Source organism: Pteropus medius, unplaced genomic scaffold (assembly GCF_902729225.1).
Source record: "Pteropus medius unplaced genomic scaffold, Ma_sr-lr_union100, whole genome shotgun sequence".
NCBI classification, from domain to species: Eukaryota; Metazoa; Chordata; class Mammalia; order Chiroptera; family Pteropodidae; genus Pteropus; species Pteropus medius.
Genome location: NW_024354500.1, coordinates 9,850,750 through 9,922,838, shown reverse-complemented (window position 1 = coordinate 9,922,838; position 72,089 = coordinate 9,850,750). Strand labels below are relative to the sequence as shown.

The 72,089-nt window shown below is 36.1% G+C and overlaps 1 pseudogene; it reads right to left on the bottom strand.

Moving 5' to 3' along the window:
- Window positions 1–26,080: 26,080 nt before the first annotated feature.
- LOC120595032 (Y-box-binding protein 1-like) lies at window positions 26,081–38,707 on the bottom strand (annotated as a pseudogene).
- Window positions 38,708–72,089: the final 33,382 nt, after the last annotated feature.

Here is a 72,089-nt window from a genome sequence, read left to right as displayed (position 1 = left end):
TCCTTTTTGCTAGATTATCTTCTCCCTCTCTTTTGGATATTTATAGTCGAATATATGTTTCCTTGTTTCTGTTATTTGTTTTGCCAAGGCCTCATTCTTAAATAAGATATCTCAGTATCAGTTAATTGCTCTTTATTTAGCCTTGATAGTTTTAGACATGTTTATAAAAGTTGACTACATTTTGCCATTTGAAACTACCTTTCTAAAAGTATGTTTTGTATTTCTAATCTATGATGATCATGTTGCCCTTGTAATTGCATAAGTAAAGAAAGCATTGAGAAATTTTTTTTTAGCAAGCAATAATTATAGAAACAGTAACAATTAATCTAGAAAATTACCTATGTTCATATGTGCTCTTGGAGGTGCACATAAACTATAATAGATTTTAACAGTGGTTAAAGACGTAAGTAGAAGATTTATTACTGATCATTTGAAGATAACGTTCTCATTGATTTTTTTTTTCAGTTTGCAAATGATCTTTTTCTTAATTTTAAAATTGGTTTTAAAAACATTATGTAAGTTTCAGGTGTACAACATTATAATTCAACATCTGTATGCACTACAAAGTGATCATCATCAAAAGTTTAGTTACTATATTTCACTATATAATTGAGACCTTTCGGGCATTTTGTCTACTCCCTAACCTCCTTCTCCTCTGGTAATCACCATTCTGTTCTCTATATCTATGAGTTTTTCACATGAGTATAATAATATGGTATTTATCTTTCTCTTACTTATTTCACTAGCATAATACCCCCCCTCCCATTTTTTTTTGCCCATGTTGTTACAAATGGCAGAATTTCATTCTTTTTTTTATGGTTCAGTAGTATTCCACTGTACATATATACCACATCTTTATCCATTCATTATTGATAAATACTTAGGTTATTTCCATATCTTGGCTATTGTGCATAATGCTGCAATGAACAAATGGGTGCAAATATCTTTTTAAATTAGTGTTTTCATATTTTCTGGATAAGTCCACAGAAGTGGAATAGCTGGACAATATGATAGTTCTGTTCTTAATTTGAGGAATTAGGAACAGTTTTCTATAGTGGCTGCACAAATTTACATCTCCACAAACAATGTACAGGGTTCCTTTTTCTTCACATTCTCTCCAACACTTGTTGTTTCTTTTCTTTTTCCTTTTTTTGATAACCATTCTAACAGGTGTGAGATGATATCTCATTGTGCTTTGGGTTTGCATTTCCCTAATAATAAATAATTTGAATATCTTTTCATGTGCCTGTTGGCCATTTGTATGTCTTCTTTGGAAAAATATCTATTCAGATTCTTTGTCCATTTTGTATTCAGGTTGTTTGTAATTTTGGTATGAGTTCTTTATATATTTTGAATATTAATCCCTTGTTGGATATATAATCTACAAATATCTTCTCCATTTAGTAGATTGTCTTTTCGTTTTGATAATGGTTTCTTTTTCTGTGCAGAAGCATTTTAGTTTAATATAGTCCCGTTTATTTTATTTTTGCTTTTATTTCCCTTGCCTTTGGAGTTCGATCTACAAAAATATCTCTAAGACTGATATCAAGAGCTTACTGCCTATGTTTTCTTCTAGGAGTTTTATGGTTTCAGGTCTTACATTCATATCTTTAATCCATTTTGAGTTAATTTTTGTGTATGGTATAAGATAGTGATCTAATTTCATTTTTCCCCCATGGGGCTATCCAGTTTTCCCAACACCATTTATTGAAGAGATTATCCTTTATCCAGTATGTTTTTGGCTCCTTTGTTGTATATTAATTGTCCATACATGTATGAGTTTATTTCTGGGCTTTCAATTCTGTTACTCTGTTCCGTGTGTCTGTTTTTAATGCCACTACCATACTGTTTTGATTACTATAGGTTTGTAGTATAATTGGAATTCAGAGAGCATGATACCTCTACCTTTGTTCTTTTTTTTCTCAAGCTTTTAGAATTATTTGTTCTAGGTCTGTGGAAAATGCCATTGGAATTTCGATAGGGATTTTCTTTAGTGAATTTACTATAAGTTTTTGCTTTGTGGTTACTGTGAAATTCACATACACTATCCCATGTATATAACAGTATGTTTTAAGTTGTTAGCGACTTAAGTTTAAACATATTCCGAAACTTTATATTTTTACTCCCTCCACCATGCTTTATATTTTCGATGTCACATGTTGCATCTTTTTATTTTATGCATTTTAACTAATTACTGTTGTTTTAATTAATTTTGCTACTTTTGTCTTTTAACATCCATTGCTTAATAAGTGAGTGATCTACTACCTTTGCTATAAATTACCTTTTCCAGTGAGATTTTTACTTTCATATGTTTTCTTGTTACTAATTAGGGCCATTTTTTTTTTTTTCAGCTTAATCAAGTCCCTTTAACATTTCTTACAGGCTGGCTTAGTGGTGATGAATTCCTTTAACTTTTGCTTATCTGGAAAATTCTTAATCTCTCTTTCAATTCTGAATGATAACCTTGTTAGGTAAAGCATTTCTGGTCGGAATTTTTTTCTTTCAGCTTTTTGCATGTCATGACACTGTTTTAGCCTGCCTGCAAAGTTTCTGCTGAAAAATCTGCTGATAGCCTTATTGAGTTTCCCTTGTATGTAACAAGTTATTCTCTTGATACTTTTAAAATTCTCTCTTTAACTTTTGCCATTTTAATTATAATATGTTGTGCTATAGATCTTATTGGGTTTATCTTATTTGCAATTCTCTAGGCTTCCTGGACCTAAATGTCTATTTTCTTCACCAGATTAGGGATGTTTTCAATCATTATTTCTTCAAATAAGTTTTCTGGCTCTTTCTTATTATAGAGTTTCTTCCAGGACCCTTATAATAGAAATATTATTTTGCTTGATGTTGTCTCAAAGGTCTCTTAAGGTATCTTTACTTTTTAAGATTATTATTATATTTTTGCTGCTCTGTCTGGACGAGTTCCATTTTCTTCCCTTCAGCTCACTGATTTTTTTCTGCTCTATCCAATCTTTTGTTGAACCCCTCTAGTATATTTTAGTTATTGTTTTCTAAAAAATAACTAAACCCCTCTAGATTAGTTATTGTTTCCTTCAACTCTGTAACTTCTGTTTGGAAATTAGGTATATTTTCTATCTTTCCGTTGACAATTTCGCTGTGTTCATCCATTCTTCTCTTGAGTTTGGTGTGCATATTTATGACTATTACTTTAAACTCTTATCAGGTAGATTGCTTATCTTCATTTTGTTAATGTTTTTTTTTTTTCTGAGGTTCTGTCATATTCTTTCATTTGGAACATATTTCTTTGTCTTATCATCTTGTCTGATCTCTGTTTGTTTCTATGTATTAGGGAAATCAACTACCTCTCCTAGTCTTGAAGGAGTGGCCTTGTGTAGGAGATGTCATGTGGAGCTCTGAAGCATTATTCCCCCTTCCCACCAGAGCTAGGCACTCAAGGAGTATCCCCTGTGTGGACTGCACATGCCCACCGGGGCTGTGGCACTCTTGCCCAGCCTGACTGCAATGCAGGATGTGGGTGGGGCTCTCACTGGGACACTCCCACCAGCTCTAGCAGGTTAGAAGGAGAGTTCCAAAATGATGACCATCAGTACTGGCATTAGCATGGTAGCATGAGATCATGAAACTTGCACCTTCCTGTGTCTCTGTCCCCGGGGAGAGTCCCAACAGTTTCCTGCCTCTCTGGCAGACTCTTCAAGATATAAGTGGGTCGCCTTCAGATATGGTCTAGGTTGTTTTCAAATTGGTGTTTGTGCTGGGTCCCATAGCAAGAGAGTCTGAGCACAAGCCTTTGAAAACAGGTTCTCCATTTCTATAGTTCTATAGTTCTATGATTCTCCTGGATGTCATCCTTACAAAGCCAAGTGTTTGGGGTTCTTCTCTGTTGTACAGGATCTAAAGGTTGGGGTGTCTAATGTGGAATACAAATGCCTTACTTCTTAGGGAAAAGTTTCATGTTTTGAGATCCCTCTGAAGTATGGATCTCTGTACCTTGGTGGGTTTTGTTTTAGGGGCGAGGGCAAGATTGTCTTCTTCCTCTTCTACCCTCTTTTTGATGCTGCCCTTTTATCCTTTGTTGTAGAGGTTCTGGTTATCCAGTTTTCAGAGGAAATTACTCCATATGTAGTTGTAGATTTGTTGTGTCTGTGGGAGGAGGCGAGTTCAAGATCTTTCTGCTGCTGCCATATTGAACATTTGTGAAAATTCATTTTTGTATATATAATCTCATTTTGTCTTAACCACAACCCGAGAAATGAGGCAGAGAAGAAACTGTTATTTGCAGATTTGGAAAGGGTAATTACCTATTCCAAAGACAAGAACTCAGACTGGAAGAAGAGTAAAACTGGTACTTGTTTCTTTCAACAATTAGTCTATGTTCCACTCATTACCTCTTGCTGCTTCCTGAAATGTTCTCAAACAATCCTCTATTTCACTTTAGCTTTACAAAAGCAATAGTTTTTCTCTACTTTGATCCAAATGATCCTCTAGGTGCAAACAGTTTGAAAAAGTCTGAGAAAGAACATTCAGACCAAATATATCTCTTCTTTGGAGTAAAAAAACCATTTCCTTTAGGACCACATAAGCAGACCTAATTCCCACCAAAATTCTGACCAAAGAATTTTGTCTTCTAATTGGATATCATCTCTTCATATCTACTAAAACTTACATTTAAAGAAAGTTTTAAAAATCTAGGTTTTGATCATGAACCTACAGCAAGTTTACAAATACTAAAGATTAAAGCAGGGAGGCATATTGCAGACAGCCCTTGTCTGAGTAGGAGAAGACCAGAGTTCTAGTCTTAAGTCTATCAGTGATTCATTATGCCTGCCTGAGCCTCAGTTTATTAATCTGTGTTATGAGATAGTTGGACTAGCTGATCTCTGCAGTTTCTTCTGCTAACTCTAAGATTCCAAGGTCTTAAACTTAAAATCATTGATTTCTTATAATACCAGATCTTCCAGCCTGTCTTTCAGCAAGCTCATTGAGCTTTTATCTAGTAGAATAATGAGATCTGTATTCTTCTAAGTACACAGTGGGAGATACAGAGAGAACTTTCCAAAACTCATTTCCTCTAGCTTCCGGTACACAGTAGGCATCTGAGTTCCAACCTCTAGAATGTGGGTAGAATGTGAGCAATTTCAAGTCTGAATGCAGAATACTTCAGCATAGTTTTTGTTTTCTCTTGCTTTTGGCCAGAAGCTCAGAACTTTCTGGTCCCGGGTGATAGGGAGCACAAGATAGAAGGAGTCTGAGTTCTTGAATCTCTGAATAAAAGGTCACTTGTTCAACACGTGATTAGACTACTGTGAGTAAGAAATAAACTGTGAGTTCACTGAGGCTATCTTTTACTGTGGCTAGTACCAGAGTGGGAGGCTGACATAATATGAAAAACTAAATATGTCTCACTGGTTTGATGGTCAGATAGTGGGAAGCAAAGAATATATATAGTTATCTGGAAGGTTGAAGAGCTCTTTTGTGCTGTGGCAAAATGTTTGATGAAAATATCTCCTGTGACAACTTGAAAGGCATGTATGTACCTAGGACCCTGCATCTCTCACAGAAATGAGGTCACTGTGATTATATTGACTCTTATTGATTGTTTTGAGAAAAAATATTACAATAAAGAAACAAAGCAAGATTTGGCTATTTCTCAAGCAGAGCATCGAGAGAATGAAAAAATTTTAGATATTAAGGGCCTTGCAGGTTGAAAAAGCCAACTACTTCTGAACCCTGAATAGTAAAATTTAAGACTGAAAGGGTTTTATTGTAAAAGAACATAAGATTCCTCATTTAAACACATTAACTCAAATTAACAGTTATCCAAACTCTATTGTTTTAGATAGGTTAACATAACCATTAAATTGTGATAGACAAGAGAGAGACAGAGAAAAAGAGAGAGGGAGAGAAAAGGGTATGGGATGAAGAAGCTAAGGAAAATAATATAGATTTGAAAACTATGTCTGAGAAGGAATTTTGGATATGATTACTAGCACTTAGAACTTACTGGAAGTGTCTTTTGGCCTACAAAATTTTTCAGGTAATCTTCTGCCAAAGAAAATATAAACCTGTTCTAAGTTCAGGACTTTTAGAGTACTTAAAACAACCTTGGGCAATAAGTGGACTGCAAAAGGTATGCAAACTACAAATGTCCATTTCAGATATAACGTTGGAAGTTAATGGACAAATAATAACATTTCAGAAGGTAGTGTCTATGGTCATGGAAACTAACAAAAGAGGATCTTTTGGAGAACAGAATCAGAGTGTAAGTAAGGAATTTCGCTAACTCCCAGAGTTGAAGGACTTCACTATGGTTGCCCATCAGGATTTATTTTTCCTTTTTTTCATTGACCAGAAACTGCTATGTGCCTTACATTCTTTCATATTTTGATGGCAGATTTTATTATAATAATCCTAGTTCCTATTTATCACTGTACATTGAATGTTTGTGCCAAAATGGAGAGATAACTTGATATTTAGTTCTTAACTCATTTTTTTTAATGTCCTGGCTGCTAGGCTACAAGGAGCCACCTTTGGATCTTACAGAAAGACTCTACATCAAGGGGAGAGCTTGCCTTTTGAACTAGATGCAATGACTACATGGGCCTTTGAATGTACCTTTTGTGGGAGGTTAGGTGGGTCTGGTATATGTGTTCTATAGATAGGAAAATGTATAAAGTTGATGTTTGGGAATAAGAAGGGTACATCATGGCAGAATTTGTGTATGTTAACAATGTGATTTTTTCTATCTCTTGATAAACAGTGAGACCACTTATTCCACTCTTGCTTTGTGTGGTCATGAATGAGATTTGACCAATGCAATGCAGCCAAAGTTATGTCTGCCTCTTCCAGGCGTGGCCCACATAAACCTCTAGTACAATCATTTATGTGTGCTCTTTCTTTGTCAGTTGGCTAGAAGCAAAAGATTCTGAAGTTCTAGGGCAGGAATTGGCAAACTACAGTCTGCAAGTCCAATCCAATCAACCATCCATTTTTGTAAATCAAGTTTTACTGGAACACAGTCATGCTCATTTGTTTAGTATTGTTTATGGCTGTTTTCACCCTACAACAGCATATTTGAGTAGCTGCAACAATGATTGAATGATTGACTGTTTAGAGCCCCGAAGGCTAAAATATATATTAGTTCTTCACGGAAACTTTGCTGACTTTTAGGGGATGGTGGATGGAAGGATTATGGACTGCTATATCACTTCATGGAAGACAACTCACTGCATGCCCAATTAGATCTTAACTAGAATAAGTTCTATTGTGTTAGGAATTGAGATTTTTGGAATTTACCTGTGCAGAAGCTAGAATTACCTTAATTTATATGCTGTGACTGAAATTTAAATGTGGAAGGACCTGTTCTGCCTTATGACCAAGGTCTCAGTGTGAGATTCATGTCTATAAACAGTAAAAATGGACAAAACTTTTCAAAATGAAACTTTGAAAGGAAGTTAAATCCAACAAAAAAGAAAAATCAATGCATTCTTCCCATAAAATTCTGCTTACATCTGTATTTTTAAGGATTAACTTTTTTAGGATGCAGAGTTGTCTATAGTTTACGTTAAGTTCATTTATCATAAGAAATTAGTGCATAAAATGCATACTCCAGCTGTCTTTTAAATGTTTGTTTGTATAGAGTGCTTAGTCCTAGACATTCAGGCTAAGAGTTCAACCTCTCTTTTGCTATTAAATGGCCCCAATAGAGCATCTGTGTGTCTGATAGCTTTTAATTGGGCTACCATTGCTTTCCTCTCAAAGTGAACATTTATAGAAAACGTTTAAAAATATAACCGTGATCCTTAACAAAGTACATCTACATTAATTGTTAGCTTTAGAAAAAAAAAACAGTAGAAGTCAAATATCTAAAGCATATTTTTAGAAAGGTTTACACAAGGTTCATGGCTGACCTGGTTGCCTGCTGGCTCCGTCAGCTTCAGGTGGTTCCTGTGGCACCAGACTACTGGCAGCCTCCTGAAAACCTAGGCTTCCAGCTCACCCCAGTACTGGCTGGTTTCCATAGCCCCAGGCAGCTCCTGTGACTAAGGCTCCAAGCAGGCACCTGTGAACCCAGGTTCCAAGATGCAAAAATTCCAAACAAAATACTAGCAAAGAAGCTGAACAGTACAGGAAAAGGATCATACACCATGATCAAGTGAGTGTCATCCTTGGGATGCAAGAATGATTCAACGCACACAAATCAGTAAATGTGATATACCGCATAAATAGAATGAAAGATAAAAATAATATAATCATCTCAATATATGCAGGAAACACATTTGCTAAAATTCAATAACCTTTCATAATTAAACTCTCAATAAATTGGGTATAGAAGGAACATGCTTCAACTTAGTAAAGGCCATATATGACAGATCCACAGTTAACATCACACTCATGGTGAAAAGTTGAAAGTTTTTCTGCTAAGGATCAAAAACAAAACGAGGGTGTCCACTCTGACCATTCCTATTCAATGTATTAGTGGAAGTCCTAGCCAGAGAAATTAGACAAGGAAAGAAATATATTTGAATCAGAAAGGAAGAAGAAAAATTGTCTCTATTTGCATATGATATGTTTTTATATATAGAAAAATCTTAAAGACTCTACAAAAAAACTTAGAACAAATAAAGGAATTCAGTAAAGTTGCAGGATGTAGAATCAACAGACAAAAATCAGTTGCTCTTCTATATACTAAAAATGAATTACCTGAAAAAGAAGTTAAGAAAACAATTCTATTTTCAATAGCATCAAAAATAATAAAATACTTAAGAATGAACTTATCAAAGGAGGTGAAAATTGTAAGACACTGATAAAAAAAAATTGAAGAAAACCCAAATCAATAGATTCAATGCAATCTCTGTCAAAATTCTAATGGCATTTTTTACAGAAATAGAAAAAACAATCCTAAAATTCATATGAAACCACAAAAGACCCTGAAGAAACAAAGCAATCTTAGGAGAGAAGAACAAATCTGGAGGCATCACACTTCCTCATTTAAAGCTTCATAATGTGGCTATAGTAGTCAAAACAATATGATACTGGCATAAAAACAGACACATAGACCCATGGAATAGAATAGCGAGCCCAGTAATAATTCTATGCATATATGATCAACTAATATTTGATAAAGGAGCCAAGAATACCCAATGGCAAAAGTGTATTTAATAATAGTGTTGGGAAAACTGGATATTCACATGCAAAAGAATAAAATTGGGCCCTTATCTTACACTGCTCATAAAAATTAACTCAAAATGCATTAAAGACTTAGTGTAAGAAGCAAAATTATAAAACTACTAGAATAAAATACAGGGAAAAAGCTCCTTGACATTAGTCTTGACAATGGTTTTTGGATGTGACACCAGAAGCATAAACAACAAAAGTAATAATCAACAAATGGGACTACATCAAACTATAAAGCTTTTGCACAGCAAAAGAAGCAATCAGCAAAATGAAAAAACAACTTATGGAATGAAAGAAAATATTTGCAAGTTATACAAGTCATTTATCTGATTAGGGGGTTTATATACACACAATGGAGTATTATTTAGCCATGATAAAGAAAGAAATGTTGCCATTTGTGACGCCATGAATGAACTTTGAAGGCATTATGCTAAGTGAAATAAATCAGACAGATAGAGTCAAATATTGTATGTTCTCACTTACATGTGGAATTTAAAAAAAGCCAAACCCAAAGAAATAGAGAGTAGAATGGTGGTTGTCAGGAACTGAGGGGTGGAATAAATAGAGATATATTGGTCAAAGGGTACTTCTAGCTATAAAATGAATAAGTTCAGGGGATCAAATATATAGTATGGTAACTATAATTAATAATATTTTACTATATACTTAAAAGTTGTTAAGAGAGTAAATCTTAAATGTTATCACTGCGTACAAAAAATAGTGCTTATGCAAGATGATTGATGTATTAACTAACCTTACTGTGGTAATAATTTTGCAAAATATATGTGTATCAACTCGTCACATCATACATCTTAAACTTAGATTTGTTATGTGTCAATAGTATCTCAGTAAAGGTGGAAAAAAAGAGAAAGGTTTACAACTCAACAAAGGAAATTTGTGCATTCCAACCTCTCTAAATCCTAAGATTACAGTAGTACCCCCTTGTCTGTAGGGAATATGTTCCAAGCTCCCCAGTGAATGCCTGAAACCATGGATAGTACCAAACGCACTATATATATATTTATGCATACATACCTATGATAAAGTTTAATTTATAAATTAGCACAGTAAGAGCTTCACAATAATAACTAATAACAAAATAGAACAATATACTTTAATGAAAGTTATGTGAATGTGATCTCTCTTTCTCTCTCAAAATATCTTATTATACCATAGGTACAGGGTAGATATGCTGGACAAAGGCATGTCACATCCTGGTGGGATGGAGTGGGATGGCTTGAGCTTTTATTAAACTACTCAAAATGACATGCAATTTAAAACTTATGAATTGTTTACTTCTGGAAATTTTCATTTAATATTTTTGGACTGTGGTTGAGTGCAGGTAACTGAAACTTCAGATGAAACAACATATAAAGGAGAACTACTATATTAGATTATATAGTCAACTGAGGTTTGCTGGGGAACATCCTAATGTGAAGGGAAAGAGTCCTAGGCTGAAAATCAAAGAGTAGAGTTTCAGGCTATCCCTAATGAGCAATGCAGACTTCAATAGATCATAAACTTTTCTGAGCCTCAGTTTCCTCATTGAGACATATTCTCCAAGATTCCTTTTACCTTTTCTGAGTGGAACCACTTGGATAAGGTGTCTTCTTTGTTGCTTGTTGTTTCTAAGCTTCCCAGTCTAAATTAAAAGTGAAATTTGCTAAGAACCTTGCTAAAACTATATTTTGTGAATTTTGCAGTTGTTTCTTTAAACATGCTGTTCCTGTTGCATCTGGAGCTAAAAGGCAGCTGACTTCTACCCATTCTCTTACTGTATCTTAGCAGCTAAATAGAAACTTGAGGATCTAGTCTATTTTACTTGCTTTTTCTTTACCTTGTTTTCTTGTCCAGTTAGGGAAGTTTAGGACTCTATCCATTCCTACTGATGAACACTATTTCTGAAGACATGCTTGGGCTTATTCAGAACTACTGTATGGCAAGTGCCAATTATCATTTGCCAGTCCTGCCTTAAAAATGATAGATTGATGTTATGTAAATGAGCCAAAGATGGCCTCTGTGTATTGGCCCCTAGGTTGTTTGTTTCTGTATTGCAGGCAGAGAACCCATTAGCTTGAAAGCCCACCAGAGCCAAACTCAAATTTTTATACTTCTAATTATTAAAAAAAAAAAATAGTTCAAAGAAGCAAAATTTTAGTTATTTAGAGAGGCTGCTTTCTATGCCCTGCAAAATGTCACTCAAGAGCTGTTACCTATTTAGATGATGGGACTGTGGCCCTTCAATGCTCTGATCCAGAGACTCTTCTCTGTGCTGAGCACTGCTGAGTGACTTATATGTCAATCCCCCTTGGCAGTTCCCTAACCCTTCGCCTCTACCTACCTCCCAGACTATAGTCTCTGTATAGACTCTTGCTCTGAGGGACATCCTTTCTCTCATGCAACTCTGTCCAGGCACCACCCAATCAAGCTTGTTGTAGTTACTGCCTCTTGTGATCCTAACCTTTACCTTGATCAGCCCCAAATCTCTCGAAATCTTGATGGTTGGGTTACTTGATTATGGCTCTGCTGGGAAATGGGAGCCCCTTGAACTGACTGACACCACACTAGATTTTTATGCTTTTGCATAAGTCTGATCCCCCTGACAACATTGTTTAAAGATCACACTACAGTTGCTCTTTACATAATTATTTTGGTTTTTTTCCTTGGTATTAATAATCCTATTTATAAATTTGTGAATTTTCTTTCTGCTTCACTAGAATTAAGTTCCTTGAAAAAGGAAAGTTCTCTGTCTTATCTCTCCAGGGCCTAGCATGGCTCTTCCACTTAGAACACAACAGTTAAATATTTGTTGAATGAATGAATGTATAAATGACTACCTCTATTAAAATGTGTGAGTTTTTTCCCATATTTTGTGGTACATACTTTTTTTATAATCCAGAGTTTATAATCCAAACCAATAAATGATTATCTCAAAACTTTGTTAACCATGGATTAAATAATTGTTCTTTTGGGGCGGTCTGTATTAGACTTCAAATATATACCTTCAAATAAGGAGAAGGATATTGTATTAGTAATATACTTTCAGCTACAATAAATGGAATACTCGACTAAAAGTGCCTTAGATAATTGAGGTTTGTTTTTCTCTTATCACAAGGAGCTAAGAGGTAGCCACTCTGGTTAGTCCTCAATGATGTCAGAACATTTGGATAAACTTTTGGCTTATGGTCACAAAATTGTGGCAGCAACTACAAATGGCATCCTCCTAAGCAGAAAGGAAATGGGAGAGCAGAGGACTTTCCAGTTTTAGTCAACAGAGGGAAATCCCTTCCTGAAGCCCCAGAAGACTTTACCTCAGTTCTTGTTGGCCAGCATGAAGTCACATGTCCATCCTTAGAACACTCATTGACAGGAGGGGATGCATTTCTGTGTCTGGCCTAATCTGATTGTCCTCTGCAATGGAACAACCTGCCTGACAAGCAAAGGATCTCTACCAAATTCTAAATTAAATTGGTATTTGCTAATTAAGAAAAAAAGAGGATACTTTTGGGTTGGCAATTAATAAGATCTGCTGCATATAATGCATCGAATGTCTAGTCTCCCAATTTTTATTTTTCTCCATTTTTGTTCATTTTATTTTATTAGTTAAAACTTTTTGGGAGACCTAATAATAAAAAAGTCTTAAATTTGAAAAGTATCTGGATATTTACTTAAGCAATTTTCAAATATTTATGAGCACTTATGATGGGTTATGCATTGTAATAAATTCTGTTTCCTAGTCTGATAAAGGAATGATGTAGAAACACTAAATAGGGAACAAAGAATGTAATTATGAAGATTCTATCTGTCACTCTCAATTGAGAACTGCTTTCTGTTTTTCCTGAGACTATGATTAGTGCTCACTTAATTATTCAAATAATGATTAACTTTGTGTTCAAGATGTTTCAGCCACAGAAGCATACCTGGAAGAGATCTGTTTTCACTGTGCCATGTTTATGATTTAGGATTTATAAAAGGAAGGGGGGATACAGATGTGATAGATAGTTTATCTTGCTTCTGTAATTTCTCCAGAATAGTTGCTGGAGAATAGTTCATTTAGAGTAGCAACAAACATCTGTGGGGCTCATGGACCTGGGACAAATCACATGTCTGTGACCCGAAAGAATGACAGGTATTTCTTACCTTATGAACAAACATAAAACCCTGTGACCTGAAATCTTTGGGGAAAATTTACTCAATGGCCTGTTTTAGTTTTAGTTTTTGTTTTTGTGGCATATAAGCCATCAACAACACCATTTTGCCCTGCCCATAGCTTGCATGAATCATTGCCCAGGGATATTGACTGCCTCTATAGGTTTCAGTGCTGTTTTCAGGAGCTAGCACTCTGCTTATTTGCCTTTTGAGAGGCTGAATCTTTAAGAAGTTTGAATAGACCCAGTTCTCCTTAGTTAGCCAATTTAAAAAATCTAGTGCCTTGCTACTCAAAGTGTCATCCATTGGCCAGCAACCTTGGCATCTCCTGGGAACTTGCTAGAAATGCAGAACCTCAGGCTCCTTCCCAGACATAATGATTCAGAATCTGCATTTTAATAGCCTCCTCAGGTGATTCTTATACACATTCAGATTTGAGAAGCACTGGTCTGGTAGATTTTGTCCATAGTTATCATTATTGTCATTGTCATCGTCGTTGTCGTCGTCGTCATCATCATCATCATCATCATCATCATCATCGCCACCACCATCGTTAAATATATAAAATGATCAGTCATAGGGATTATAGTTAGCTAAAATCTGACAAGCAGGCCAGAACTCAAACATGAATACTCCTTCTGGATACCGCACATATTTCATAGTTCGTCCAATGTGAGAAAATTCTATTGAGAGCGTGAAGGAAATATCCTTTAATAGAAGAGCAGTGTGAAAAGTGACCTGAAAGGTTCTGAACATAACTCCGCATGAGACGGATATACCTAGGAGCTTTGTTTTACAACACGCAGATTTCTGAGTTCCACCTTAAATTTCCTATATCAGAGTCTCCTCTGTGGGGCTTTGGGATATGGACTTTTCAGTAATTCTAGGAATTCTTATGCAGCCATCCTGGCACCAGCTCACATAACAGTATTAGGAACACTAATTTTGGCCCCACTTCTGCCATTTGATGCTAGAAGTTTTACATTTGTGACTCATTGTCATAGACTATAGATTAAATATTTCAACTGTTAAGGAGAATTACTGGAAATATAAATATATCTTAAATATTCATGTGGCGTCCTGAATTCTTACTACCCTGAATAGATCTAACATTATTCTGTTTTCATTTTCTTCTTTGCATCTTATGTGGAATGGTGGGAAGAGCTACAGACCAGGTCCAGGATCCTACTGTACTAATTTTGGTCTTGAAGTATTATATCACAGACAAGGTCTAAGACAAAAATGGTGCTGGTGATTGTAGACAAGCTGTTAACCTTTCTGGTTTCCTCAACTGTAGAATAGCAGTGTTGAACTGAAGTTGCTTTTCCTAAAAATTTCTTGTGGGATTCTGAGAAGACCCAGGTCTATTTTCTCATCTTTCAACAATTTAATTGACTTCTAAGTCTAGCACTGACATTATTGCAGTATAAATAACCACATCAGCAAGCTGAAATAGGCTTTTACTATCTTTGAGACAACTCATGTACATTAATATTTACTTGGTAAGGATGACATTTTGAATGCATTTTGATTAATTTTCCTAAAAATAAGCAAATTTTTCATACCAGCTACAGCCTTAGAGGCTGCATTCATTTTGAGATATAGAAAGACAAGACATAACTTTTCAATCTTGTCATTGAGAAATAGTTTTCTTTCAAGGGTTTTCAATATAATCTCTATTTAGAAGTTCCAAGTAATTCCCTTAGCATTTGGGAAACATCATTGATCATTATATGGGGCACATTTTAGTAGTCAAAATGGTATCAATTCAGTTTTGCATATTTTTAAAACTAAGAGGACCCCTGTGAAGTGAGAGCATATCTTATAAAGAAGGAACTTAAATTATCAAGAAAGTTCATAGTCAGAGTCATATGGACTCCACAGCTTGGCTTTAGAAATGCCAAGTGCAACCTAGAGTCAAGTTTTTGGCTAATATCAGTTCTAAAATGAAAACTAAGCGGGAAACCACAGAAGAATGAGAAGGAAGGCCAAGTTGGGGCAATCAGCTGCTAATGTGCCTCAGCTAAAGGAGACTGGGCTTGAAAAACTACGAGGCAGTACTTAGTCTCACAGATCTCAGTCTTACTTCTCATGGTGTTCTCTTTCCTGTTCCCTGAATCTCACACAGCTTTCTATTTGGGCCCAAGAGTTTGCCATTTCACAAATAAGATCTGAGGAGCCAAAAAATGCTGATGCCCCACAGCGAGGTCAGGAAATACAGATACACACTTGCCTGACTCTCACAGTAGAATTTGCAGAGCAAATGTGTACAGCTTACCACAGTGCTATATTTAAAAAGACCAAAGATGAATTTTCCAATACTATGTTTTTCAAGTCTTTTAAAAAATCATTAAAATATTTTTTACATTTTTTTTAATAGATTTTTTTAAATGGTGAAACCTCAGTATGTACAACCAAGCTGCTCTGGTGAACTAGGGAAGGGACTCTGCCTTTATTGTCATCCTTCACTTCTCCCACAAATCTCTATCATTCATGTAGTTCTAGCAACATGAACACAGTTTATAAACTCATGATATTTGGAAAATTTGCCTTTTTAAATTCGAAGTCTGAATTCTCACTAATATCCTTCGGCAGTCTTAGAAATTTTTTAATTATAATTTTTTTGGTCTCATATCATCCTAGTGAAAGTACATTCCCATTTTTCAAAACTGTTCATAATTATTTTTCCTGGGGGCATTCTTTGCTAATTCTACAGACTAATTTAAATGCTACCTCCTCTGTCCTCCAATAGTTGTATTTTCTGTACTTCAAGCTTTCTAGGTGCTTGCCTGTATCGCTGTGTAAATCACCTTGATATGGGGAATCGCATGGTTAGCCAGTTCAGTCTCAACTTCCTGTTTCCAGAGAGATGATTAAAGCTGTGCAATGAGAGCTTGTTTTCAGATCAGATTCCCGGCAGAAAATGCCCTTTCCCAATCAAAAAGAGATTTAGGCGTTTCCTCTCATCTCTACAGAATAATCAAGCTTATCTTGGCTGAGACTCATCAGCCACTAAATAGGAAGTCCCGTGGAAAAGGCAGAGAGCTGCAGCGTCTTACAGCTGCTCCTGGGCTGCCAAGCAGAAAAGGCAGCTGTAAGGGGAGGGAACTAAGTTTTCAAAGGAGTCATTTGACAAAAATTCAGTACTTAAAGATTATACTCTGGGAAAATTCATTATCAAAGGCGGAGCTTTTTTTGAATGAATAAGAAGGAACCTGAGTCAGGAAGCAGGCATCCCTGTATAGAGAATGGGGTGGAGGTGGGGGAGATGTGGGAAAGAGGCATGGGACATAAAGATGAAGACCAGAACTATTGCCTTAGCCACATCAGTTAACCTTAGCTCCCATGCCCCAGAGAGCTGGGACTGGAAAAAGGTTCTTGAACTCACTGTACCTCCTTGGGAAATCATCATTTAAAAGTATGTGTGGTGAACCGTATAGACACAGAAACTTGACCTGTGAGAGGGTGGTGAGTCAAATTGGGAAGAGCTGACCAGGGTGCTGACATTCTCCTGTGTTTCCTGTGTATATCCTCCCACCAAAAATCTTAACTGACTTTTGAACTCCTACTAGATTTCTTCTTCACTTTAGGAGCACATTTTTCACTGGATAAATATGTGTTGAAAGAGTTTCATGAACAATTTTTTTCTAGTCTCCATTTAGAGTATGAGGAGGACTTGCTCACGTCACAGACCTGAGACCCTGTGAAATGTGATATTCCACATTTTAATGCTGGAAATCTAGCACTTCTCTATTTTGGTTAGAAGTGTCTCTTCTTGTCTCTTCACTTTTTCTTCACTTGAATGACCAGCATTAGCATTTGCTTGGAGTGGGGAAAACTAGGCCGTCAGTGCATCTTTATTGTAGGCTGTCTTTATGAGACTAACTTCTGTCAGTCATGTCCTGTGCTGTATACTATCACTGTTCACATTGCTGTAATTTACTGTTACCAATCTTCCTTTCCCACTAGATCATGCAGTCCCGGACAGCAGGGATTAGGCTCCATTCATAGCTTTCTCTTCACACTTAGCACATATCTTGGCTCATGGAAAGTGTTTAAGGAATGTTTGTTCAACAAATGAATTGTCTGAAACAAATAAGATGAGAGACTATTTTTAAAATATTAATTGGTGTGTTTTTGTTATTGATATATCTTTTTACCCTGTGGCTCTTCTTTTCCCATATTTAGCCAAGTGTTCTGTGTTTGTTGCCTTCACTTAATTGTAAATGGTGTGACATGCGGAAATAGGAAGAAAAAGCCTGAGTCACTATTTGCCTTCCGAGTTTCAAAAAGCCTGTATCAGGAGAAGGAGAAGGGAGAGAGACCTCAATGCGTAAAAATTGATAGGGAGTTCTCATGAGAAAGAGCGCAGTTTTTCCCTACCTCTGAGGTTAGAAAGGATTCTCTGGGCTAGGGAGAAGGAAAGAGAACACAGGAAGGTCAAAAGTCTATGGGAACAGGGATTGGATGTCTTAACCTGGATGGATACTCCGGGCAGGGACAGTTCTAGGATCCGGATACCACCTAGCTGGCCTTGAGTAACCTCTGGTCATGGTCTACACAAAAAGTTGTATTTTCTGTACTTCTTGTCTGTGTTGGGTGAGGCCCTCCTTCAGGAGCAACCAGTAGATCATCACTGATTGTCCAGAGGAAATTGCATTCGTCTGTGCCACGAAGATCTGTGGGGATGCCATCTGAATTACAAGCTCAGATTGAAAGCCAAATCCTTCCAGTGACCTGTAAGGTCCTGAATGCCATACCCATATTACTTCTCAGACCCTGTCTCCTATAGCTTTCCCCTCGCTCCCTGCATTGCAGCCACACTGGCCTCCTTGCTTTCCTTGAGCACCCGAGGCATGCTGCCATCTTAGGGCCTTTGCACTGGCTGTTCCTTCTGCCTAGAAAAGTTCCCCTCCTCCAATTTATCTGTCTTTGCTCAAGTGTGACCATCCTGTTTAAAATTGCAACCCAACCCAAACCAACCCCTGGCACTCCCTATTCTTCCTACCCTGATTTACGTTTTCTTTTTTCTATAGCACTTGCCACATTTTAAATACTATATGTTTTAATCATTTATTAAGTCTTTTGTTTATTGTCTGTCTCCCTCTGCTAGAATATAAGCTCCATACGGGCAGAGATCTTTGCTTTATTCATAGATGTACCCCAAACAGCTAGAACCATGTCTCACATACAGTAAATATTCAATAAATATTTTTTGGGCATGAATATATACTGTAAGAGACAACTACTATTTAAAATCCCAGGCCTTGGTAAACCACCAAAGATACAGGGTGAGGCCTAGGTACTCAAAATGTGTGTGTGGTGTGCATAAGAGAATCTCCTCACCCTGTACTTGTGTGGGACTGAAGAAAGCCAGATTGAGACCTGCCTCCCACTTGCCTCCCCTTTGAGCTGGCACAGTGGTAAAATCAATCTCTGTTATATTAAGAATCTTGATTTCATTAACAAAACCAGTAATAATAGAGTGAATACTGTTTTTGTCAGTGCATTGGTTAGTCTGGTGTTTATAAATGAAAATGAATTTACTTTCAACTCATTATGATGAAAGAAGGTTCTATTCTTAGCCCAGCCCTCCTAAACTTATGTAATTCATAAATATACGTAAACCATGGTACTAGAAGCATCTTTTTCTCCCCTCTCCTCTTCCTCTACTTTTCCACTGCGTTTTAATGAATGGTCAGATGGAAATCTATTGGTTCAGGGCACTATTCTCATTTCTCATTTTCTCTTTGGGGTGGCCATTTTCTGACTTCAATGCAGAATAGGTAGAGAGGCCATTTATTTGGTGAGTACTAATTCATTACTGACAGTCCGACAGGGAAGGTATTAGAAGACTTATGAAGAATAGAAAATGGAAATTTTAAGTAAGCCAGGTTTACACATTCAGTAAGAAGTTGAGCTGAAATTTGAACCTTGTTCTATACAATGCAAACCTTCTGTTCTTTCTACTCTGATTGATGGAATGATAATTAATATTTCTTTAGTATCTTCATCTTTTCATGCCACATCAATGATATCTTTAAGTGTTTAAAAAAACCTTTCAGATAACCCATGAGTTGCATGACGAAGGGCAACTGGGAAATATTTTCTATTTGCGTGAAGAGATGGGTCAATGGACTTGCTCTGACCCATCTCAGAGCTGTGGCTGCATTCTTGTCAAAGGCAATTTGTTGGAGAATTCCTCTGGACATCAGGCTACTGCTATGATGTCTCTTTAGTATGAAGAAAAGGAATATCTGGTCATAGGTTTGCCTCTGAGGTAACCACAAAACTTCTATTACTCACATCTTCAGAAACCGAAATATATAAGTGATGTACAGGTGGGCACATCCTTCTGGGACTAGGCATCTGTCTCACATTGGAGAGAAGCTTATGCTTGTGATTGCTTTTAAATAGTCTTTCTCATTAAACAAAATCATACCTTAAAATCTTGACTTCATAAGTTAGGCTATACATTACACTAGTTATTAACATTTTTGAGTTATCATCTTTTTTTAGTATAATTAACCTTATACTTTATCCCTAGGAAATATGTACATATAAGCGTACCAAATTTCCTACATTTAGATAGTGTTTCTGGACTTTAGTTAAGAACCTCGTTCTAAGAGAATCAAAGGTCTGGGACACTTGAACTTGGAAGAAGTGTTTTATCTTTTCTTTTCTAACTATCCCATCTCCACTGCAGAATATCTTGAAATAAAGGTAAAAGGAGTCTCCTTTGTAGAATCTGGCTCACAATCTTCCCAAAAACAGCAAAGAAAATTTTAATTTATTTATCTTTCTCTCTTACATATCTCTGACAAATCCCTGGACCCCTCTCCCTGGCCAATGCATGACCAGACAGGTTCTGAATTAGTTATAGTTGGGATAGTTCACAGGCAGCCACGGCCAATGCTTTGGGTGACAGTTGTACTTTGACCAGCAGCTTCCTTAGCCATGTTGGGGAGGTCAGAGATCACTCCTCTCCATACTCATTTACCCAAGTTTTAATTAGTATGAGACCCCTTACACCTTGAGCTTGACCCAAAATGAATTTTTCTGGGATTCCTATGCAAGATTTAGCTTGTCCTAATATATGTATAGCCATTGGAAAGATACAGAGAAGATGTGAGAGTATGCACTGTCAGGGAGTAAAGTTAGTTGAATTATAGACCAATGTAACTGAAGGTACAATCTTATAGTTATAGAGGCCTAGAACATCAAGGAATTGGTTAACTTTAGTTTTTGAGGAGAAGCTAAGAAAAAACACTCACAGTAGATTTGCAACCATCCAGAGCAAGTATAATTGGCATTGCTCAGATTATGCTTAGAGAAGTGTTCAGTTTTGATTTCAACACTTGAAAAATGATGTGGAATAGGTCCAGAGAAGAAAAACCTGACATTTTCTGGCATTTTAAATTGTTACTTGTACTATTTCAGTTAAAAAAAAAATTCTCTCAAAAACAACTAACCAAAAAAGAAAGTGAATTTTTGGTCTGACAGATTGCAGTTTGAATATAGGCAATATCTCCTTTAGCTATGTGATCTTAGGCATTCAAAAATTCTGATATTAAATATATTAAAGTATTTATAGTTAACATATATGATGTCATAAAATATAACAATAAAAATGAATATTTTTAATTGCTTTGCCACAGGAGTGTTGTGTTTCAGAATATCTGATATACTATCAGAAATGAAAGTTGGGTTATTAAATTTTTTTTCTCTGAGTTTCTGTTTTTCTTTTTTTAATCTATAAAACAGGGATGATGATCCCTGATTAACAAGATTGCTGTGAAGATCAGATGAGATAGGCAATGTGAAAACAGCAAGTAGAGCACCTACTTAAGGGCGGTCTTACCCACTGCCCTCCTTCTTGTGGCCCATTCACTCCTCAAGCTAGTGCACCCTGGCTTCTGTCCAGCCCACCTCTGAAACCAAAGCTCATGGAGAGCAGCTGTAGAGGCTCTTCATTCCCAACACTGATTTCGGGACAGCCTTTGTCTCTTTTCCCAATCCCTCCTTGAAGACCCATTGCCGTTGTTTGAGCAATACTATTTGCTCTTAGTTTCCCTCCTACTTTTCTGACTAGTTCTGCTAATTCTCCTCTTCAAACTCTTCTTTCTTTGTTCATCCCTTAAATGCCAGTGTCTCCCAGGCATTTGTCCTTAGCTTCTTTTTTTCTTTTCTCTACACAGTCTCCTGGGGTGATTTATTCACTTGATATTTAAACTAGACTTTAGGCTAATAATGCAAATCTCTGTTGCCAGTCAGATATTTCTTATGGGCTGCAAATTCATCAATCAACTTCCTTCTGGTCTCTTCCATTTAAATATCTACAACATCTCCAAAATAAAAGTCATTATCGTATATCTATTCCATATATATTGATTTGATTCGGTGATGTTCTGAGTCTTGTCATTTCTCCATCCCCATGTCCAGTCTACTCCACACTTAGTGCCCTGAAGTACAGTTAAATTGCACTACGAGTCTCCCAAATCCAACATGCTCCCAAATGTCTCTGTGCATAGGAAGAAGAGATAGGATACCATGTGGTCTTGGAAAAATAGAGAAAATTTCTTGGGGGTTTGATTTTCCAGATCTCGATGCCAATCCTCATGATAATGTAGGGAGGAGGCAAGAGAATTAAAAATGTTAATCAAGCCACAATCAGAGACTGCAATATACTGATCAGCCCTGCAGCCAGTCCAGGACACCTTCAGAACAAAGGAAGATTTCTACTGGGATTACTAACAACCCATTCCCCACATCTGTGAAGGAGAAACAGGAACCAAGTCATTCCTTATGGCTAAAACCATGGCGAATCTACAGATTAAAAGCTAGGAACTGCCAGCAGGCCTTTCACTCTACATATTCTTACCTTTCATGCTACATACTCTTCCCTTTCCTCACTGTATGTCCATATCAAAGGGAATGGGCTAACAAAGTATTTTAAACTATAACTCACAGGAACTAAAAAATGATATATAAACTGAATTCCCTGAACACTTGCTCAGTTAACCAAGTTTTACTTCTCTCTGGATATTTCCTGATCCTTCACATCTTCCTGCGTGCTCACCTATCTTTCTAGGTCTCTCAACGTCATTCTTTTTTCTTAGGCAGAGTATCTGTACCCGTTCCAGGTGTGGAAAGATGTGTTGATACTAACTGATGTGACTTTTTTTCCAGATTTTCCTTCCCTACTCCCACCATTTATGGATTGACTTGGGCTTTTGCCATCTTCTCTCAGGGTAGAGCTGGTATTGCAGTGGGCATACAAGAGGAAAAGAAAAACAGCTTTTCAAGTTTCTAAGTAGACTTTCGAACAACTCATCCCATAAGTAGAAGGAAAATGTTTTTAAGTTGCAAAAGTCAAAGTTCATGTATAAACATATATTTGGGAAAATATTTGGTAATTTCAGAGTCAGATTCCTGCTTTAAATTTGTTCAAGATTTATGGGCTGACGAGAGGGGAAAGATGAAGAGGAAATGAAGAAGAATGCTGGTGAGTTCCCTGTGCCCTCTCTCCGTCTCTAGCACTTGGCCAATTCTATGTAAATTCGGTGATCTGAGGTCAGAGGGGGAAAGTACTTGATTTCTGGGTGTGGCTCTGAAAAACAAATAAGGCTCTAGAGTTTCTCTTTAAGATCTCAGCAGAATGAGGTGCTGCCTAGAGTGTCTAGACAGAGAGAGTTGGAGGCAGACCTCCTAGACTGCCATAGCTCCCAAGTGACTGGAAAGAATCCAAAAGGAGATGGAAGTACATGAGCAAGGGGGCCCGGCAGAACTAAAGGGACTTTGCAGTCCAGGTGAGAGAGCATGGATGGGGAGGAGTGATGATCCAAACTATGACATGTAATGTGGACAGAGGCGATGGCTGAGAACAAGCCGATTTACCTGTGCCCTGAGAGACATAGTGCACTTGGGGAGTTCGAAGAGAGAGAAAGATGGGACTGAGTAAGGAGATGCTGGGCCCCTGAGGGTGATCTCTTAATTAGCAGTTACAGGATGCTTTTTTGTTGTAGTTTTTTTTTTTGTTATTGTTTTTATGTCCAAATCATCACCAAAATTATGTTGAAAGTTTCAGGTGGAGAAAATAAAGACAGAGATTTTATTCAAAAGGGGGGCCCTTTCTAAAACAGTAGGGGTTATTGGAGGGGACTGAGCAGTGAGTGACCTGTAGGAAGAGCAGGACAAAAGCAGCATGGAGATAAATGCCTGGCTGAGGTGGAAAGGGACTTGGAGAAAGTATGAACGGTATTAAGGAAGGTGTGTGCATTATCTAAGGGTTCCCACAAATTCCTGAGAATATAAAATTCTTTTTTATATCACATTTGGTAAGTTAAACTTCAAACAGCATGGGTGGTTCAAACATCATTAGAATTTGCATATTAATAAAAAGATGACCTGATAACACTTAAAATGGGGCAACGAAATTAGGTTTCCTCTAAGTCCTCTGTTTAGTCTTAAAACTCTAAGGTTTTAGAAATACACATTTTTAGTCAATTTCTATCACTTTTTTCCCCCCAATCTGGACATAAACAACTGTGACCAATCAGTTTTATGAGGTCATTACTGTATGCCACAGGAATGCAGTTATTCTGAGTTGTCTACACAGTTCACTGCTGAGGGAATTAAAATAATATTGATGCCTGGCCCCACTCCAAGAAATTCTGATTCCAGTGACATGGGACATTGTCTTCAAAAGCTCCCCATGTGACTCTAATGCATGAATTAAAGGCGCTGAACTACTGCAGTGATGACTTTAGCTCATTTTACATGTAGTTTTTAGGAAAGTATTTTTCATAGTGGCTACATTCCTTTAAATGAGACAAAACCTATTGAACAAGATTCCAAAATCATCAAAAGTCAAAGGAGTGGAAGGAGGATGTAAGAGAAAGCTAAGGTTGGTCTTGCCATTGGCATTTTAAGTCTGATCATTCAGCTTGTGAATGACCCAAACTCTTTCTTTCTTGTCTCTTTCACTTCGATGGTCTAACCTTCAGGACATTTCATTGTCTTCAGCTCCTTTAAAAGAAGGTGGATGAAGAGTCTGTTTTGCCGCTTGACTGAATGAAAAGTTTGGGTGGACAAAATCGGAAACTATTGACTTACTTGAAACTGGGGACAAGGTATGAATTGTATTAACCTGTACTATAAACTAACATGAGGAATATGAAAACTGTTTTGCTTTCTGATCTTCCACATTTTCCAACTTAACTTAGAATTGGAAACACAAAGTGGCAATTCTTAACCTTTTTAGACTTAAAAATACCCAATAGATATTTGTATAATATCATTACCTGTCCTACCAACCCTGGCCTCAAAGATATCACATGGCATAAATTTGATTTAAGTTAAATGATTTAAGAGGAATTCTCCTTGAGAGGTTGCTGAAAATTGTTGGCACAAGCAGCTGAGATTTTAGCTATTGTTCATGTCTGGTACCATATTTCTTGCTATTTGGGCAGAAAGCTTGGATTTGCTCTTGTACATTTTTCTTTTAATGCAATTTTTTTTTTTTTTTTTTTACCTAACTACTTAGGGTAGAAAAAGTTAGGATTTGTTTGAATATTCTAATTATGGAGAGGAGGATTCTAGAATGAAAGTCACTTTTACTACTCTTTTATGGCAATTAAGTGCCAAATAGGCTGAAGTCTTTGTTCTCCTGGAAAAAATTAGAAAGATCTACATTCCATTTAGAAATAAAGAATAATGTAGCAATGTTCCTTAACATTTACTTTTCAGCTGTTGTTTCAGGTAGCTTATATGTTACTGTGCGAATCAGCAGAACTCCTTCATGGCTTTATGGATGTAACCTTGAAAGTATAACCTTTGGATCAAAATAAATGTTATTGCACATAAATCTAATGAGTGTCCAATTGTATAAACCAATTTTTTATCAGGCTCGAATGCAGAAAAATGATAAGAGACTACAAATCAATGGTTTGCAATGAAGGTAATGTAGTCATTTTCCTTGAACCATTTATGTTACTTTAAGCCATACATGTATCTTTATTAATTTTTTTTTTCTGGAGAAGCTAGAATTAAATTCCCAACAATGTTATCACATTCAGATGTACTCTTATATATTTAATTTTAGCTTATAAAGGTTGGTATTATTACAAATGAAAATAAAATCTGAAGTAGTTTGTATTTTTCTATTCTTTTATTTTCTAGTTATAACAAAATGTAATTTATGAGCTATCAAAGCTAGGGCAAGAAGCAGGCACAGGCACACCATGAGGGTGACAGTGTAAATTTATATGTCTTTTAGAAAGCAATGTATATTGTTATCTTTAAAATGTTCATATTATTTGATACAGCGATTTCACTTTTTTTTTATTATCATTTAAGACCGTTATTAACAGGTGCTTGCAGTTTGTTGACTTTTTTGAAAAAATCAAGTTGTAACTTTTATTACAAATTAAAAATGAGGTTATTAAAAAATCTTGACCAAATATGAAACAATTTAAAAATCTTTAAAGGCATATTGAGAAAAACCAGCCTTCTTTTTAAAACGAAAACAAAAACAAAAACAAAAAACCACATTTATCATTACCAAAAAGAGATATCTTTTGGTAAAAATAATAAAAACCCAATGCTACATAGATAATGCAGATAGTTTTCATTATTTGGTCAATGGGCAAAAGGCAAGTATTTAAGGTCTTTAGCTTCAATCATTTGTTCATTTCTTATTGCTGGGATTTCATATTCATTTCTGCTTGTTGGATGACTAAGGCGGATAATGGTAGAGATGGTAAGATGGCATTTAATCAGCCCAGCCCAGCTCAGCCTTGGGAGTAGAGAAATTCTCAGCTGGCAGATAGGCTGCTTTTGTCTTTTGCCATCTTGTGATTTAGTGTTTCCTAGGGGTCTGTGTCCATAACTGAAGTTATGGCAGTATGGCCATTGAGGAAGCTGCTGACCTTGGGTCTCTTTTTGAGTTTTCTTATCTTCTTCATTGCCGTCCTTTCTAAGTTGTCTTTGATGAGGAGAAACCCTGAGGAATTGTGGTCATAGCCCTCATACATATTCTGTCTCACTGCTCTGCCTTGTTCTCCTGCACCTGGTTGTCAGTACCCTCCATCACTTCTCCTTGCACAGGAGGGTTGGAATACTGTGGTCGATGCCCATAGGATCTCCACATGTAGTAAAGTGGGAACTGTCACCTGAGGTAGGGTGAGTGCTATTGGTCCTGGCCTTTGGGAGCACTCTGTGACCCCTCATTCTTTTCCCTGCTCTCACTATTCTGTAATTCTATGCTGATAATTGCGAGGAGGACCCCTGCTATGTGGATAGTGTCTATAATGGTTATGGTCTGCTGCATCTTTTACTGTCTTGCATTGGGATCTCATCAGGGCCTATAAAATTTGCCACCTCCGCACCCTCTTCTCCTTCAACAACGTCAAACTCCGTAGTCTTACCCTGTGAAGGTACTCCTAGGGTTGCTCTTCTTTACAGCAGGCTGGTGTACAAATATATCTTCCTTGGTGTCATTCCTGTTGCCTTACACTTTCATTTTATATCTTAATTGGTGAAAAGCTTAGGGAATAGAGGTACTATTATTGGGCCCCCTCAAATGTTAACACTTAGGTTAGATCAGGGCAGGTCACCGAGCATCACTCTCTTTATGACTATGGGTGTTTTCAAGAATAGTTTGCAATTATTTTATGAAGTGTTATATTTTAGTGTTGAGGAACATGGACTCTGGATCCAGAGTACATATTTCCACTTACCTGTGAAGTGCAAATAATAACAGTACTTGCCTCGTTGGGTTAGAATATATAACTTAATGCATGTCAAGCACTTAGAAACAACACCTAGAACATTTGATAAATCCATACCAGTGCCAGGCCATGTTCTGGGTGGAAGTAATGGGTTGTGATGAAGGCATTTTTCCTTCTTGAAGAAACATCCCAAATGAATAATACTAGCACATTAGGCAGCTTGCTATTTAATGCTGTGGTTAATGTAAATCATGTTTCAGGTCAATCTTTGTTATTCACATATTTCATGTTCTCTTCAAAAATTAGTTTTGCTTCTAAACTAAGTATTTCTTATTTTCAAATACTAACTTTACACATATACAAATGCTTATAGCTTATTTTTAAAAAATACTTCTAATTATACCTCATACGTACCAGAAGGGAAATCTACATTTATCTGTAGATAAAGCTTTTTGTGGAGCTGCAAATGTAAAGCAACAAATTAAGGAGCTATTCATATTCTGTTCATGGAGATATAGGAAACTTTATTGTTGGAAATTTAAGATTTTGTGAAAAAAGTTCATATTGTTATTCAGTTACAAAATCGTAATGGAATGAAAAACTGCATAATTTAGCAGAATTCAGGAGGACATGTTTCCCTTCATAAAAATATATGACAGAGAGGACACATGCCCTCTAAAATTATCTATTGAAATTATCTAAAATGAGAGAAACTAAGCAGTTAAATATGCACCTAAGGGTTCACAGAACCTCAGTGGTGGAATATGAGATGATAAATTTAGTTGAGACTAGGCCAGGCAGGCTCTCTGACTCCAGAGAAAGGAAGAAGTTGTGTTCTTTTAGAAGTCAGGCCTCAGGTCATTCTCCACAGTGGTTAATGAGTACAGTTGGTATAGAAACTAAAAAGTCACCATAGGAACCCTGAACTATTCAACTTTTCCTCACATACAAAAACTAATTGAGGGATGGACAAACAATTTAATTAGCCAAACAGTGACATTGCCTAACTATTCGAGATTTATTGCTTAGAGCAGAATCCATTATATAGTCTAGAAAAACCTACAGGCAGTTCAGGTAATCAACTTACCCATTACTTATTCTTTTTTTTTAAGTTAAATTTATTGGGGTGACTTGGTTAATAAAATTGTATAGGTTTCAAGTGTACAATTCAATAATATGTCATCTGTATATTACATTGTGTATTCACCACTGAAAGTCAAATCACCTTCTATTACCATATATTTGACCCTGTTTACCCTTATCTACCTCTTTCTTTCCCCTCTTTCCTTCTGGTAACCACTAAACTGCTGTCTGTGTCTACGAGTTTTTGTTTGTTTGTCTTGTCATTTGTTGCTTTCAGTTTTATATCCCACATATGAGTGAAATCATATGGTTCTCAACTATTTCTGTCTTACTTATTTTGCTTAGCATGATAATGTCAGGATCCACCTGTGTTGTCACAAATGGCAGTATTTCATCTTTTCTTATGGCTGAATAATATTCCATTGTATATCTGTACCACAGATATACAATGGAATATTATTTATTCAACCATCTATTGAAAGGCACTTTGGTTGTTTCCATGCCTTGGCCACTATGAACAATGCATCAATGAACATTGGGATGCATATATCTATAGATAAATGTTTTCAAGTTTTGGGGGTAGATACCCAGAGGAAGGATTGCTGGGCCGTATGATAATTCTATTCTTAATTTTTTGAAGAATCTCCATACTGTTTTCCATAACGGTTGTACCAATTTACATTCCCGCCAGCAGTATATAAAGATTCTTTTCCCCCCGCAACCTCTACAATGCTTGTTATTACCTGTCTTGTTTATGATAGCCATTCTAACAGGTATCTCATAACCGCCCATCACTTATTCTTAATCTCGAAGTTGAAAACAGCAGCAAGAAGATAGTATCTAAGAATTCATTTACTTTTCCTTTACCTGTTCTTCTTGATCTGGTTTTTAATTTTTTTTTTTTTTTTTTTTTTTTTTTGCTGCATATTCCATATATAATAGAATCCATGTGAGTAGCATAAAAGAAGACTAAGGAAAAGTCACTACTGATATTGAGCATCTTTTCATGTACTTATTGGTCATGCATATACTTTCATTTGTAAAGTATTTGTTTCAATCTTTTGTCCATTTTTATTGAGTTGTCTTCTTTTTATTGAGTTGTTAGAGTTCTTTATGTGTTCCGAATATAAGGCCTTTGTCAGAATGCACATTGCAAATATTTCTGTGACTTACCATACCTATATATGTATCTGTGTGTATATTTCTAAATATCACCATATGTGTGTATCTGTGAGTACATACATGTGTGCGTGTGTGTTTATATAGTTCTTCAATGATCGTTTTAGTGGCATTTTGGGAGATAGCAGTGAGTAAATGCACATATTTAATTTGACATATTTTCTTCAAAGTCTATAATTCATTCTTCATCTATATTCTCTAAGTGTTCTTTATATCCTGTTTAGAGGATATGTCACATTATATTATACTGATTTATTTACATGTTTACTGGACTTGGGCTTGTTGAGAGTAAGATCAGTTTTTCATCTTTGTATTTTCATGACTAGCGTAGACTAGCATAGCAATTATTATGTACTTCAATAAATTGAAAAAGGGACACTACTTATCTTGGGAGAAATTGGGATTACGAAGGTTCTCTCTAGGACTCTACTCTCTCTTTGTTATTAGTGTATACTTTTTGAAGCTTTAGTTGAAAATATAAAGTTTTGATAGTCTGAGTGTATTTTATACAGTCTCCTCTAATTACATTCCAGTGGGCTTTAAACTAGAGCAGAAGTCTACACACTTTCTGTAAAGGATAGAGAATAAATATTTTTAGCTTTGTGGACCATGCAGTCTTTGCCACAACTCTGTGACTCTGCTCTGTGAAAGCAGACATAGACAATACATAAATAAATGGATGTAGCTGTATTCAAATAAAACCTTATTTAATATAATATTTTAGGTCAGTTATACCTCAACTAAAAACCTTATTTACAAAACAGACAGTATCCTGAATTTAGCCCGTAAGCAATAGTTTACTGACCCCTAAACCAGAGGAACTTTGGGTGTATTTAGGTATGAATGCTACTTTAGATGTTTTACCTCCAGCAGAGATTGGTTTAACAAATTCTCTAGTTCTATGTGCAATAGTTGGAATATATTTTTCCTCACATATTCTGCAATGTTTTGACTGTGTGGCAGTCGTGAGAATCTGTCTCTCAGAACTGTCTCCAACTGTTGAGAGCATTACCGACGACCAATGTCCTAGATGCTGCACTCAGAAATCTACCCCCACATGATTTCCAATGAACTGATCCCAGACAGTGACTGAGCACAGCAGAGATAGCAAGGCAGGCACATGCCTTAGAGTGTGGGACTCTACCGGCCCAGGAACTTACCTTAAGAACCCCCTGACAGCCTGCTGAACTTCCCTTACAACTGTGCTACACTCTAAGATGCTCCCACCCAACCTTCTTTCCACCTCCTCTTCCCTCTCACTGCAGTCGATGACATCCTCACCCTTTCCAGTTCCCTCTCCGTATTCTCTCACAGGTTTGTGCCTGAATCTGGCATTTGCTTTTTGAAGCACCTGAACTAATATGAACTGATTATTTATTTTGTGCTTTGTAGACTTGATTATCAAGGAACATGTTGACATCTGCTATAACTTCATAAAGAGAATATGAGTAAAAGCAAAAGTGGAAAGAAATATCAAAAGAAAGTCTTTGAAGATTAAAAATGGACAGTAGGATGAGTAAAGCAGAGGAAGTTTACAACTAAGTGTCAGCAGATGTGATTTATGAAGATAATCTAGTTGCCACTCAACACAGAACCCTAGAAAGCTATGAGACTTGGAGGTGAGTGAAAGGTTGAAATTCAGATCTGAGAAAATAATATCTAAAAGTTTCTGGCCAAGTGAAAGTTGGGAGTGAAGTGACGTCCAGTCCCTGTTTTTGCTTTGCTTCCAGATCACTAGCTGCAAAGCATTAATCTGAAGACTAGATAAGACTACAGAACTTTCTTGGCCCTAGAAAGATACCGATATTTGAACACTATTCAATTGAAGGCTGGTTTGGTGCCCTTTACTCCACAGATGATCAAAAACCCTACCCATGTACCTAGAGTTTTCAATCTGCTTTTCCATGCCTTACTTGAAAATGAGATCTGACAGATGAGAATCATCCAGCATTTTGGGTAAGCTTCTCACATGAAAGGCAGAGACAAAATCAATTAACTATTTAACTAAATAAAAAAATCATACAAAATAGAAGAATTAGAGCGCAGAAGAAACTTTATAAAAAAAGCTATGGCTGCTGTGAAACAAGGACAGGATGATATAATAACGGAATAATCAGAATATAAGAAAAAACTCTTGGGATTTAATAATATGATGCTTTCCTCCAAAACAAACAAATAAATAAAAAAAAATTCAAAAGGAGTGGAAGGTAATGCCTGGAAATTACCCAAAATACACAATGAAAATAAAGATGACCAGGTTTTTGAGTATCTGACAAATTGAAATTTTGGAAAGAGAGAGCAGGTAAAATTATGAGTAGAGAATTATCTAAGAAGTGACATAAGACATTTCCAATAACAGAAGGACAGAGTCTACCATAGGAAATAAAAAGACTCTAAGATAGGAGTCCCCAACACCAGGTTGCAGACCAGTACTGGTCCGTGGCCTACTAGGAAATGGGCTGCATAGCAGGAAGTGAGTGGCAAGTAAGCGAGCCAAGCTTCATCTGTATTTGTAGCTGATCCCCAGCACTAGCCTCACTGCCTTGGCTCCACTTCAGATCATCAGGCATTAGATTCTCATAGGAGCACCAGTCCCTGGTGCCAAAAAGTTTGAGGACTGTTGCGTCTAAGACATATATCATGAAAGTTCAGAACACCAAGGATAAAGAAAAGATCCTTTAAGTACCTAAAAAGTGAAACTCTGCCACCATCAAAGGGTTGGAAAACAGTATGGCATTGAATTTAGAAGCAGCGACTTTGGTTACTAGAAAAAAATAGATCAATGCTCTACCAAGGCATTACGCCAAAATAATCTTCCTACCACTTAAAATTGATCATGGCACCAATGTTTAACATTTTTCAAACATTTCCCATTACAAGAGGTTAGAGTCTATTATACTTGGAATGATATATAAGATTATTCACAATCTGGATACGGGTGTCTTTCTCATGTTTCTCATTACTTGTTAAATATACACACACATATACATGGACCACACACTGAGATTATAATAGAAGGCAAGTTATTTGTCCAATATTTTTCTGAACATCTTGTTCATGTCCATACTTTTCACTTTAAGTCTGAGAGAGAGGCAGAGAGTGTTACAGACCTTTTCTCATTATTCAATGCACAGTTCGAATATCACCTCTTCTTTGAAATCTACAAGTTCAGTAACGTCACTTCTTCAGTAAGAGAACAAGGGTATAAGAATAAGATCAGTTAAATAAAAACAGGTTAGCTTGTGGCATTTGTGCCTCTCTTCCTATCCAAATTAGGCAAAATTAATCACTCTGCCATGCTTTAGTAATGTGAAAATAAAATAAGATGACATCTATTATCTAATATTACCACATTACAATATAATAATTTGAACATAATTTTTATCTCTCTCTACCCCCAATTTTGAGCTCCTTGAGAGCATGGTCAGTGTTTAATTAGTCTTTGCATACCAGAGTAGCTTCATGACTGATAAATAGATACTCAATAAACATTCCTTAGATTGAAATGAATTAGCAAACTTTCTAAAGTAAAAAACAAAATAAAAAAAACCACAGGAGGGCTTATAAGGCATGTCTGAAATCTTTCTCAACATGACTACTAGTGGTTGCTTGGTAGATGGATGTGAAAATTTTCTGGTCTGTGAACACTACATTTCCCTTTTCCATTACTGAAATGTGGTACATTAACTAATTGAGGTATGGTGAAGAGATGTGCATCCCTTCTAATAGATGTAAGTTTATTCCCTTCAATAGAGGGTGCTAGAGATGGGATCACATTCTCCCCTTGTGTTTCTCATTTTCCCAGGAAAGTTTCCATTAGAAGGAAAAGATAGGACATGATATAAGGATGAGATCAGTTACATGAAAACAGGGTCAGCTTGTGGAATTTTATAAAAACTATACACTTTATAAAAACAATGTAATTTTCTCCTGCTTAGTATAGTTATAATTCTAACATCACAGGTATTATGGAATTTATAAAACAACAGGTACATTTATATTTGGGCAGTGCTTTGAAATTTCAAATGATAGGAAACATGCCAATTTCTAACAAAAATAAACTTTTATAAAAATGCAAATGAAAAATAAATCCAGTTTTTTAAATCCAGAGTAAAAAAACCAGGAGCTATTTTCTTCAAATGTTGAACAGCGTCATGTTTGAGAAAAGACAGTTAATTTAAAACATTAAGGGAAAATCGATGGAGTTGTTAATAGAAAATGGAAGATTACAGCTTTTAGTGACATGTTAGACAAGCACATTTAAACAGTTTAAAAGTACTTTTTCCCCACTGGATTGCTTATTTCTCATTCCTGAGTTGTCAGGGTCTTTAATTCATTTCAACTATTTCTGATCAGTAGTTCATCTTTTTTGAAGCAATGTAGTTTTATTATGATGATTGAAATAGATCTAACACACATGAAAAACACCCCTCAGCAGCACCCACAAAGGGTTTATAATGGTGTCTACCACATTTTATTAATCTAAGCTACATTTCAGATAATGAGAATTTGACCAAGTAGCAGGACACTAGAGATGAAGTTTTCAAGTGACCAAGTGTGTGTGTGTGTGTGTGTTAAAGCAAGGAATATGTGACCCACATTCTGTTTTGTGCAAGTACTGTGTCACTTCAAATGATAAAAAAATGGTGCCAAGCCACTGGAGTAGACCCAGACAAGGAGTGATGGTGACAGAAATACCTTCTCAGCTGGAACAAAACATGCACGAGAAAGTGAGAATTTCAGCATCAAGTGCCCAAGAATTGTAATGTGTGAGCTCTAGGACTAAGTTTTACTGGGTGAGTTTGTCAGTATAGTGACTGCCAACCTCATAGAAGAGACTAAATAATGATCATTACATTGTATGTGTGAGACATTTCACAGGATAATACATGCATCCTATGACCGCCTGACCACTTCCAAAGAATCCCAACTGCACTTAGTGATTCCATGAAAAGAGCAGCCCCTGGACTCTCTCCTCAAGTTAGTCTAACTTAACAGTATTCTCCCTCTTCCTCACTCTATTTCCCTCTCTTCCCCTCCCTCCCTGTCCCTGTCCCTCTCTCTCCCTTCCTCTCTCACCCTTGCCTCGCCCGCCCTCTCTCTCTCTCTCTCTCTCTCTCTCTCTCTCTCTCCTCTCTCTCTCCCTCTCTCTCTCTCTCCTCTCTCTCTATATATTCTCTCTCTCTCTCTCTCTCTCTCTGTTGTCTGGACCGCAGTTATTACACCACTGTGTGAATGGGAAGTCTTGCCCTTCCCCTGGTCAGATGAGGCTGACCCAAAGATCTTGGTGACCCATAAGGTGCTAGACCAAGTCCATCTGCCCATCTCCTTTCATGGTCAGGGTGACGACAAGTATTCATCTGGAGTGGTGAGAGCTGTTGTCCTTTCTGTCCCTTGGGCTAAGCCAACCCCCTTCCTCCCTGCTGGATCTTGGAGGGCAGGGAGGCGAGTCTATGTTCTCTGTGTGGAAATCATTTGGTTAGATAAAGGAAGCCGCTCTTGTTCACTTTCAGAACTAGAGTATGAGATTTAACCAGACTCTAGCATTGAGCACAGGTTTGATATCAAATGTTTTGATTATATTTCTCAGATCTTTCTATCAATGCTTCTTAAGGGTGGGACCCCAGGAGGAACTAGACACTTGGTGGTTCTGGCTGAGGTAGAGGCTTTAGTAGAGGGTCATAAACATTTCCTGTTGAGTGACTGATGATGTGTTCAGAGGATCAGGTAGTATCATTTAACACTGAGATTTATCTGACAGCTCAGAGTGGATGTTTACCGCTCAGTTACTTAGGAAATCAAATACTAAACCCCACGGCAGGAAATACAACCCAGTATAAAAGGGATCGATAAATGTACATACATATGGAAGGTCAAGAACTCAGTGTCTCTCTGCAGTTGTGGGACCATGTCAATTCTTTTCCTTCTTCCTCTTCTAACACCTATAATGAGAGTAGCAGAGAAGCAATTACTATAAAAATACTTAGATGTTGATCTTACTGAATCATTTTTGGAGGTACAGATGAGGTTTAATTTTCCAATATAACTTTTTTTGTGTGTGATAACACTTGGAAATTATGTGTATGCCTATGCATGCTGTAAAAATGGTAACTTTTACATTTTTTAATGTCTATTTACCTGCTGTTTTTACAACAATAGTAAGGTGTTTCTTTTTTGTTGTTATTAATATAGTAATCATTCACCATGGGCTTTCTTCTGGAAAACTACCCTTTACATTTCCTGGTGATGTTTTTACTAAGGCATTTTATGTGATGAGAGAGCATGTGCATACAAAGACACCTGTTTCTGACATCTTTCTGTTCCAAGTACTTTCTTTATTTTAAGTACTTTCTTTATTTTATCATATACCATTCTTTAGTGTTGTATTAATACCATTCTCATTGGGAATCACATTTAGGCTACTATTAGGATTTAAATAATTAAAATGTACCAAGTTGCTAGTAAAATTAATTTTTCCAAAGCTAAGGACTATGGTAATTTTTCACCATCCAAAGATTTAACTTCTAATTATTAATCTCTATATTAAAAAATGAAAACAAAGCTAGTTAAGCATCAGGATCAGCTTGAAGGTTGACATTGAAGAAAGAAGAAGACAGAAAAGTTTTGTTTAGTTCTTGGATGACATTGGAGTTGAGGCTTGCCTTGACCTCCTGGAAGAAACATAATAATGACAGAACTTGGTCATATTGTTCCAGGATACCTGACAAAATTCTGATGTGTATAGAATTTTACCCTTCTATACTCCTTGGATGTGTATAGAATTTTACCCTTGATTCCCGTTTTTAATGACTTATCTAGACTTGGTAGCATTAAATATCTCTTTATAGAGGAGGCTTGGTTCCCAACCTGGAAATGAAACATTTATTATTGTAAAAGAATTATTAATGCAAAAATAAATATGTCCCATAGCTACATAGGTACTGAGAGCCAGAGCTAAAATTTGGACCTGGGAGTGTTTGACTCTGAGGCCCATATTTTGTCCCCTATGCCATGTTGCTTCTCTAATGATGTGTCTGAAATGCTATGTGGGATGTGCTTGCTATGACTCAAGAAATAAATAATGGCCATGGAGAGGGACCAGACAGCAACTGAAGGGATTGTGAGCTGCTGCTATTATAGTTTCTCAGGTGTTGATTTCTCTGCAGCGCTTAGATTTCTGAGATAGAGAGCAGCTGGCAGGTTCTGGCAAAATGCATAGTCTTTATCTTTAGCTCTGGCTCACCGCATATAATTTCCATCTACTCACCTGCCATAGTGAGGTGACCTGAGGAATGAATACCCTTCGAAAACCTTTTCGCCTTCTTTCTGTAAAGTCTAGGAAAGAGCTGGGATAAGTCATCCATTATGCTTTCTTTTACATGGACTCCAATCTGACTCCACTCAATCATTAGAACTGAGGGGAGTCTTCCAAATGAAAAGCATGGCCCAGATTTTTTGTTCTACACTGGTAGAATAAAACAAAAAGGGTAGTTATAGGAGGTGGGGAAGTGTTTTTGTGTCTTTGCCCTTTGTAACTAAGTTTCCTCCCTCTGTCAGGTAGCCTCATGGTATTCCTAAGGATTCCATCTTGTCCTTGGTGCACACTGGGGTCCCTTTCCTGAGGAAGGGAGGAGAGCAGTAAAGGCATCTGTGCACATAAAGGGAGATGAGATGAAACTCACAGAGAGGCCAGCTCTTCTTAAGTGGGTGCTTGGATATACTCACCACAGCTCTCAATGGGCAGGGCCTGGGGTCCAACCTATTTATAGATTGTTTCTTTATTCCTTTGGTGAGAAACCAGAGAAGAATTAGCAGATATTTTAGCCTTGGTTGCTCTGAAAGCCCAGCCTGAGGCAAAGGACTTATGCGTTAATATTTTATGAGGGGGCGCAATTCCAGGGAGCAGGAGTGAGAGACCAGAGGAGTGAAGCAGGGAAGAGGAGAGAGTGAACACAAGAATGCATTATTATCTAATTAGCCACAGCTAGGTGAACCTGATTGTTTGATTGCATGGGTCTGTTATCCAAGAAGCCACAAAAATGTATCTGAACATAGTTCATCCAGGACAAGAAAGAGGGAAGAATTTTTTTGGTTAAGGATTCACTCCATAGGGAGCTAACTAGTTCCCCTGCCCTCTGCCCTAGGTTGTACCTGCTCCACCAGATGGGCTGCTTGATTTTAACAGAAAAGTCCCAGACAGGGCAAAATGTTCAAGCCATGGGCCTGCGGTGAGGCACAGTCAGGAATTGCCTATGTGAAGGTGGCTCTGCAGTGGTGACTGGAGTAAGAAGTAGGTGAGGCAGAGGGGATATGAAGTGATACGTAAGAAGTATATAAGACACTGTCCACTCCTTGTACTACTTTTTAGCTCTGATAATGACCTCCATTAGTACAGACTTAATACAAGGTTAACAAACCAAGTTATAGTTCCCACTGTGTAGCTGATTGCAAAGTTGCTATCAATATTCATCATCTTCCCTTTCCACAACCCATTCTAGATTTTTCTCAACATCTGCCAGCACTCTGACTGGTCTAGTTTGCCTTCACTGCTGTTTGCACATTCTCGTAATTTCATCCTGAGGGGCCTGAACTCTTAGTTGTCTTGCCTGCGTTAAGCTATGGTCGCTATACTTGTTCATTCATAGAGATCACTGAGCATAGATGCACCAAGAGATGCCCCGGTGAATCCCATGGCCTCCAGAAATATTCTTCCCTGTCTCTATTGTGTAGTAGCAACCCTTGCTTCTCTTGCTTCTCTAAATAGGGGCTAATTACCCTTGCCAGTATAGTTAACTCCTTTCTTTGCCTCTTGGTCCATGGCATTAGGATTCCAAGGTCATCAGGTTATAGTTAGAGCTTCAAGTTACAGTTTTCAAGTTCAGTGGAATTTTTACTGGATCCTATGGTAAAAGCATCCTTCCTGGGAACCAGACCTATAACTAGTAGAGCTTAAGTTCTTGAAATAAGAAAGCACGTATTTAGCAAGCGGATTACTGGGTGCTGTAATGAAAGGGGCTAATCTTATTTCCATCCCTTGATTCTTGAATTCACCTAGTGTAGCTACTGGAGACTAGCACCACCTATTGGTCATTAGTTCAATTTATAAACCTCATTCTGGAGGACAGCAACCCAATCCCATAGGGTGTTATTTCCAAGGTGATACCTATTCTATTTCAACCCTTGCTGATCAATGAAATGAGGATAAATCGTGTTGCAAATCAGGCAGTACAACCTTTGGATTAACAAATGCTGCTTTAAAGTGCTCTATCTTAAAGGTCACCTTACCGTGAGGCAGTGGTAGAGATTTCAGTCTTGGACAGTATCTCACAGAACCCGTTGTGTACTTTAGGAACGAGTTTGGCCTTGTCCCTGGAGAAGGCATCATCATTTGATGATGCAATTCCCATTCGGTCATTGCAGCTTGCAGACCCCTACATCAATCAGATAGATTGATATCCAGCTCATGTCTAGAAAGAGTTTCCCCTTAAGTCACTGGTTCCTTTTCTTTCTTTCTTTCTCTTCTTTCTTTCTTTCTTTCTTTCTTTCTTTCTTTCTTTCTTTCTTTCTTTCTGCTTTCTTTCTTTCTTTCTTTCTTTCTTTCTTTCTTTCTTTCTTTTTTATAGGGAAACCAGTTAAAAATCGTGTTGTTTATATACATCACCCAGTCTAAAAGTAAAAGAGATGAGAAAAGGCAAAAAGCTTAGTGGTTAAGAAACTAGAATCTGAAGTCAGAGACCTTGGCAGGGGTTTAAATTCGGGCTCTGCCAATTATTGGCTGAATAACTCTGACCAAGTTCTTAAGTTCTCCAAACTTTAATTTCCTCATCAGCAAGCTAGGGATAATAACAGTATCCATCTTACAGTTGTAGAATCCAGGAAATCTGTGTTTGCAGAATGTCCCCAGTGATTTTTATGCACACTAGAGCTAGAAAATCACTGCGTTAAAGGTGTCTTACTTTGGAAACAGGGCCACTAAATACCTGTTCCTTACCTGACTGGTTGAGCTCTGACATATGACTGTGAGCAAAGTCTGTGATAAGTGTATTGTCATTTTAAGAAAATCTCATAAATATTCCTAGAGGAGTGTTGATCACCCACATCATTATGTAGGTTCAGAGTGGAAACAAAATAACACTTGCAGGGATGGAGTGCTAGAGTGGAGGTAGCTGAGAGAGAAGAGGATAAGCAGCAAATAAAATAATAAAATAAAATAAAATAAAATAAAATAAAATAAATAGGAAGGTGGGTCAGCAAATAAAAAACCTATCATTTTCAATGGTCTCATGGTACTTCCATTAACCAGTTTTGGAATCTGTTAATTCATAATATCAGGTAGCCCCTTATGTGAGTTAGAAATGCTTTTTATACAAACGCCCTCGCTTTTATATGTCACATGATATGTCTTTATCACCCTTTGAAGAGATCCTTTCTACTGATGCTCAGAAGCCAGACTCTTGCTGCTGTCTGAAAGGCTGAAAGCTCTGGCCAGCTTCTGCCTCCTGAGTCCTTGTCCTGGCTTCTGCACAGATTCTGTAGACTTCCCCCTTCTCATGTGACATTGCTCCTGGCTTTTGTCACACCGTAGGAATAATTACTATGGGAGAGCCTGATTCTTGTATATTTAGACCAGAGGTAACTTGGGAATGAAGTTGTGGATTCAGGAAGGTAGGTTGGGGAAATAATTTTAGTCTTAGAACTCTGTTGGGGAAAATGCATCACCTGCATCCCCAGTTATTATTTGGAACATATAGTTCTTGAAGAACAATCTTCTATCATTAGCATCTGTATATACTTAAAACTGGTTATTGTCAACTTATCTTTAGGTCATTATTTCTATTGGAAAAATGCAACCTGAGTTCTAGAGCAAAGCTTCTGAAAATCAGATATATATATGAATTGACCAGGAGATCTTGTTAAACGCAGATTTTGATTCAGTAGGTCTGGAGAGGGACCTGAGAATCTGCAATATTAACAAGATTTCATGCTGGTAAGCCTATAGCCCATACTTAAAAAAGCAAAGTTCTAGATATAACATATTGATGAGTATTTTGGGATATAATCCATTCTTTAGCTTGTAGGGTGGTATGCTGGAATGAACGCTGGGCTCAGATTTAAAAAGGCTGGTTTCTGGTCTGTGTATTGAAGCTTGTTGTGCCAACTTTGGCAGTTCACGTTATCTCTGGATCTCATCTATAAATTGGGGACATTAATATGAAATGATCTTCATGGCCTTATCCAGTCCAATGACTCTATGGTTAGTTTTTCTGTCATTAGTATTGAGTGGCATCCATGAGCAGAAGGATTACTACAGCCCACTATAGATAGTAAACTGACATGTTGTGGGCAAGTGTCCCTTGTTGATGGTAATCAGCGATGCTAACAGCAAACTTGTGAAAAACTTCTTTTTCAACTTGTCAGCTAATTATGGACATCTTTTGACAGGTCATATATTCTCCAGGAAAAATGTGACAAGGAATAGATAATTTAAATTTAGAGTGAATGGCTTCTTTTTCTGATTGTCACTGAATATTCGTATGATGCTATATATTCCCCAAAGTTTTACAGTAACTTAATCATTAAGACATTTTTGTAGCTAGTAAGCTTTCTTTACTCTCAGACCACTTGTTTGAAATTTGCCTTTGGCATCCTCTTCCTAGGGCCCCCCCTTTGAATTTAAGTTGTTCCTTCTTGAGGTTCGGACCTGTTTTCACTCATCTCTGACCTAACCACCCAAGCAGAGGCCACCTGCTCCTGATGGCTTTCATGACTGTAACATCTTGCATAGACCTCTCCCTGGATGTCCCACACAGGCCTTCAAAAACCAAGGCATTCAGAAGTGAATTTATGTTACCTTCCCTCTACACCAAATCATAAGGACACTAAAAAAAGACCCTCCATATTTCCCATCACCCATTCTGTTATCCTGGCAAGAATTGTGGGAGATATTCTAGATCAGGGGTCCCCAACCCCTGGGCTGTGGATGGGTACTGGTCTGTGGCCTGTTAGGAACTGGGCTGCACAGCAGGAGGCCAGCAAGTGCATGAAGCTTCATCTGTATTTGCAGCTGCTCCCCAGTGCTAGCTAGCATCACCGTCTCAGCTCCACCTCAGATCATTAGGCATTAGATTCTTATAGGGGCACTGGTCCCTGGTGACAAAAAGGTTGGGGACTGTTGTAGATGATTGCTGAATCTCCATACCCATAGTCAGTTAATGGCCAGGTCTGGTTGATTCTACTTTCTAAATTTCTCATACATACATCTCTTTCTTCCTTTTCATCGCATTGTCACTGCCCTGATTCAGACCCTAATCATTCGTCACCAAGACCATTATAATAGCCTTATAATTGCTCTCTGTGAATTAATTCGGGCCCAACCTCCCTACGGTTTCCTGTGGAATGATCTTTATTAAACCCAAATATGGTTGTGTTATACCTCTTACTAAGATTCATTTACCAGCTTCCTCATTGCTTACATTATAGAAGCATCAATGCTCCCTACTTGGTCTGCTTACTTCTGTAGCATCACCATCCTTTGCTCTTCTTTAGACACACCAGGCTTCGGCCACACTGAACCAGTTGGGCTGTTGCTTGACTGAAAATCTCCAAGTCTTTCTCCTCTTCCGTACTTGAAGAGCTCCAACTCTTTCCTGATGCCCCCTTCGAAAGATTACTGCCCTTGAAAACCTTTATTGACAACCTTCCTCTTCCTCAGCTAATAGGCCGTCTATTCTTTGCACTCTGATATCACCTTATGTAATAACTTTACATGAGTGTTGGGTAAGTAACTAAATATCACACAGTATATACCATTAGAATGTAAACTCCTTTCAGACAGGGAGTTTACCAGTCATCCATTTCTATGTCTCAAGATCTAGGCCATGTTGGTTGATAATGCTAGTTGATAAATGTCAGTGGAATAAACAGAAACATTTCAAGGGGCTTCGAACCATACCAGGAAGGGCCTTGCTTGATAGGTTGGGCATTGCACAAGATGTTTTGATGTGGGACTACATCAGCATGGGTGTGGGACAAGGGGATATTCCCACAAAGATGTGGTATAGTCCAGTGGTAACCCTGATATCAGGAGAAGGGTAAAGAGATTCCTCAGCCATAGGATGGAAGCTTAGCCCATTTTAGAAATGAAATTTTGAGGAAGACAGATCAAAGAGGGAGAGTTTCTTAATAAATCAGTGGCAGAATAAAAGTGAATCTTTTGGGAAATACATTGACAGTCATGAAGAGTGTACCGAACCATAAAAAGAAAACATTACTAAATAATGTTGTATACCTTTAATGGGCCACATACTGTGTTGGGTTATTTTATGTATTTTATCTTGTTTCATTCTTATAGTAATCCTGGGAAAAAAATAATGTTCCCATTTTACAAGTGAATAACTTCCCCAAGATTAAGTCTTTAGTAAATGGCCAAACTGGGATTTGGGTTATCTTTCTAATTTATGTCCAGAGGTCTTTCGACCAGAGAAAAGAAGGAAACTTAAGTGTTAGTTATGACTCTTAACCAGCTGTATGATCTTAACTTTCCTTTTCCTCAATTTTCCTTATGTGTAAAACTCTTTGATTTAATTGTGGGATGTCTATTATACTTTCCAGTACTTCATGGTGCAAAGACAGTCATCATATCTGCCACTGAGTCTACCCAGCATACGCTAGGCACTTAAATGTTTGTCGAACAGATGAATGAATGAATGAATGAGTAAATAAATGAATGTTATTAATGACATAGAAGGCTTTCTTCCTTTGGGAACATAACTTACGTAGGGGCAAACAGAGACAAGGTATCTGAAGAGCTAAGTATAATCACTAAATGATTAAGAGGATATGCCCTCAGATCTATAATATCCCTCTCTAAAGTAAAGACTCTCCAAGAAAACCTATTAGCTGGAAAAATGGAATGTTATTACTTTTTAAAAGTGTTTTACATTTTAAGAGCAATGTCTTTTGTATGATCATTTTGGTATCTCACGTTATATCCTAATGGAATTCTATGACTCACTAGAACAGTTTGTTCTAATCAATGTCTTGCATCCACTTAGCACAAAAGGCGGAAAAAGACAATTCATTAGATTCTTACTCTATGGCTTCAGTGTATTTTCATAAAAGAGCTTGGGCATTAGCACAGTTTTCACAGCTCAGGCTTGTCCAAGAGAGTCGCACTGACTAGGGAGCAGGCACTAGGATTGTATAATCTATAAGAGCTTTCCAGGTCTGACCTTGAACCTTTTCTTCTCTATGACAGCTTTAGCTTTTTTGGGTGCCAAGTGTAGGAGAAACCCTTTTCAGGCTCAAACACACTCATGCCAGCTTGTTTGGTTGCTAAAATGGTTTTGGTTAAATAAAAAATAAAGGACATAAGCTGCAAAAACATGAGACTCTCAAAACACAGGTTCTGAAATTTTTACCTTTTGGCTGGTGGGGAAAGTTTTCGACACTTGGGGGCACTGAGTCTCTGATGGAAATGGGACAGAGAGAGCAAAGGGCTGCCCCCTGGAAAATAAAAGAGGAATGCAGAGACCTCATGGTGTTGCCTCTAGCTGTCTATTTATACTCCTTTGTGCCAAATGGACTTGTGGCCAGAGAGAGGACGAATTGGTCTCATCATTCAAGACACCTAAAATGGGCCTGACTGCAGTTGGACATGAGTGAGAACCCTTAAAGTCTAGTTTTGTAGGTCTTTTTTTCACTAATTCTTGTTTTTGAAGTGGATTTGGAGCTTGGAGTTTCTATCAGTTAAACAATAAATCAAGCACTTATTCCTTTTCTCCAATATTATTATACGAACTTTCAAACATATAGCGAAGTCGAAAGGATTATACAGTGAATAGCACTATACCTGTCTTCTGGATCTCACCATTAACACATAAACTCATTAACCACAAGGGTTACTCCTGGCTGCCAGAACCTGGGACCTCCTAGGCAGCTAGCTAGTTTCTTTTTTTCTTTCTACAAAAGTTTCTCTTCTCTCATAGCTATCTGAAACTGTATGTTACATGCAGGATGAGGGAATGTGAAGATAGCTAATATGAAAGGGAGGACAGCTCACTGAGTCATGTGAATAGAGTCCAAGCTTTGAAAAGAATGTATAGAGATATTTGAATGCCCAGGAAGGAACTGGTCTGACTTTATGAAGTCCAGAGAGCTGTCTGCCCTCAACAGGAAGGAAAGATGAGTTGAGAAGCAGCTGGGTCTTCTTGAGCTTTACAACTTGTTTGGTTTTTCTATTAAACCCATTTATCTTCAATAAGGACTTATTTTCAGAAGAAAAAGTTGAAAAATTTTGACGATTAAAAATCTGATTCAAACTAGCCAGATATCTCAAAAAAGCACTGCTTCCATCTCTTAGTTTTATATTACTAAGTCAGTTTGGAAGTGAAAAATTCTCACTATAATGTAATGTAATGTAATGTAAATTACAAGAAGAGTTATGCCAGTAATATTTGCCAGGTATATATTATCATGTGCAACATTACTGCCTATGTGAGTATCATTGCCCTTTGAGAGCTTGCCTGTTGAGGTGGCCACCGCCTGCACACGTGGCTGAGGAAGGACCAGCACAGGACCCAGTGGTCGCTTCCACAGTATGTCCAAGAATGTCCCAGCACACCAGAGGTGGAAAGGAGGAAGCCCACAAAGGAAGGCAATGCCCATTTTAGGGATAATGAAGCTTGTCCTGAGTTTATTTACTTGTCAGTAAATAAGGGAACAGAGTCCACTAAAAAAATTCTCTGAGTTGTTCACTGAGTGGAAAAAGTCAAGATGATTTATGTGTTAGAAAACGATTTAAAGGTTACACTCTGAATAGGGTGGAATGAGTCCTAGAATCCACATGTGGCTGATTCAACAAGTCCCATTGCATACTGGTTAGGTAAGACCCTTCAGTCAGGCCCAGCAAGATTCTGGTATATTGGAGGAATCAAAGTTATTTATCATTTATCAACTTTGACTGGGAGATGACTCAGTGTTTATGGTTGTTTAACAAACTTCAGTTGTGGTGAAACAAAGCATTTTGTTTTGTTATTGCTGAGGCGTATGCTATTGCAAGTGGAAAATTTTCCTTTTAAAAGTGCAGATATCACCTAATTTAGAGGTTTTCAAACACTATATCTTCTTTTTAATTTTTTTTTAAGCAGTAGACCCTTTTCTCCAAATAAATTCTTACACAGTAGCCCAATATATAAGATAGAAGAAAGAGCTCTTATGGATATAATGCAGATGGGGGTTTTGAAATCTCCTCTGATCAGCACCCAGCCTGGCTCCCCACCCACCTGGAAAGGAAATGCTGGGTGGTCTCTGGTCTTGGTAGTCACTTGAGAAGTCAAGTGACTGGCTGCTAAAAAAACTTGCCCCACCATCATCATCAGAGAATCTCAGAATCACAGAGTCAAAGAAATCTGGGATAATGTAAAGATAAAATCTCTAGTTTTTCTCGTTTGGTTATGATGTGTGCATTGGCAATTCCTGCGTTGAAGCAGCATGCTGTCACTCATCCAGGATGCAGTAGGAGCTAAGCCAAGACGAGCGAATGATGAAGGGGCGCTGCTTTTCAGTTTTGTCCAGATGCAAGGCGGTGGGACTGAGGCTACTTCTTCCCTGACTTTGCTGCAGCTCAGTATCCCTGCCAGGAATCCACAAATATTGGGCACTGCTCACATTCTTATGTGAACAGGCCACAGGGGAGCCTTTTGAAAGTATGGTCATAATATGCTAGGACACTTAGCCAATGGTGGGGCAGACACAGATCTTGTTTTGCATTATGCCGTGTGCTGGTTTTCCTTTTGAATTGCATGTGTTCCTTCTATTAGCACTCCTGAAATCTTAGTTAACCGATTATGTTTAATAATGCAAATATGTATATATAATTATTTGTATATTTATATACATATAATTATTTACTTTCTGATTATATTTAATTTTGATTGTTGGGAGTATTTAACATTGTTTCAACATTTAATGATTCTATTCTCTCTTCTAACATTTAGGAATATATAGGCTTTCACACAGTTGTTATTAGAATGTTCATACAGTTTAGTGTTCAGATTTGCTTATAAATATTTTCTATGTTGCCGTGTTGTTTTCATGATTCTAATTTTAATAGAAGCATATTATGCAACATCTTTTACTTAACAGTTCTCCCATTGACATCTACTTATTATTTTAATGCATTTCCTTTATACACATTTGAGCTTTATTAATTGAGGATCTGTGATTTGTAGTTAACAGGAATTTTTTCTTGAAATAGGTTGACTTTATGAGATGAATCCTGGGGCATTTCATAAAATTCAGGGAGATTTTAGTAACCAAGACTTAAAAAAGGGCAAAGATGAGGCTGAGTCTCAGAACCATTGCAGAAGTTTGAAGGCTTTTTTCCCATTTGCCCCATGTGAATCTCTGTGTGCATCTTTTTAATTTTCCTCTCCTACTTTAGCCAGACTTTCTGTTTTGTTTTCAGCCCAAATGATAGAGAACATGGATACCTACAAATTCTAGAATTTTACACATTGTAGTTTGGGCCGTTGAAGAGAAACCATTTCTGTCTAGTTTTCCAGGGAAAGATGGAGATGGCTATTGTGAAATCAGGTGTTCATCTCTTGGACTCACCCATGTAGCCACAAACTGGTGTCTGGGTAGAGGTCACAGTAGGAATATGTCTACCAAAAGATCGTTCCCATGAAGAGCAGTTCTGGAAAAATGGGGTAATGAAAAGATACACTTACAAGCGGAACACAGCAACAAAAACTTTAGTTTTTACATTTTTTCTCATTCTTTTGATTAATCCATTTAGCAAAATTAGAAGGAGTGAAATTAATGGGCTGAAGGGTATGACCCATCTAATAATTATTGAGATGATTTACCAGTTTACTTTCCCCAAACTCCTTTAAATCAATCGATACACAGTGTTCTTTACCTTCTATGGCACTGCTCCCCTGTCCTTCCTGCTGACATAGAACATGCAGCCAGTGTCTTTGATCTTAGGAAGAGCCAGTAAGGTCAGAGTTTGGGTTGCTCTGTCCCTTCTTTGAGCCCAAATAAAGTTTGCATGGAACCATTTGGGGAATTCCTAAGGGCTGCTTCACCCGTCAGTTCCCCTAGGCTGCCACCTGACCTGCTTCTCTTCTTTTCTTCTGCCATTAGCTTGTTTTACTTTCTGAATTTCCTTTTCTATCTAGCCTTGCTACAGAAGTGAATTATTTTCACTTTTCCCTGCTGTTTCTGAAATAAGCAAAGAAATCTTGTTTTGATAAGTGTTCTTGCCACTGGTCACATCAGTAAGCCAAAATGACAAACAATGGTGAGGGCTTGGAATGATTTACAAATTCTGAAGTTCTTTCAGGAGTCCTCTGAAGTGTTAAAGACCCTTAAAAGGAATATTTTGTCCTTTTCTCTAGATCGTTTGATTCTCCTTTTTTAGATCACCTAACCATATCTATGCTTTTACATAATTTTGAAAGATATTTACAATTATTCATGTACATGAATAATATAGTGTAGATTATTTTGAAAAGATAAAAAAGAGTCTAAAAATATCACTGATAACATCATTCAGAGTCTTTCCCTTGAAAATTAGCCTGCCTGATCCTGTCTAGTTTATCTTGGTCTAGTAACTCAGACCAAGGTAGATTTGATTTTGTGAACACTCTCTCTGTCTCTCTCTCGGTCTCTCTCTCTCTGTCTCTCTCTCTTATGGACCCTTTCAGAATGCTCTTCCTGATAACCTATTAAGACGCCTTGGCTATAAAAGACTTTTCCTCATCTGACCATCTAGAGTCCTTTCTGCGGTGTTAGGCTGTCCACTTCCTAGTCCTCTATGTTGCACATTCTGGCTATCTCCCTTTGTTCCTTTGTTCCTCTGTTTGTGTGTTCATTGAATTCCTTTTTTCTGTTTCTTCTTTCTTTCACTCCTATGATATCCTCCACATTCTCTCATACTCTCATCTGCCAGCGGTGAACTCTGAGGCCCTGTAGATTTCAAAGGCTCAGGATGGAATGGCCCTGGGTCTCTAGATGACTGCATGGGACAGAGCCTTCCCCACTGTTTACCTACAGTGGACAGTAATGTAAGAAATAAACCTTTATTTTGTAAACTACTCAGTTTTGTTATTGTTGCTGTTTTCACAGTTTGACTAAGACTACCTCTAATAACTCCAGCCAACTCCCACTTTTTCCTTTGCTTTACAATAAAAGCTCATTGCTGAGTCTCCAATAAATATCTACTACTCTGAGGAGCAGTAGTGAGTCCTTTAGCTCTCAATTCATTGGTGACCCACTGAAGTCAGTAATGTAAACATTTACCAGCTCTATTTATTTCACTAGTTGCTTTCTCAGTTATCATCCCAGGCTCCCCTTTCCGTTTCCACCTCCCGAATTCTTCATTTCACAAAGCCAAACTGCTTTGATATCATAAGAAATACTAATGCCATGACTTCTAAATGGAGAGGCAGGCATTGTTTCTTATTCTTTTGTCCATATTTAAGAGATTTTAGCTCTTTTTCAGGTCTTCTACTGTCAGTTCACAAAGCATATTCTTTGTCTTCCTTAATGGGAACATTAGCTCATTAAGTAACTTACTTTGTGATAGGTGCTGTGCTTAATACACATATTTCCAATTAGTTCTCTCAATCATCCTACAATGTCAATACTATTGTCTTTATTTTACAGGGAGGTTAACTAACTTGCCTAAAGTCACACAGCCTGCAAGAGAAAAAACCAGCTTTACAAACTGGATAGATCCAGGTCTTTCACTCCATTATTCAACACTGCGTTATTCATTTTACCACTTCTGCAGACATCAAAATCTTTTTTTTTTTTTAATATAGAGTCCCATATTAAGCTAGGGAAAAAAAGCCTAACAGAAATAAAAAAAAAAAAAAAAGTTTGCAAGCAATAACTCTCTAATGGTATTGAAGAGGTATTGTATATAGAGAAAAAATATTATATATATTTATGCTAATAATTTCTAAGGTAAAGAATAGTTTAGCCAATATATGCCTATATAACGTGCTACATGTTCTTTGATTCTTATAAAAGTAGTTGTGGAAGATCTTTAAAATAGCATTTTTAAGAAAACTAATTCTAGAGTTTAAGCTATTTGGTAGAATTCAGTAGAGTTGAAAATTTACTTGTTTCTGAAACAAGAATGACAAATTTATGGTACAAGCAAAACTGCCACTCCTGAGCCCATGACAGACAAATAAATGCTTGTGGAACTCCTTCCTACCCACTTCAGTTCTCTCCAGGCAGTCGTTTCTACCAATTGATTAGGGTTGGTGTAATAGTTAATTTCTCTGACAAGTATTTGTTAAGCATTTACTGTGTGGTAGTGTTTATGAGGAGAAATCAATTCGTTCTTTGGGCCATTGTCCAAATTAATTTTGTTGTTTCCAGGCACTCTGAATCACTTCTAGTTGAACAAGAAAGTCAGTTGATCCCATCTGCAGCCTGGAGCTTAGATGACGTCAGGTTCCCATGACCTCCACTATAGTGGAGGAGCCCGCCTTGTCCTGTGGCCTCGGATATGAAGTAAAAGTCGAATAAAGAATAGACAGACTTAGCTGCACCCCAAACATATTCTTTCTTGACCTATATTGCTTGCATGCCTTAGCAAAGTCTGAATGGGGATGCTTAATGTGAACCAAAAGCATGAATTTCATGAGTAATTTAGCAGTAATGACTCCTGTTCTTGAAGATAAGATGATATGTATAATCATTAGAAATCTAACAACACCTGCTTGCCCGCTGCATTCAGCCTTCCTCTTTTAAGTATCCTTGGTCTTCAGCTTCATGTCAAACTGAATATTTGCTTTAGAGTTACTACTGATAGCTTAAAGTGTCAATATACACTTTTTTTATATGCTTTTGAGGCAAAAACTGGCCTTTTGTCAGAGGGTGTCAGGCAATCAATTCAACTGTTCCACATGATTGTGCAGGGCTGTGATTGTGGTGCTGGATGTTTAATATCTGGCCAAAAGCTCTTTGAGGCGTGATGAGAAGAGTCTTGAAAAATAGGGATGGATTCATGACTGGACTGTCCCCCATTTCTACTTCTAATTAAATGAAAGTGCTGAAGAAGGTTACACAGAACAATTAAACCATTAAGCATAACTTCTGGCTAGTATTTTTTGGGGTGTAGAGGAGAATTTCCAGGTGGACTTTATACTAAGGTGGTAGTACAGTCACCTCAGAAAAGAGTGAATAAGTCAACTCGATGCTTTGTAAAGGCTAGGGGTCCTCCAGAAGCTGCTTTCCTGTGTATCTTCTCTGGATCAAGTATAAAACATCAGCCAACCTTGATGTGTAGTCATCTATTGTGCAATTTGATCAGGCTGAAGAAACATGACAAAAAAGTCTTTTAAAAGTGAAACTTTCCAGCAGAGACAGTTCAAATAAACTTAGATGCCCAGTAGGAAGCTGTTTAGGGCATCAGCTTTGATATTATGCTTCAAGGATTGAAGATAAGTGTGTAGAGATGGTAGATGGGCAAAATGACATGAATGAGAGTGTAAGTTTTCTTTATAAAATGATCCTCACCTTATATTTATTTGCAATAGATGGGGCTCAAATGTATCATATTTCTCTGTTTTGTGTGTGTGAGTTTTCCATTCCAATCAATGTATAAGTATACTAATTTTCCATAAAAAAAAAATGAGCTTAAGTTTTCCTTGACCTCACCCCTGTCAACTTATTTTTCCATTTCTCTGCTCCCTTTAATAGCTTCTCTAATGAATTGACTGTATATACTGTGTCTACACCCTCACCTACCATTTATTTAAGTTTTATAACTTTTTCAAATTATTCATGTGAATAATTTCATAATAATTTAGAATAGAAGGACTTATACTAATAAAAAGCATTCACATTTTTTCTTCCTACTTATCCTCTCCCCCCACACACTTGATGCTTATATTTATCTATCTAAATAGTGATTTCATGGATCGATAATTTATCTTACTTATATCATCACTGCTTTCCTTCCCTTTTCTCAATATAGTTGTATCCCTACTTTCAGTTACTTTATTATTTACTTTTGTAACTTTACATAGTAAATGCATGCAGCATAGGGAATATAGTTAATAAAATTGTAATAACTAGGTATGGTGTCAGGTGGGCACTAAACTTATTGCAGGATCACTTTGTAAGTTATATAATGTCTAACCACTATGCTATACACCTGAAACCAATATAATATTGAATGTCAACTGTAATTGAAAAATAAAAAAATTAAAAAAAGAAAACCTTAAAAATTCACTTTATATATTTAATATTTTTGCCTATGTTTAGAGTTGATATCACTAGAGACTCTTTCCATATAGCAAGTTTATTTGTGAAGCCTACTAAAATCTAAAATTAAATTCTGCTAGATAACTCCTGAACAATAAGAAACTATATGATTTCTTCTTTTTTGCTTGCTTTTTAAATAATACATTTTTTAAAAAATAAAAAAAAGTATTTTTTTTGTTCCATCAATTATAAATATAGACTTGGTCTTTTGATTTAAGTTCATAAGAAAGTGTGTTTGGGCATTAACTTTCTGCATCTTTGCATGTTTGAATATATCTTTATACTGTCTTCACATTCGATTTATGTCATTCTTTTATCCTCACATTTGACTAATTTATAGTTCTGCTGAAAATTAACTTTTAGTTGCAAATCCTTTCTTTCACAATTTTGAAGATATTGGTTTGTTGTCTTCTAATATTAACTTGTGGATGGGAAGATGCATTTTTATTTCATAAATGGTTTGCACTTATTTTTCTGTCTCTGTTTGGAGCTTGTTAATTGGATGGTTGTTGTGCTGGTCCCCCAAATACTATCATGTGGGAGATTTTCCCAGTGTTGCCAATGCTTTTGTACACAGAATAGGGAATATGTGAGCATCAGAAACACTGGGCAAATCTAAACTTCTTTTAAAACTGTGTTTAATTTTTTTACAGATTATCCCCACTTTTTGTCTCCCGATGGTGTGTAAATACTTGCCTTTGGGCATTTTGTGTGATAGGTAGAGAAGGACATTGGATGTGTTTACAGCTTTAGATATTGACTTCTAATTAATTTGTTTGTTTTCAGTCTATATCTTTTACTCTCTATTATATTTATTTTCCCATGCTATCACATAGATCTTTTTTCCCTTAAAGTTTTAAACATATTTTTAAAGTTGAAATATAGTTAATATATAATATTACCAATTTTTTGCCAAAACCTTTTGCGTCCTGAAGAACCCCCTCCTGTACTTTTCTTCATTCCATAAAATTGATTTATTATGCTCTTGAGAGTTAACACGAACACCCAAGAAGGGTCAGTTGCTGCCTGGAAGGAAGAATCACTAGAACTTGGTAGAAATGAAGAAACATTAATTGAAAGGAGTTCCAGGGATTTTCCTCTAAGAGCCCAAACTGGCCATCAAAAAGAGGGCAAAAAATAAAGTGTTTGGAAAAAAGAATGTACTAAATTACTGCCAATAATTTCTGTGTTCAAGGTAACCTCACTTAATTTTTTTCTGTTCATTTTCCAAACGTGTGTCAGGTCATTCGGGTGCTTATTGAACATCCTAAACAAAAACAAAACTCACTGATTCAAACAGTGCAGGTTTTTGTAGAACAGTTGAAAAATGTATAATACTATCAAAAAAACAGAAAAATTGAGCAGACATATTATCCCTCTTACTATTTTAGCAAATTTTCTTAAATTTAAGTACATTCATATGCATTTTTCTTTAAATTAAGGTCATATTACAACTCTACCCTCTGTTTTTAATTAGAATTATATATTTAGCATTTCTACATTATTAAATAACTTTACAAAATATAATTTTTAAAAGATGTATATTATTCCATTATATGAATATATGATAATTTATTTGACTCATCTCCTATTACTGGATATTGTTAAATATCTAGGTGTTTACTAGTAAAACAGTGTCATAACAAAACTAATTATTTTTTGCTATTTGCCTACATCATGATTATATTGTTTAGGATAATTTTTAAGAACTTAATTTAGTTGATCACAGGCTATGAACCTACATCAGGCTCCTTATGTGTGCTGACAAGTTTTTCCAAAAACATTTCACAAAATCATGAGAGTTCTTGACTCATCACACCTTTCCCAATTCTAGTATTAATTTCAAAACATTAATCAGTTTTATAAGTGCAAAGTAGTATTATGCTAATGAATATCTTTAGTATTATAATGTCTCAAAAATAATTTATAGTTGGGCATTACATTTTAATTCTTTTATTAATGGAGCTAAATCTATTTTTTAATTATAATATTTAATAGTTACTCATTGTTTTATTCTTTGTGTTTTTCTTTTAGTTCTAACTTTTGTTTTCATCCTTGGAGATTTGAAACCTGTTTATCTATTTTTAATTCTACTGCTGATTACTCTGAAATTGTTTCAAAATGTACTTATCCACATATTTAATATTATAAAAATGAAGAATAAATTTTTGAACTCTTTCTCACCCTTTTAAGATGAAGAATGTGGTGTGTTTTTTTCTGATCTCAACTTCTCTTTTCCTCATCATTCTTTCTTCTGTTAATATCCTGGAGTTTTTTTTCCTTGAAAATGATAATTTAAAAATTGTCATTTTTATATTATCTATTTTCTCTTTCAGGAATTATTTAACAGTTGATTTTAGTTTTTGTTACTATTATTACATCAGCCACTTAAATTTAATTTTAATTTAATTTTATTTAATTTCAATGTTCATTTTAGGTTTATTAAAAGCATAATTACTGTATTATATTCTTAATTTTTATTCATCTCTTAGCTGGAGAATAACTTCAAGAAATTTTTAAAAAGTAAGGACCTGTAAGTGGTTTATAGTCTATGGCCATGCACATCTGAGAACAACTTTTTGATTTCTTTATACATATGAATAACAAATTAGTTGGGATTCAAATTCTTCAGTTAAAAATCTTTTTCTCCAAAAAACTGTTTCTTCAGTTTCCTGACATTTAGTGATACAGAGGACATTGCTGTTTTTTTGTACATAATTTGTAGAATTTTTTTCTATATTTTTTATAATTCAATAGTAGTGTAGGAGATATTTTGGTATGGATCTCTTTTCATTATTTTCCTAGTACTTAAATATGAATCTTTGCAAATTGCTTTGTTTTCAATTGTAATGATTTTTTTCTGTAGGTATATGTTTAATTCTCATGTGTGATTTATCTTCTCTTTTGTTTCTTTCTTCTCTATGATTATCTAAATACCTTAGTTCTTTTCCTCTGCATTCTTGAAAAGGTCCTCAGGTTTGTCCTTCATATGAGCAAAAACACCGCTTTTATCCATGTGATAAACTTCTCTTTTTACTTTCAATGAAGATTTTAATTTCACTATTGCCGTTTTGCTTCTTTTCAATCTTTATCTCTCACAACCAATTCTCATCTCATGACGTTTTAAAATCTCATTATTTCAATTATTTTTCTTCTTAAAGGCATGTCTGCTTGTTTCTGACTTCTAATGGACACAGAGGGAACTCTTGCACCAATGTGGTTTCTGGGACACCTTCTCCCAGTGGACCAACAGGAAATTTTATGGGTGAGTCTTGGGTGCATGTTGCAACACCAATGGCTTGAATCTTATTTTCATCACTTTGAACTGGACTGTTTTCACCTTTTCTCCCATGTTTAAAACAGTGTCTCTCAACCTTGGCACTATGCACTTTTGGGCCTGATAGTTCTTTGTTGCAAACCTGTCCTATATATGGTAGGATGTTGAGCAGCATCCCTGGGCCCAATTCACCAAGTGCCAGTAGTATGTCCTTGCCCCACTCTGTGGTCCCCCATTTCTCCAGACATTGCCACATGTGCCTTGGGAGCAAAATTGTACCTGGTCGAGAAACACTGCTCTAAAGAAACTTTACAAAGTTAAACTCAAGACAAGAAAGAAAAAAGATTAAGTAAAATGGGAATCAAAATAAATCAAGAAATCACAAAAAGTCACACTTAAAAAGATTTTAAAGCAGCACTTACATTCACAGAAGCAGTTTGGTGTTCCTAAGAATGGCAATAGGTCATAAATGCTCAAAGTGGTGGATAGTTTTATGAATAATGCCATTAGTCAGATAATTACATGACAATAAAGGCAGCAAGAGCTGAGAGTGGCAACCAAGCTACTGTTCTCATCTTCAGTGTGGGAATGACATGACCTAAAAACCAAAAAGTTAACAGCTGTATAGATAAATCAATATTCTGTTCCAGAACATTAGTTTCAAAAGCAAGATCGTACATTTCAATGTCTCCAGATACTCTGAAAATTAGGGACTGAAGGAAAGAGGTGGGTGGAGGTGATTTTTAATGAGCCATGCAACATGATATGAGTCATTTATATCATTTGATACAGTTGGTGTTTTTTGAGGCAGAAGTTTTATGTCCTCATAGCAACGTATTCTGAAGCTTATCCCATTTGAAGTAGCTTTCACTGTTTGGAAAAAGTTCATTGTTTTAATTCAACCAGACATACAATATGGTACAACTAATATAATTACATAATTTTTGGCAGGTTTTCATATTTTTTCCTTTTAAATTTAAAAGTAATAATCTATACAGACTTAATTATACTGTCATCTAAATAAATTTATATTTTGGAATGAGTTCAAAGTATGACTATGAAATGCATTTTGCCATTGTTTTCTTTACTGTCCTTGTTCAGAAAGAAAATGAGTAATGTGTTCTGGTAATAGCAATTATAGGAAAACATGGTTCATGTGGCAACAGAATCCTTCATGAACAGCAGTCAACCTTTCCTGGCAGTCTTTTTTCCTTTCAAAGTCTGATTTGCTTAAATAGTTTAATTGTGTGTAAAATGTTGCCTAAATTTAGATTTGGGGCAAAATAATCAAAACACTGCACGCTGGTTTCAATAATAAGTACCTATATATTTGTCATCAGCCAAAATGTATCTGAAAATGCAAAGAAACCATGAAGCTTAAAAGACTAAAAGGGTATTCAGAGAAAACTTTTTCCCATTTGAAACTATGCATATAGTTTATATATACATATAAGTTATGTGGAAGAGGTGCGCTTTCATTCTTGGTGAGAGGTTCTCATGGGCAGAAAGTCAAACCAGCGACTGAAGGGTTTGAGTGAACCACTACATTTAAGGCTTTTCTGATACTATTACGGCTATAACATGAAAACACTTTTATTGATTTTATAGTTCTTTAAAATTTTTTAAATCAAATTTATACATATATATATATATATAGTTTAAAAAGATGATTAGTTATATAAAGTTTATAATGAAAATCAGCATTTTCTTTCTCACCTCTTCCCCACCTTTTCTCACTCTGTCTCAACTTGTAGTCATACTTCATTCTTTTAAAAGCTCTTCCACATTTTTAGAGGCTGAGGTTTATATTTATTTTCTGATATTGCTGAAAATGGACTTGGTAGATTCTGTTCAGCTTATTGTTTGTGTATGATATCTAGAAGGAAAAAAAATCCATAAAGAATGTTCATGAAACTTTTTCTTTAATACTTTTTATTATGAAACATAACACCTGGAAAAGTGCTAAAATAAAAATTTATAGGTCAATCTATTATCACAAAGTGGCCACATAAGTAGCATCAGAAGTAGAAAGTTATACCTCAGAAACTCTCTTCATGGTCTCTCCCAGTTTTTATCCCCTCATCTGCATTGGGAGATGTAGCCATAATTTTTATTTTTATTAATATTAATTCATAAGTAATAATTTTGATTAATAATATTTTCATTTAAAAATAGTTTTACTCTCTGATCAAGCATTCCCTAAAATTATTGATTAGTTTTATATGGTTGTGAATTTATATAAATAAATATACATAATGTCTTTTTCTGTGACTGAATTTTTTATTCAATATTACGTTTGTAACATTCATGCATTTTTGTATAGCTGTATTCATTCATTTTCATGACTATACCACAATTTCCTTATCCATTCTATTGAAAGACATTTGGATGGTTCTCAATTACATCAATAATGATGTTACGTATATTTTCACACATCTTAGTGCACATAGGCATATATATCTGTATGTGATAAATTTATTGCTTTAACAGCCCCAATTCTTCACCCCTTCCTATATCTACATCCATCCCCACATAACTGTCCTCTCATTCTGAATCTGGACTCAGTTATGTGACTTGCTTTCACTAAAGGGATTTTAGCAATAGCAGAATAAGTAGAGACTTAAAAAATTATTGTGTTGTTGAGCTTCCTTGCTTTTGCTTCTGTGCCATCACCATGAGAATAATGTAAGTGTAGTTTAAAATAAGATGACAAACATGTGTCTCATGGTCCAATTGCCCCAGCAGAGAGACTGCCAAACACGTGGGTAAATCCTGCTAAGACGCAAAGATGAGTCCAACTGAGTCCAGCTACAATAGCATCTTGTAGACTTATAAGCTAAATAAATGTTAATCATATATCTTTAAGGTTTTTGTGTTATTAAGCATTTTTTATGGCTACAGATAATTAATACAGAATGAAATTGCCAAATTCTCCCTCTTATCAAAGTGTATGAGGATTCCAGTCACTTCATTTCCTCATCAACATTTGGTAGTTAATCATTTATTTTAGCTCTTTTCATGGGATAGTGATGTCTCATTTCGGTTCTAATTTTCATTTCCCTGATGACTAACAAGATTGAGCACCTTTCCATGTTCATAGGTCATTTGGATATACTCCTGTGTAAAGCGTCTGTTCAATATTTCTGTTGAATTGTCTTTTTCTTATTTCTAAGAATGTTTAATGTATTCTATATAGATATAGATATAAATATTGAGGGTGATTATATGTATTGCAAATATTTTCTTCCAGTCCATGGCCGATCTTTTAAAAGTCTTAATTTTTCATAATGCTTTTGTCAGGTTTTCCTATCAATTATATACTCTGAAAAATATTAATAATTGTTCTTTCTTTTTCAATTCTCTGAAAGAATACATTCAGACTGGTTTTATTTTTTTCTTATGTGTTTGTAGAATCTACTGGTAAAGATATCTATGCTTAGAAAAAAATTATATTTCAGATCAAATTAAAAAATAAATATAAGACTATTCAGATTTTCTATTTCTTCTGTCAATTTTAGTCAGTTGTTTCTGTTATAAGAAATTTTCAGTTCCTTATAAATTTTAAAATTTATTGGCATAACTTGTTGACTATTTCCTCTTATTACAATTTTATTTTTGGATGATCTGTAAGAATGTCTCCTTTCTTAGTACTGACATTATTTACTTGTGTCTTCTCTCTTTCATCTTGCATCACACATGACATGTTGATGCCCTGGTGTAGGCACCCTGGAGCCTGGAGCTCTACCCACTGTCTTTTACAAACTTTTCCCTGCAGCAGCAACCGAAGCTCCTCTAGGATTTTGCAGTTACAGAAACTCATTTAAAAAATGACACAACTGAGATTCAGAGTTATCCAAAAACCCAAATCTCTGCTCCTTTTTAAATGCTTTTTATCAAAGTGTATGAGGATTCCAGTCACTTCATTTCCTCATCAACATTTGGTAGTTAATCATTTATTTTTATTTTCTGGTATTTTATTTTGGTAGTTAATCATTTATTTTTATTTTCTGCGTTTCATCCAAAGTCTCTTTGAGTAAATAATGCCAATGTATAGAAACAAAAAGACATCAAACATTGTAGATCCACAAACAAGAAGATATTTGCTCAAACCATTACCACGGTAATTGAGAAATAAACAGAAGATGCTTGATATACAGGCCTAGTTTAACACTTTAAAAAACATAATCCAAATTCTTTGGCTGATTACTTTATTATTTATTGACTGTTCAAGCTCTTCCCATTTATTCCAAAGACTTCTTCATTAGGAAGAGCTAAGTACTACTTTGTTCTTAACTGCTTTGTATTTGCATGATGATGTTCTCATTATAATGTTAACAAGAAGAGGGCCCATTTCTGAGGTAACCTAGAGTGTGAATGTTCAATTTAATACTGGTTGTAACTTCTGCTTCATTTTTAAATCAGTTTTATTTTTATCTTGCACCGTTCTTATGGTCACTTATAAGGATATATGCTTTTCCCTAAAATTACTATAAACTCATTTTATTTTTATGAATAAAACTTGATATCTTTTCTCATACAATAAATATAGTACAACACAGCATGGCACAATACAATATGATACAATATAATACAAATGTCCTTTGATTAATACTGCCCACTTAACAAATCGGTGAAGATAAAATTTTAGAAGAAGGTTAAAGAAGAGTATTAACAAGAGTATAAGTATATAGGTTAACCTTGAAAAGGAGAATACATGTTTTTCTCTAAGTCTGGAGGAAAGCTTCATTTGTCATTTTTGATTTTCTTCTTTGCGATAGCTTCGTTAGAATGGAACTGAATTGTGACTGCAGACTCCATTTGTGTTTAACTGCTAACCAACATAGAATGGAATATGGCCTTGTTACTTTTAGTACAAATACTTTTTTAATGTCATATTTCATCCAGATGACCCCATGGAAGGCCCTTTGGGATATATTGTGGCTATTGTTATGCTTTCAACACAAACTTATTGTGTTATTAATTTAGCAACACCCCCTGACATCTTTGAAGATATCTAACCTGCTATAAAAGGATCTACATTTCAAGTCCCTTATGGGGACTATACCATTAAAACAAAGCACTCCATATGAATGTTCAATGAGACATGGTAAAGTAATGATGCTAAAAACAATAAGGAAACTCATTAGGAAAGTAAGGAAGTTATAAAACAAGGGAGAAAAATACTCTTTGATTGCAATATGTTTGCCCTGTTATTTCTAATCAGTAAAGAAGTTTTGGTCTATCTGAAAGAAAAGTCACTGATATTTTTCCTTGTGCAATTTCCCTCTTTCCAATCACGAAAACATCAACCATTCTTTTATGCTCTTTCTGTTCTTTCCTGAACTCTGACACAATCAATTTTTCAGACTCTATTGAAAGGAATTTTTTTCGCACACTTTGTCCAACAAGAAATGGAGTCAAGAGCTTTCTAAACAATTACAAGGAAGGACGTGATTCACTTATTAAAGGATTTCTTCTATGTGGTCACCTTAAACCAGAAAGAAAAGATAAAACCTTTTTGATTGGATTGAAGTGCACTGATTTCTTACTGATTTCTTCAGGTATATGGCTGGAGTCCTCAGGGGAAAACACTGAAAAGGCTGAGAGCTGTAAAACCAGAAAGGTTATAGTGTTGCATGAAAGGAGCATGAGAGGCTATAACATGGCTGACACTCTCAAAATTTATAGCAACTATCTCATGGCCAAAGACAAACTCATCTTCTTCCTTTCAAAATCTGCTCATTTTCCATGACCCCATCTCCCTGAATGGCATCATTTTTTCCCCATCACTCAGGCTCAAACCCCCTAATGTTTATCAAGAGCTGTAGATTCCGCCTCTGAAATATCTCTGACTTTCATCACTTCTCCTTTATTTCCATTACTGCTGCTTAGAATTTCAAGGTTGCATAACCTCATCCCTGAACTATAGCTTCTAATTCTATGTCTCTGTTAATTACTCCCAACTGGTATGTCTTTGGCCTCCCCTCACACCAGTACATCTTCCACACTGCCTCTGTATAATTTTGCTTATTGCTATTGTGCTCTGCTCAAAAACTCTCCGTGTTTCTTTATTGCCAACAGAATAAAGTAAGAATTTCATAGCAAGTACTTGAAGCGCATTGTAATGTGGCTTCAATTTAACAGTGTGTTTCATTTTTTATTCTTCAAACAAACTGTTCTTTCCTGCACTAGACTATTGTCTATGCTTTAACTTTTTGTCCCCCACAAAGAAAATCTCTTCTTTCTGTTGAAATCATGTCTGCTAAAATTATATACATTTCAGAAGGTTCAACATGATTCTCTAATTCCTTCAGTTAAACTTATTCTTCCACTTCACAGTTCTCTCAAAGCTCTTTGATGTTTCATTACAGCAGAGCTTCTCAGACTTACTGTGCATTGGGTCCCTTGGGGGTCTTGTTAAAATGCAGATTCAAATTCAGTAGTTCTAGAATGGAGCTGAGATTCTGCATGTCTAGTAAGCTCCCAGGGGATGCCCATGCTGCTAGATCTTGAACTTACTTTGAGGAGCAGGGTTGCAGTTTTTATCAAGATACAGAATTAGTCACCATTCTGCCTTGTATTGAAGTCTGTTGGAAACTTCCTTCCCATAAAGACTGCACTCTTTCAGAGTAGACTTTTGGTTATCCCTATACCTCACACACTTCCCAGTGTGGTGTTTTGTTGGCAATTCCTGGTGAAAGATTCAGTCAATAAACCAATTGAAATGAAACTCCAAATTAAAATCAAGATTGTAGCTTATCTGAGAATTTATTTCCCATTATCCTTGATGGCAGAAAACTCTCTAATAGTGCAGAAAACAATGCCTTGCTGGGTAGGCATGATATCCAACATCTGATTTATTTTCCTGTCACTCAAGAGGACGCACAAAGGAGTTCCTTCATCTTATAGTACTATAGTTTGATCCCCGGAGGGATATCATGTGCTATCCTGATGCCCTCTGATAATGCTTTTATTTGTTTCTACATTAAATGCCACAGGTAGCAATATCATTGGTAATTAAAGAAATCGCTGCTATTTCTTCCATTGTCACCACCTGTAACATCAGCTTTTAGCATCCTTTCTCTCCCTATTATCTTTAATCTGTCACCTCTAATAAGTACAACTGAACTTTTATTGGTAAACCCAGCTGAGTTTGTAAAATCAGTAAGTTTAATTTTTACCATTTTTCAAGTTAATTTGGCATTTTTTCCCCTGTTCGTTTGAGGATAACTTGATCTGTTTGTCAAAAAGGGCAAAGTCTTTGGAAAATCTTTTTTATTGCTACTCCTTTTGCAGGCTTTAGTTTTTGTGACTACATCTCAAATCGCTGAGCTTACTGGAATTCTGCTGACCAGATCTCTGGGTGTGGTAGGCAGCTTCTACAATGGCTCCCAATGACTCCCACCTCCTGGCTGTTTGTGTCTTATGTAATCCCTTCCCCTTGATTATGGCTAGAACTAGTGACCTTCTTCTGATGAATAAAATGTGGCAAAACTAATAGGATGCCACTTTTGAAAGTAAGTTAAAAAAGATTGTGACTTCCATATTACTTGCATACTTTCTCAGACTTTTCTTTCTTGCACACTTTGGTGAAGCAAATTGTTGTGTTAGAGAGAGCTCATCGCAAGGAACTGAGGATGGTTTCTTACCAATAGCCAGTGAAAAACTGAAGACTTTAGTCTACTAAGCCGTGAAGAACTGAATCCTGCCAACAATCAGAAAAGTGAGTTTAGAAGTGATTCTTTACCCAGTCAAGCTATGACATGAAGGCAGCCTTGTTTTTCACCTGGACTAGAATCTTGTCAGATACCCTGAACCAGAGAACTCAAATAAGCTACACCTGGATTCTTGACCCACAGAAACTGAGATGATAAATGTTTGTGGTTTTAAGCCACTAAGTTTTCAGGTGATTTGTTCTTTAGCAATAATGAGCTAATACAGTGAGTTTCATTCTTAATGCATTTATAACTAATCTCTTTATCAATATAATTTTCACTATGCTTTTTAAAATTAATATTACATTTTTACCTAGGGACCTTAATAACAATAAATTACAATTTAAAAACGTTATGCTAAATATGATTGGTTGAAAGGTAAAAGGGACATGTACAGATTAAATATCCAGAAAGATTCTTCTTTTTAGTCTCTGTTAAATTTAAAGACACAGAAAAGAAAAAAGGAGGATGGATTCCTGAGGTTTCTGAATGGATATGTATAGTACACAAATAGGCCAGTGACATGAGTAGACAGATGGGTGCTTAGAGAACACTGAAAGCTGAGATGAGTGATATTTTCCATAAGACAGATTCATAGCATAAAATTGCTATATGAGTCTTGCCTCCCCACTTAGGACTATATTTTTGTTAAATAGACTATTGGTTTTTTGAACATTATAATGGTCTTTAGTATAGCTGAGACCAAATTTCCTTGAAATTTCTATTAAAATGCAAACCACTGTTAATATAGCCAAGACTTCTAAAAATATTATTCAGCTGAAGTCTTTTCATATCAGATTCTAATCCAGTCAAAATACATTTGACTGCTAGCTATGTCCCAAGGAGATTTTACTCAAGTAAATATAAAATAAGAATAGAAGTCACTGCCAAATCTGAACTGAATGTACAGTATGTATCAGGAATCCTAATATACTGTCATATTTGGCATTGTAAGACAATTTAAGAAGGTTTAGCATTTAAACAAATAATCACCTTTATGCTTCAGTCTACCAGTCTCACAACTGCTTAAATGATATTAACCTTCTCTTGAATATAGAGAAAAAGGCAACCAGAGGTATCCTTAAGGTCACTTAGGTAAACTACAGCGTGATCCAGGTGTTGATAAAAACTGAAAATCTGTTTACAGGACTCGTGTGTCAGGCTCTAAGAGGCCACTTTCTCAAATTGCTGTAGTGGGTCACATACAGAGCCTCAGTGTCTTCTTTTTACTTGTTTGTTGACCAGTCATGGGATTTGCTATTTGACTTGTACTCAGAATAATTCTTGTACACCTTGATTTTAGTATCATAAATCTCACATCTTACTGCAGTACGTCTCTTGTTTCCACTTTATTTGGTTGGGAAATTCCATTGTCAGATTCTAACAAATGTGGGCTACACCCAGCACTGACGTGTACTTCCAGTTATGATTTTTTTTTTACATCTTTGGCAATGGGAACCAAACCTAGAAGTATAAACCAGAATAAGAAGTGTGTGGAGAATAGCACAGGTAAAGAGAAGAGGTACTCACCAATCACAGGACAAGGTCTAACTCTTGAAAGAGATGTAGATGCTATAATGAATTCAGTAGACCTACCCTTCCTCTCTTACCTTTGGAAGCTTTGGGATTTCCTAGGGACCCAAAGCTTGTGTGAGTAAGTGATATGAAAGCAGAGCTAGTTTCACATTCTAATAGTATGGACATAAGAGTCCATTATAATAATAAAATACTAAGTGTACCATTCTATGTTTGCAATCTATTTTCACAATGGTGACCTTACCACAACCTGTGGATAAGGTACTGTACCAACTTTATTCTCAGTAATATGAAGGACAAAACTAGCTGAAATCATGTGAATATAATCACAATCAACCAAGACAAGTTGATACTCGGGGCTTCTCACATTGTATTCTAGGTACTTTCTATAGGCTGCTACTGCTTTCTATGCATTAAAGTGGAGACTGAGAGATGGGAAGTTTGATCCTTTAAAGAATGCTTCTTGCAGGATAAAACAAAAACCAAATATACTTAATAATATAAGACTGGGTGTCTGGTGCGCTGAACTTGTCCTGGCTTTGCTGCCAGCAGCCTAGATGATCTCAAGCTGATCACTCAAACTCCCTGGGTCTGCAAAATGATTTGGATGACCTTAAAAGTTTTTTCCCAGTTCTAAGGATCCATAAATCTCTAAAGAGGTTTCAAAGAGCTTGTCTGCATTCTAAACAACATTAGTATTCTGGAAAGTGTGAATAAATCATAAACATTTATTTCAGAGAATTAGAGGACATTACTTTCTGAGAGCACAGAAAGCCCTGGAGGAGACAGCATACATCTGAAATGTCAGCAGATACCTGAACATAAACCCACTAACATCTGTGACATTCTTGTTGCTGCTGGCATTGCAGCCTGCAGGGATTTTTCTGTGCATTAGAGAAAAAAGACCAGTATAATCATGAAAGGATGCTCCCTGCCAATGCTTCTTTCCAAGAAACAGAATTAAACGAACATTTATTGAAAGCAAATTAGATGTGGGGACAGAAGGAGATTTGATTTTGGGTGGTGAACATACAATGCAATATACAGATGATGTATTATAGAATCGTACACTTGAAACCTATATAATTTTATTAACCAATGTCACCTTAGTAAGTTTAATAACATAAAACAAGTTAGCCTCTGGAATTAATTACAAAATGGAAATGGTATTTACTAATTTCTGGTCACATATACATAATTGAGTGAGAAAAAAATCATTGGGCATGTAAGAGGTAAATTTTCAGGCTCTCCTTCACTACAAAAAGTTGCAGGAGAGAACAAATTAATAAGTAGTTTTTCAAGTTTGAGCACATACAGTGTGCTAGAGAAATGCCTCAATGCTCTTAAAATGTGATTTCTATGTTACTGATTATACTCCCTCCCTGTCACTCAGGGTGCATTATTTTCACTAACCTTAGACTTCTCTCCATTATGGAGTGAGCTATTGGCCAGCAGAAAGGGTTCAATCAGAAAGACATTTAACTGGTCCCTGACGGTGGAGGCTGGAAGAAATGGAAGGAGTAAGTATTAAACAATTGAAATTAAAAAAAGGTGAATATTACTACACAAAATAATAATAAAAAGCCACAGATGGAAGTGCTAAGATAATATATTTTGTGAAATTCAGAGAGATTTTGTCCTCTTTTAAAATGTTACTTTTGAGATAGAATGTTGAAATAATAAGCCAAACAGCCCAAAGCAGATTTCTTTCATGGTTTCTATATGAATTGTGCCCCAAGCTGGTGGATATGAAGTTGGTAGCTTCCCTTTGCTTTGGTGAGATTGGGCAAGTGTCTATGAACCAGCTGAGCCATAGAGGTGTGGTAGGGGTGTCATTTTGACCTGTTTGCACAATGATTGGTTCACTTGGTTCTTACTTGCCCATGATACCCAGGAGCCTCCTATGAAAAATTCACCCTAAAGAAAAAAAAAATTGATGCACACAGATTTGGCTCAAGGACAGTGGACCAGGACAGAGGCAAGGAGATTTTATCGGCTATGTGGAGACCATACTGTTAGCTAGTTCAACTTGCGCCCTTGGAAAAGGAGCTTTTATAAAAGTGGCAGTTAAAGCTAAGCAATAATAAAAAACTCATCTATTTTATTAATTAAATTCTCTGATACATGTTTTTTATGAAGACTACTTTTTTAGAACAATTTGAGATTCACAGCAAAAGGGAGGAGATACAGAAATTTTCCCACATACCTCCTGCCCCCACACATACACAACCTTCCCCATTACCAACATCGTCCGCCAGAGTGGGATGACTGAGGAAGCTACAGACACATCATTATCACCAGAGTCCATAGTTTACATTATGGTGTTGTACATTCTATAGGTTTGGACAAACGTTTAATGACAGGTATTCACCATTATGGTGTCATATGGGATGGTTTCACTTTCTTAAACTCTGATATTTTTAAGGTGCCAGGTCTTATTGCTTCAGCTCCTATGTAAAGTGGCAAAAAGATAAAAACAGTGTAATTGAACCATATTGAGGCACACATAATAACAGGGCTAGATTGATACAAGTGGAGTAGTAGTTTGGGTTACACTCAACAAAGATTTTTACCCTAAACTGCTGTGGTTATATAAGCAAAGGGCATGTAACCTTCATGTAAGTTTATGAACTGTTTTCTCCATGATGCATTAATCCTGCTGCTTTTTTCAGCAAGGTAATAAAACAGTTTTAATAAAATCAATATAAATCATTACCTCTACAAAAGGCTGGTAATCTTCTGCTTGGCCTTGCCTAAGGCCCTGCAATTCTGGGTTACTGAGAAAGGGAATTAATTAGTCTTATGTTAGATGCAAAGGGGATTCTCCAATATTCTGTGATGGTGACAGAAGCATATATAAGAACGACAGATAAAAGTAGCAGCATAATTAAAATAGAATGTAAAAGCTAAGAAGTTCAAACCTCAGCCTGTTTTATTGTTTATCTTGACAAGAAGAAAATAAAAACTTTCGCTTTTTGAAGAAATCTCATTTTAATGTTTTAAATTAAATGCAGACAATTATTGTGGAATTAGCACAACTTTGAAGTAATAAAAAGTGTGCTACTTTGATTTGCTTCTTCCCTAAAGGTTTAAAAAAATTTGGCAGATCTGCATTTGTTACTGGCGCTGAGGCATTCACCCAGTGCTAATGCCTGTAGAGATCTTGGGGTAATTGGAAGGGAGACAAATACTTCTGTGTGTATCATAATAGGTGCTTTCATGAACAACATGGTATCTACCATTCTGTGGAATCTAGTCAAGACACTGATTTGAGGCCAACTTGCAGATTTTACAGAATTTTATTAGCCCCAATCTTAGAAGATCTTTCTTTATGGCTTCTCAGTTTTATCTACTTCCTATCATCAGTGCCACACACAGAACAGGGCAAGGGGAAGAGATCCTGCTGCTTACCTGCTTGTCTTATTTGATATGTGATGATTTATACTATTACCAATAAGTTCAGCATTCTACATTTTCCCTCTATTTTTTAACTGAAGCATAAAATGCACAGAGTGAGGTACATAAATTGAAATGTACATATTAATGAATTTTTTACTATTGTACACACTTGTGTAATCACCATACAGATAAACATATAGAACATTTCCAGGGGGTTTCTGTATGCCCCTTGCTGGTTAATAACGCCATCCCAGAGGTAACTGTTATTCTGACTTTTCTATGTACGAAATCATCCCTTCGTATCTGGCTTCTTTCTCTCAACATCATGTAAAATTTATCCAAGTTGTTGCATATATTAGAAGTTCGATTTTTTTTTATTGCCATGCCATATTCCACAGTATTAATCCACCACATTTTATTTATTTATTCTCTAGTCGATGGGTTGTCTCCAATTTAAGACTTTTATGAGTAAACTTACTTTGAACATTCTTGTATGTATCTTTTGGTGGACATAAGCATTCACTTTTCTTGGGTATATGGTTAAGACTGGGATTTCTAGATCATAGGACAGGGCTAGGTTCAGTTTACTAGTTACTGACAGTTTCCAAAGTGTTTAAAACTTTTAATTAATCCCTTATTCACCAATATTTAGTATTTTCCTAATTTTTAATTTAAAAATAATAACGAACTCACAGGAAGTTGCAAAAATCATACAGATGGGTCTCATGTGCCCTTTAAACCAGTTTCTGTCAATGTTTACATGATTTATAACCAGAGTAGAATATCACAGTATAAAACCAGGAGATTGACATTGGTTCAATGTGTGTGTATAGTTATGCCATCTTATTGCTTACGTAGATTTGTGTAACCAACCCCCAATCAAGATACAGAACTATTCTATCACCACAGAGATCTCCCTGTGTTTCCCATTTATAGCTACATCTAATCCTTTTTCTTCCACTACCCCTAATTTTTGTCATCCACTACTCATTTATCTATCTCTATAATTTTTTTCAAGAATGAAATGTAAATGGATTCATATAGTAACAACTTTTGAGATTAACCTTTTTTTCCACTCAAGATAATGTCCTTGAGATATACCTAATTTATTTCATATATCGATAGTTGTTCCTGTAGTATTCAATGGCATGATATGACTGTAGATTCTAGGGCATTTTTCCAATGGAGGAGAGAAGCTGAGGTTACACAGTATAATATAGTCTGCCTGGATAATTTTCATCAAGAACTTACAGAATTCATGACAAATGAGCAAAATGGTGATGATGATGACAATCAGAATATGCTCATTTGAAGAAAAATCTGTAACAAACTTCCCTTGTGTTTTGCCAGTGTACTCATCAAGAAACAGGTATAAGTCTAATTGCCATGCAATTCTCTTTAATAAATTTGTTGATATTTCCTAAAAATAAAGCTAAAGAATGAGCAGTGGAGAGAGATTCCCAAGTAAGATATCAGGTATGAGGGTGCTCCTTAGCTTACATGAGTTTGATGGCAGGATTTATTAAGTAGAAACAATGTGGAAATGGCGAATTTATCAGTTTGATGAAAACTGCTGTTACATAGGTGCCTTCAATTTTTTATTTCCTTTTATTAACAATAAACCAATAAGGAAGTATTGTTATTATTCCAGTTTAAAAATGAAGGACTTGAAACAGAGTATTAAATTATTTGCCCTGGAAATACAACTAATAAGTAGAATTAGGTTATACTCCTAAGTGCTGTCAGCTGGGACCGAGGTCACCTAGAGACTCTATGAGGCTGGAACATCCAACAAGACTCAGTCACAAGGCTACTCAATCCTAGAGGGCTACAGTTTTTTGCTAGCTTTGACTTTGAGGAGCTCAGTTGGGACCATTAAACAGAGTATCTCTATTTTCCTTTATATGGCTGCTTCATGGGTTTTGGGGTCCTAACAGTATGGAGACAAAGGAAAAGTTTTAAGTATGAAGGCAGAAGCTGCAGATTTTTTAATGCTCAGTCTCTGAAACTATACAATATTACTTCTGCTGCATTGTATTGGTTAAAGTTGTGAAGGGCCAGCTGAAGTTCAAATGGAGGGGGTATTGGAGGGAGGGGCAAAATAATTGTGGCTACTTTTAATCCACCGTAAGTATTGACTAATTCAAACAAGAAAATGATCTAGGACAACTGTTGCTTTAATTAAATCTTTGCATCTGATCTGGTATTTGTTATCACTTCATTTTGTTTTAGCTAAGTCTGATATTTAAAAGATAGAGATTTAATTTATTAATATAATTTCATGAATAGAACTAATATTTTAAAGTGTGCTATAGTCTAAGGTGAATTTTGGAAAACTCACAACTTCACAATTATCAACTTAAATGGCATTAGGTATAGACTTCCCTACCCGTCAATCCTCTCTTCTCTTTAAGGGAACTAGAGGACATGAAGGACTTTGTGATGTTTAAAGCAGGACTGTTAAGTATTGGAACTGATTTTCAAAAACATAGTCAGAACTTAATCATGCACATAGTGCTATCCTATCTAAATAATTATTTTAGATGATATGCAATTATTCCAATGATACTGCTTTATTAAAAAAAATTCTGGAACTATTATTTTGGAATTGCTTTCAGAGTCTATAACACTGAAAATCCTGGCCAGTTCTTTTTTCCAAGTGTGGCTAATTTTTTAAATGCTATGAGTCAAACAGACCTAAGTCTGATGAATGTGTTGGGGGCTTAAAGTAGAAGTACCAGTTTTGTTGCTAAACATAATTTAATGAAAAACTAATTAGGATTGATTTTGTTTTTGCTTACAAATTGGTTTCTGATAGGAGTTGCAAAGAAAGAAAGAAAGAAAGAAAGAAAGAAAGAAAGAAAGAAAGAAAGAAAGAAAGAAAAAGAAAAAGAAAAACCAATTCAAACATTTTTTGAGCAGAAGCATCCTATTAAATAACTGCCTCTTGAGGTGTCTATTGTGGAAAAAAAAACAAAAAACAGCACACATTTGGACGTATAAGCTCTGGTATATTTATCTAGAAAATAAATTTATTACTTTGTCATTATCTTTTCTCACTTATAGTCTGAATACATATTTTTTCTCATGTTTAATAGTAAGGCATTATGTTTATAATATTAATATTTTATGTATATGTAGTGCTTTTATCTTTTAAAAGTATTTTACTCTTATTACCTTTTAAAACTTCACAATCAGGTCAAAGACATATTCTTTCATAAATATGTTATTCAGTTTAGAAACAAGGAAATCAAGTTAGAAAGAATTTAAGACTTTTTTTTAAAGGCACATTAAGTGGTAACTACTAACACTTTGATAAGATCACTGGGTTTTTTTCCCATCTTGTAGTAATAGTCCTGTTATGAAATGGTATCAGAAATAGTGGAAGAAGGCAGCTATTTTCTAAAGATGTTTGGTTCTAAAAGAATAAGTTAAAGTAGAATAATATTTTGTAGAGCATCATTTTTTAAAAAAGTCTTTGCAAGGCTGATCTAAACTGCTAAGTTTTCTCATAATAATCTCAATTGACTCAGTAAATAATTCTATTTTTATCACTTCTGGTTAAGTAGTTTTCCCCTTTGTTTCTAACCGCAGTATTCTAAGCAGGATGTTTTTGTGGTACTTTAAACTAGGCCGTTTGATTTTTCTAAGCACTACTCACAGGATCAATAGTACCTGCACCCCATGTCAGTCTGGGAACACAACTGTTATTCAATAAATGCCTATGGAAAAAGAGATCCATACCCCTAACAGAGTCCCCAGGAACATGTTTCTTCCTCAAGAGGAAAAATTGCCTTTACCGTGAATGGCTGTGCCACTGTGTTTTACAACCCCTGGGCCTGTCCTAAGCACTTCTGTAACTCTCTGCTAACACTTTTTTTACGTGTTTCAGAGCAGAATGAAGAATACAGTTTATTACGATAAGCCCTAGTCCAGAAATTGTCCCTGTGATCACAAACATAGCTGTTCTCCTTGCATTGTCTGCAATTTCTTGCTTTAATTAAAGGATGAGAGTTTCCTAATATTACCCTAGGAGAACTACAATCAGAAAACTTCATATGTCTCCTTCCCTTCCTCCCTCTCGCTTTCTAACTCACTTTCAGCTGTATATCAATATAACAGATAATCCAAGACTAATTTGCCAATTTGTTAGAATTCTGCAGGGCCTTGCTTTTCCTTCTGGCATGAATTAACAATTTCTATGTTCAATCCTATCCTCACGGATATCAGTCTACCTTCCTGTTTGGTCCAGCAAAGTTGAGGTTTCAGGTGTAGAAATATGGGTGAGTGGAGTAGGTAGTCTTTCTTCTCCCATGCAAATGTTCCAAAGGTGGGCAACTTTTGCAGAATTACTGGTTTTTCTTTTTATATTTAAACAAAGAGCAAAATTATGATAAATGGTAATTTCTAAACAGTAGCGGAAATTTTCTCAGGTTGCCCGATAGCCTAAACATACATAGGCCTCTTCTGTATACAGAGAAAAAAAAATTGACAGGTTCTAAAAATGGGAAAAATAGCTGTGCACTGTGCTAAACAGGTTTCAAAATGTGTCAAATTTCCGATCTTAAG